This window comes from Rattus norvegicus, chromosome 7 (genome assembly GCF_021556685.1).
Source record: "Rattus norvegicus strain SHRSP/BbbUtx chromosome 7, alternate assembly SHRSP_T2T, whole genome shotgun sequence".
Classification (NCBI taxonomy): Eukaryota; Metazoa; Chordata; class Mammalia; order Rodentia; family Muridae; genus Rattus; species Rattus norvegicus.
This window is the reverse complement of record NC_141540.1, coordinates 46,042,472-46,114,560: the sequence shown is the minus strand read 5'-3', so window position 1 is coordinate 46,114,560 and position 72,089 is coordinate 46,042,472. Positions and strand designations below refer to the sequence as shown.

Sequence of the window (72,089 nt, the reverse complement as noted above, 5' to 3'; positions counted from 1 at the left end):
CTTCTAGATAAAATGCAAAGTCTAATATTATAGTAGCATAATAAATGCAATGTGTTATGGGAATTACAAAAGGACATAATAAAATCAATCTGAAGAGCAATTTTGAATGCAGACACTAGATCTGTTGATGGTTTTTTAAATTAGAAATGTGTAAGAAAACAAACAAGTATAATGCACAGCTACTGGTCTTGACAATCAAGTTGATAGTGAAGAACATTGTTAAAGGAGCAGAGGACAAAGGTGGCAAAGACGTGCTTCTCTAGAGACATGCATATAGTTTGTTTTCCCAAGCAAGGACTGGAAGTTTGAGCCATTTGAAATGAGTTCTATCAAAGAGCTGTCTATTTACATAGGTGTGTCTCTTCCTCGTCTACTACTGCCTCCTCCACCAACTTCTTCATGTGTATGTGTGTGTGAGAGGGCTCTCTCTCTCCTCTGTATCTTCTCTCTCTCTCTCTCTCTCTCTCTCTCTCTCTCTCTCTCTCTCTCTCTCTCTCTGTGTGTGTGTGTGTGTGTGTGTGTGTGTGTGTGTGTGTGTGTGTGTATTGGTGGTTATTTTTTCCCCTACAGTGCAGTAGGTGAACTAAATAGGCATGCTGACTACCTCAAATCTTGCCAACGGGATCTGTTATAAAGTCTGGGGCTAGATATTTTTTGCACAACCAGTTCTCAGGTCTTAGACACAAATAGACAGTGCCCACTGAGTATTATTTTGTGGATAATATGAAAGCATTGAATATTCAGGAAACTCAGTGCCTACCTCCCAACATTTCTCTCATCTGAATTAAATTATAAACTATTTCCCTTTATTTATTATTGAATAACATTTTGAAGCATCAATGTCAAACACCAGATTTACATAAATTTTCTTTTAAACTCACCTTTGGTATTTAATATTTTCCTGAAATCCATGGGTCAGTCCTTCTGGAAAGACTTGACCTCTCTGCTGTCATGAGAAGCCATTCTGTAAGCTTGGCCATCAGAATTCTTTAAAACTCCATTAGCTTTCTCCTCAAACTTCTCTCCCTTACCCACTACCTAGATAACATCATACTTATTCACTGTTTTTGTATTATATTTGCCCATGTAAACCAGAAATCTGTTTTGTATATAAGATCTTGAGAATATAAATTTTCAAATAATATATTTTATATCAATTTTTGTCCAGTGATAATTCTTAAATTATAATAATATTTTGAATTAATTAGTTTTTCTCATGTTTTAACTTTATCATCTCTTGCTAGTCTTTATATTACTATTTTCCATTTAATAACTCATTTTCTTTTTTGTAGGTGTATATGTATTAGTCTACCATTAGAGAGCCTTCAATGTGTACAATTTAAATTGACCTGGACTGGAAGGAGAAATTTCAAAAATTATAAGGAGTAATTTACAGAACTGACAGGAAGAACAGGTTTAAAATAAAATATATAAAAAGTTTCTCTGGAGATTGACAACAATTGACAATTCAACAGTTTTATGTCAGTAGATATACCACAATGAATAAGATTCACATATTTTCACCCATATTTAAAATTTCCATTGCAAATTCATATTACAAGGTAAGCATGTGACTAGCCTAAGGTGGATGACAGACAAGTTTTATTATTTTTGTTTGTCAAAAGAAAGTAAGAGAATTAACACCATGTCTGACAAATTCCATTGGAAAAGACAATCATGTAAAAACCACACTAAGGCATAATTCCAAGTGAATCTGTAACATATTAAAGCTCAAAATATGAAAGCTTCATCTACAGTCTGAAAATTTTGTCTGCAATTTTGTGCATGCAATAATTTGATTAAATTCATAAGATAACTAACGTTGGGCTATTATCACAAATCTTGGCACAAATACAAATTTTTCCAACAAATCTTACCTTACCAATCTGACTATTGTACATTTCTTGAGGGTTGAATATTTTTACAAATAAAAATGATCCCAGCTTGCATTTAACATCTTATCTGTATACTTATTTGATTGGAGTTTAAAAAGCATTACTGTTCCTACAGATTTATCTGCCATACTATTAATGGTGTTTCTGGTGGCTCTGATAACAAATAGAACTGACATAGAGTCCCCAAATGAGCATATGGATTCTTTTTTTGTTATCATGAAAGTAAATGAATTGAGGACAACGAATACAGTATTAAAGAACTGCAGACAAGAAAAAAATGAGATAGAGAACCTCTGAGTTTCAGGAAATAAATTAATTTTCTCCAAAAATTAATAGAAGAGTACCTGTTGGTGGCAAAACCAGGGCAAGATGTATAAGAAGGTAGCAAGAATAAAAGTAGCTTATTTATGATCTTGAAAGTAAGCTTTAGATAGTGATTGTTGAGGCAGAGAGATAGATAGAAAGATAGAGAGAGAGAGAGAGAGAGAGAGAGAGAGAGAGAGAGAGAGAAGAATTACACTGTCCATCACTTGCTAACTAGTTACCTGGGAAATGTCAGTATTAGAATGAACTGTATATAGTCAGGTCTTATTAGGAAATTGAGAGTTTTAGATTTGTAGTACTTCAGGATGTAACAGTGGATATGTTTAAATATTTATATAAGATACTGTCATCAAAGGAAAAATTTCTCACAGGGAATAAAATTGATGATTGAAGGAGAACAGGAAAAATCAAGGTCATCAACTGTGTATGGAAAGGGTATCTTTTAATTGGAAGGACAATAAGTAGAAAATGTATACAAGTACTACTGGAGGTTTTGGAACTAGGAATATGAATATAGTCTTTGCCTATATGAGAAGGAAAGATATTTTTGGTATTAAAGTCCCAATGACATAGATATGAGTGATAAGGAGAGTTCCATCAGCCCTATAGAAATAAGGAAGTAGAAGATGTCAAAAAGACAAAAATGCCTGGTAGGAATGAATACAGAGTTTATCAGGATTGAAATTCAATAATTTATTCCCTTCTTAAGGAAAGGACAGAAAACTATAGAATCATAAATAAGCCCAAAGCCTCAGGACAGAGCTGTATGTATGAGGGATTTTATGCTTGACCCTTTGCTTCTTGGCAAACTTGTTGCAATTCTGGTGTTGATTGGGAAGGGATATGCTGGCTTTTATCATGATAACTATATATTATTACAACTTTTACCTAGAAGTATAGATGGGAAGGAGGTATAGGGAAATGATCTAGTCTATTTCAAGGCTTGTGTATTCCTAGAAAGTCTCAAGCTTATTTGTGCACTGCCTTCACCATTTTACACACCTACCAATGTCCTTAGTAACATTTACTTTATTTCTTGAAAAGAGCCTTAAAGTTAGAGTAAAATGGAATCTCAGTGTACTTTTGATTTGTACTTCTGTGAATGCACTGAACATTTACACATATTTATTGGACATTTCGTGGGGTACTGATACAAGCAAAATGTCATATTTGGATTATAAAAAAGTATCATAACTAAGGCTCATTTTGCTTGCTAGTCTGTCAACTTGAGCTAGCATTATCTGAAAGGATACTGAGAAAATGCCTACAAAGGATCAGGGTGGGGTTTCTGCCTGCACACAGAGCTGAATTGAACCAGTCACACAGCTCCCTATACCCAAATCCTCTGGGGGAGAGAGTTAGACACTCAGAAGGGTGGACACTTCTGAGAACTCAAGAGTAGACATCTACTTTCTGCCCACATTCCTGACTCAAGTGAAATCACCTGGTAACATCTGTGCCCCCTGGGCCCAAGGATCTAGGAGTAGTCATGGACAGGACACTTGGGTTTCAGCCTGGGACAAGAACTGAAAGCGGGTCTCCAGGAACTCCTTCACACCTGAGAGCAGATTTTTCTGCTTCAAGTGAAGTGCCTGGTAGACTCAGGACACACAAAGGCATCCAGTTTCTGGCTGTGCCTAGAACTGAACTGAACTGATTCCTTAGCTCCAAGCACCCAAATCTCGTTGGGGAGAGAGCTGAACTCCCAGAAGTATGGAGAATCCTGGGAAAGCAAGACAGACTACCATTTCTGTTCACTTCTGCCCACCTCTGCACACACCCCTGGCCCAAGAGGAAACTGCATGGTACCTCTGGATATAGTATATAGGAGAAGTGAGCAGCAATAACCTGCTGGTTTGTGCCTGTGCCTGGAAATGAACAGAACCAGTCACACAGTTCTTTGTGCACAAATCATGTGGCAGAGAGAACTGGACCCTCAGAAGGGCAGACACTCCTGAGAACTCAGAGGAGACATCCCCTTTCTGCCCACATTTCTGACTCAAAAGGAAATTGACTATTGCCCTTTGTGCCCCTTGGGCACAGGGACCTAGGAACAGTCAGGGGCAGGAACTTTCAGGTTTCTGACAGTGCCAAGAGCTAAAAGCCAGTCCCAGGAGCATCTACACACCTGAGAGCAGAGCTCTCTGTTCCCAGATATGTTTTCTTTTAAAAGAAAACAGGTCAAAGGAGCACTAAAATACGCGACTACAGGATGATCAAGCCACTAGCAGAAACAGCAAAACAAGCTAACATCAGAGACTACCTGATGGCAAGAGGCAAGCTCCGGAACCTAAGCATCAGAAACAAAGACTACTTGGAATCATCAGAGCCCAGTTCTCCCACCAAAGCAAATATAGGATATCCAAATGCACCAGAAAAGCATGATTTAGATTTAACATCACATTTAATCATGATGGTAAAGGAATTTAAGAAGGACATAAATAACTCCCTTAAAGAAATACAAGACAACACAAGTAAACAAGTAAAAGTTCTTAAAGAAGAACACAAAAATCCCTTAAGGAAGTACAGAAAAAAATAACAACCAAACAGGTGGAGAAATTGAACAAAACTCTCCAGGATTTATAAAAGGAAATAGAAACAATAAAAAAGCAGAAAGGGAGACAACCCTGGAGATAGAAAACCTAGGGAAGAAATCAGGAGTCATATATGCAAGCATCACCAACAGAATATAAGAGATAGAAGAGAGAATCTCAGGGGCAGAAGATAGCATAGAAAACATTGACACAACTGTCAAAGATAATGTAAAAGGCAAAAACCTCCTAGCCCAAAGCATCCAGTAAATCCAGGATAGAATGAGAAGATCAAACCTAAGGATAATAGATATAGAAGAAAATGAAGACTCCCAAATTAAAGGGCAATAAATATCTTCAACAAAATTATAGCACAAAACTTCCCTAATCTAAAAAAAGAAATGCCCATAAACATACAAGCAGCATACAGAACTCCAAATGGACTGGACCAGAAGAGAAATTCTTCCTGTCACATAATAGTCCAAACACCAAATGCACAAAACAAAGACAGAACATTAAAAATAATAAGGGAAAATGGTCAAGTAACATATGAAGGCAGACATATAAGAATTATACCAGACTTCTCACCAGGGATCACCAGAAGATACTGGGCAGATGTCATAAAGACCCTACAATAACACAAATGCCAGGCCATACTACTATATCCAGCAAAACTCTCAATTAACATAGAGGGAGAAACCAAGATATTCAATGACAAAACCAACTTTACACAATATCTTTTTACATATCCAGCCCTACAAAGGATAATAGATGGAAAACTCCAACACAAGGAGGAAAACTATACCCTAGAAAAAGCAAGAAAGTAATCTTGCAACAAAACCAAAAGAAGAGAGACACACAAACATAATTCCAACTGTAAAAACGAAAATGACAGGAAACAACAATTGCTATTCCTTAGTATCTCTTAACATCAATGGACTCAATTCCCCCAACTAAAAGAAATAGACTAACAAACTGGATATTTAAAGAGGACCCAGCATTTTGCTACATGCAGGAAACACACCTCAGAGATAAAGACAGACACTACATGATAATAAAAGGCTGAAAAACAGTTTTCTAAGCAAATGGTCCGAAGTAAAGAGCTAGTTTACCAATTCTAATATTGAATAAAATTGACTTCCAACTGAAAGTCATTAAAAAAATTAGGAAGGACACTTCTTATTCATCAAAGGAAAAACCCATTGAGATGAACTCTCAAACCTAAATATCTATGCTCCAAATGCAAGGGCACCTATATTCATAAAAGAAACCTTACTAAAGCTCAAATCATACAATGTACCTCACACATTAATAGTAGGAGATTTCAAAACCCTACCCTCATTTATGGACAGATTATGGAATGAGAAATAAGAGAAACTGAAAGAAGTTATGAACCAAAGAGACTTAACATATATTAATAGAACATTTCATCCTAAAACAAAAGGATATACCTCCTTCTCAGTACCTCATGGTACCTTGTCCAAAATTGACCATATAATTGGCCACAAAAGAGGCCTCATCAGATACAAGAAAATAGAAATAATCCCATGCATGCTATCAGATCACAACAGACTAAGGCTGGTCTTCAATAACAATAAAACCAAAAGAAAGCCCAAATATACATGGAAGTTGAACAACACTCTACTCTATGATAACTCGGTCAAGAAAGAAAGAAAGAAATTATAGACTTCTTACAATTTAATGAAAATGAGGATACAATATACCCAAACTTATGGGAAACAATGAAAGCAATGTAAACAGGAAAACTGATAGTGCTGAGTGCCTCCAAAAGGAACCAGGAAAGAGCATACATTAGCAGCTTGAAAGCACACCTAAAAGTCCTAGAATAAAATGGACCAAATACAAAAAGAGGAGAAGGCGGCAGGAAATATTCAAACTCAGGGCTGAAATCAACCGAGTAGAAACAGAAAGAACAATACAACGAATCAATAAAACCAGGACTCGGTTCTTTGAGGAAAATCAGCAAGATAGATAAACCCTTAGGTAAACTAACTAGAGGACATATGAAGTGTATTTAAGTGAACAAAAATCAGACATGAAAAGGAAGACATAACAACAGAATCTGAGTAAATTCAAAAAATTATCAGATTCTACTATGGACAATTTTGTAGACAAATACCAGATACCAAAGTTAAATCAGGAACAGATAAACCTAAACAACCCCATAACTCCTAAAGAAATAGAAGCAGTTCTTAAAGGTCTTCCAACCCTAAAGAGCCTACGGCCAGATGAGTTTAGGACAGAATTCTATCAGACCTTCATAGAAGACCTCATGTCAATACTCACCAAACTATTCCACAAATTAGAAACAGAGCACTACCAAATTCCTTCTATGAAGCCAAAATAATGCTTATACCTAAGCCACACAAAGACCCAAATAAGAAAGAGAACTTCAGACCAATTTATCTTATGAATATTGACACAACAATACTCAACAAAATTCTTGCAAACCAAATCCAAAACACATCAAAATGATCAACCATCATGATCAATTAGGCTTCATCCCAGGGATGCAGGGATGGTTCAATATAAGGAAAGCCATCAATGTAATCCACTAAATAAACAAATTCAAAGAAAAAAACATAATCATTTGATTAGATGCTGAGAAAGCATTTGACAAAATTCAATACCCCTTCATGATAAAAGTCCTAGAATGATAAGGAATTCAAGGCCCATACTTAACCATAGTAAAAGCAATATAAAGCCAACCAGTAGCTAACGCAAAACTTCAAGTAGGAAACTAGGGAATAGGCAAGGCTGCCCACTCTCTCCCTACTTATACAATATAGTACTCGTAATCCTAGCCAGAGCAATCAGACAACCAAAGGAGTTTCTAGTATACAAATTGGAAAGGAAGAAGTCAAAATATCACTATTTGCAAATGATATAATAGTATATTTAAGTGACTATAAAAGTTCCACCAGAAAGGGTTGGGGATTTAGCTCAGTGGTAGAGCGCTTGCCTAGCAAGTGCAAGGCCCTGGGTTCGATCCCCAGCTCCGAAAAAAAAAGTTCCACCAGAGAACTACTAAGCCTAATAAACAGGTTCAGGAAAGTGGGTATGTATACAGCAAACTCAAACAAATCAGTAGCCTTCCTCTACTCAAAGGATAAACAGGCTGGGAAATGATACTCTTCACAATAGTCCCAAGTAATATGAAATACTTCGGAATGTCTTTAACCAATGAAGTGAAACATCTGTATGACAAGAACTTCAAGTCTCTGAAGAAAGAAATTGAAGATCTCAGAAGATGGGAAGACCTCCCATGCTCATGGATTGGCAGGTTAAATATAGTAAAAAGGTCATTTTGCCAAAAGCAGTCTACAGATTCATTGCAATCCCCATCAAAATTCCGAAACAATTCTTCACAAAGTTAAAAAGAGCAATTTGTAAATTCATTTGGAATAGCAAAAAAACCCAAGATAAGGAAAATTATACTCAACAATAAAAGAACTTCTGGAGGAATCACCATCACTGATCTCAAGCAGTATTACAGAACAATAGTGATAAAAACTGTATGTTAGTGGAATATAATTGAAGACCAAGAAATGAACCCATACAAATAAGGATGGTTTGACAAAGGAGCTAATACCATCCAATAGAAGAAAGATAGCATTTTCAACAAATGGTGCTGGATCTTTTGGAGGTCAGCATGTATAAGAATGCACATCAATCCATTCTTATTTCCTTGTACAAAGCTCATGTCCAAGAGGCTTTTGAATCATCACATAAAACCAGAAACATTCAAACTCATAGAATAAAAAGTGTGAAAGAGTCTCAATCACATGGGCACTGGGGAAAATTTCCTGAACAAAACACCAATGGATTATGTTGTAAGCTCAAGAATCGACAAATCAGACCTCATAAAACTGCAAAGTTTCTGTAAGGCAAAGGACACTGTCATTAGGACAAAATGGCAATAAACAAATTGGGAAAAGATCTTTACCAATCCTACATCTGATAGAGGACTAATATCAAAAATATATAAAGAACTCAAGAAGTTAGACTCCAGAGAGCCAAATAACCCTATTAAAAATGGGGTACAGAGCTAAACAAAGAATTTTCAGCTGAGGAATATCCAATGACTAAGAAGTACTGAAAGAAATGCTCAATCTCCTTAGTCATCAGGTAAATGCAAATCAAAAGAACCATGAGATTCAACATCATATCAATATGACTGGCTAAGATAAGAAACTCAGATGACAACAGATGTTGGCAAGGATGTGGATAAAGAGGAGCACTCCTCCATTGTTGGTGGAATTACAAACTGGTACAACCACTGTGGACATCAGTCTGGAGGTTCTTCAAAAATTGGCCATTCCATTACCTGAGGGCCTGCCCTAAACTCTCCTGGACATATACCCAAAAGGTGCTCCAACATACATGAAAGACATGCTCCACTATGTTCATAGCAGCCTTATTTGTAATAGAAGCTGGGAAGAACCCAGATGCCCTTCAACATAGGAATGGATAAAGAATAAATGGTACATCTACACAATGGAGTACTACTTAGCTATCAAAAACAGTGACTTTATGAAACTTATAGACAAATGGAATGAACTAGAAAATATCATCCTGAGTGAGGTAACCCAATCACAGAAAAACACAGATGGTATGCACACACTGATATGTGGATATTAGCCTAAAAGTTCGAATTACCCAAGATACAATCCACTGACCACATGAAGCTCAAGAAGAAAGATGACCCTTCTTCACCCCTTCTTAAAAGGGGGAACAAAAATATTCACAGGAGGGGATATGGAGGCAAAGTTTGGAGCAGAGATTGAAGGAATGACCATTCAGAGCCCGCCAGGTGCCATATATATATACCAAAACTAGATATGATTGATGAAGCTATGAAGTGCATGCTGACAGGAACTGGATATGGATGTCTCCTGAAAGACACAGGCAGAGCTTGTCAAATACAGAGGTGATTTTTAGCAGCAAACTATTGAACTGAGAACAGGACCCCCTTTTGGAGGAATTAGAGAAAGGATTGAAAGAGCTGAAGGTGCTTGCATCCCCATAATAACAACAATGCCAAACATCTAGAGCTTCCAGGTATTAAACCACTACCGAAAGACTATACATGGACTGACCTATGGCTCCAGCTGCATATGTAGCAGAGGATGGACTTGTTGGGTACCAATGGAAAGAGAAGCCTTTTGTCCTGCCAAGGTTTGACACCCAGTATATGGGAATGTTGGGAGAGAGTGCGTGTAGAGGGATAGTTGGAGAGGGGAACACCCTTATAGAAGAATGGGAGTAGGGTGGGTCAGGGGACTCCGATTCAGGAAACCAGGAAAGGGAATAACGTTTGAAATGTAAATAAAAAATATCCATTAAAAGGAAAAAAAGAAAAAAGAGATCAGTCTCTAAGGCATTTTCTTTATTCCTTTTTTTGATTCATTACTTAATATTTCATAAGACATAAAATGTTGGATACTATTTTAATATTTAAGTGCTATTTCATTTATCGAAGGACTTCTTAAACTTCTTGTAAGTCACATCTTCAGCTCAATCAACATTTTTTTTGGATATTTTCTTTATTCCTATTCTATCTTCACTCCCCCTGCTTCTATGGGGGTGCTCCCCTACCCACCCATTCCCAACTCCCAGCCCTGTCATAGCCCTACACTGGGACATCAAGCCTTCCCAGGACCTAGGTCCTCTCCTCCCAGTGATGTCGACAAGATCATCTGCTGCTGTACATGCAGCTGGAGCTATGGGTCCCATGATGCAAACTCTGGTTGTTGGTTCAGTCCCGTGAGCTCTGGGGGGTTCTAGTTAGTTGGTATTTTTGTCTTCCTATGGGGTTGTAAACTCCTTCATCTCCTTCAGTGAGTGATACCATCCCTGGACTGTAGTACTAGGATCATTATGAAAGCAGGCTGTGCAAGCAATAAAGAGCAATCCAGTAAGCAGCACCCATCCATGTCCTCTACATAAGCTCCTGCCTCCTGGTTCCTACACTGTGCGAGTTCCTGTCCTGGCTTCCTTCAATGAGGAATGGCTAGGTGGAGGTGGAAAGCAAACCCTTTACTCTCCAATTTGCTTCTAAGTTATGGCTTTTGTTGCAGCAATAGGAATCTCAAGACAGCTCTGTTTCATAAGTTTCACATATTTTAACTAAAAGCAAGAACAACTGAAAACAAACTGAAACAAGAAGATGCTAGCTTTGTTATGCAAATAATAAATTTGAAGTAAAATGTGAAAGTCAGGAAGTAAAAGATTTCAAAAAAACATTAATAAAAGAATAAGAGTACTTATGTAAAATTATAACAAGTATTTTAATTGGTTAACTTTAGTATGTTTTGAAGCAGTTTAATGTTTACAACAAATAAAATACTTTTTCCAGCATACTCTACTTACTAATGGTCATTCAAAGTTTCAGGTTTCTAGGATCTTAGTGTTGTGCCACCTGTGGGATCACAAATTTATGACACACACTCATTGTTACACTGGAGAGATATTTGTGCCATGAATATTATTGACACCCTGGTCTTTTTTCCCCTCCTGTCTTCAGTTTTTCCTCTTCTAGGAGATCATGTGGAACCAGACAACATATAGCTGTTTCAGTCTGGTTGATTTCACTTGTCTTTGGGGTCTTTTCATGCTTCTCAATGACTGATAATCTCCTTTTTCCTCACTTCAATCCACATTCACTATTGTCAGTGCAGTTTATTTGCCTGCTATCTTTCTGAAGGGCATGTAGCTTATTTGTGAATTTCCACATGTAAGTCACCCTCTGTCGGCAGCTGTGCCCAGGTTTATGTGCAAACAATTGTTTCCACTATCTTTATGTAAATGGGGCCATTTTTGTTTTATGAAAGTACCAGAGTGTAACCTGAATTGTCTGTAGCATTACGTATCAGCCAGTATAACTAATGAGAGTTCCAGCCCCTCCTGATTGTCACCAGCAGTAGGTGATTTCACGTTCTGTACTTCAGCCACTCTAACAAACCATCTTACTGTTCTCTTTGCATTTTGTTGATTATGCATGGCAGAAGGCGTGAATGTCTATGACTATTTTTCTCATATAATCTTCCTTTTACACCATGGGTCAGGATAGTTTTCTCATCTTCAAATCAGGGCATTGGTTTTCTTATTGCTAAAGTTTTAGATATTCATAACATACCAGCAAAATTATGTCTGATTAGACACATAATGAATTCTTCAGATGCCCAGGGCAAAAGGACATTTTATTCTTTTCCAAATAAAAAAATAATAATAATGCCTTATTTAAATAATCAGATATTGAACATAAATATTTTATAGAATTCATCTGCCTAGAGTCATAGAACAAATTAAATTTATCCAATAAATTCTAGATGAACTTCAAAATGATGCAAAATAAATATGCATGTAATGTCAAGGCTGTATTAATTGCATTCAATACAGACAGCATTATTTACAAGAAACACAAAAGATGTTTTAATTAAAGTCCTTATTAAGGTAATTTTAAATAACATGAAATGTCAACGAATGGTAAGGAAAGATACTCTGTAACTTTCAATTCACAGTGTCATTTTGTGACATGAAAACTCTCACAGGCATCTAAATATTATTCAGCTTTTTCATTTTATTTGTTTTTGTGTGTACGTTCATTAAGTTCTGTATAATTTGTTTTCTTTTTTGAACCATGTCTTTTTTGAACTAAGACATAGATTCAATTTTTTATACACCAGGTATTTTTTAAGTAAAATTACATGAAATATTTAAGAAAGTATATATAATATATACATATTTTAAATAACTTTTTTCTCCAGTGACATTATAAAATGATCCTGTCATACCCTGAAGATTTGTATTTTTCAAAACTTAAACACTAGAGACAGCTGAGGTGCTGTAATACTTGACATCTTTATTTTAGTTCATTCAGGGAAATGTAACCATCAACTAGCCCACTGCTTGTTAATGAGAACAATTTCTAACAAACATGAAGTCATGGGTCAGAAACAAGTTAAGTGGTTTAGATCATGTACTCAATTGATTTCCGGTTATAAACATTCCTAGATTTCTTTCTGCTTACCTGAAAAAGAAAAAGGAAAAAGAAAAAAAAAGGCAAAACCATCTGTAATGTTTTCTGAGAAAGTATTTTCTATGGAAAGAGACTGTCATTTAGAAATATCCAGGTAAAGTGATTGTTGTAACACAGCTAACTAAGTTACACTGTTTACAGTGTATCTTAAGTATGGTTAGTGGCTTGAAAGTCAATGTTCCTCATATGCTGTAATATTTGAACACATGACCTACTACTCTTAAAGGGACTGTTTGCAAAGGTTTTAAAAATATGGAAAATGTGGTCTAAGGTGGAGGAATTCCATAACAGAGGCGTGACTGGGTTTAAGAACTTAAAACTGCATCTTAACTCAAGTCTGCTAGCTCTGCTGTTTTGTGTCTGAAGAAAGGAGCTCTTTGCTTCCTGTTTATGCCGTCATGTTTGTTCCTTGCAGCCTATTATGACAGTCTCTTATTTATTCTTCTGGATGCAAAAGGCAAAATAACTCTCTTCTAAAAGAACTTTTGGTTACAGTGTTTTATCAAAACAATAGAAAAGTAACTAATATAAGGTTGATTCCAGAAGGTTAACTACTGACATGGAGAACCTGTTCATGCCAGGCTTTTGTTTCTTTGTTTGTTTGGATTGGTTTGGTTTGATTATTTCTTTGAGCAGCGTGAAAGGCTTCAGAAACAAGGACTGGAAGCAGTTCAATGTCGTAAGTAGATTTATGGGATGTTCTCCTAAGAACCTGGCAGATGCCCTGTGAACAGTGTAATCTGAACTATACCTGTCAAACTCAAAAGGTTTCAAACACAATTAAGGGTTTTAACAGGAAGTGAACTAGAGACTATTCTTGTAATACTTCCATCTGCCCATCTGAGGAATCCGACTATTTTCTGTCTATGTCCCGAGGCTCTTCTTGAGGCTAAATTTTAAAAGATTGAGCTAATTTGTTTGACAGAGTAAGTTTCAAAAGTGCCTAATGTTGACTGTGTTACATATTTACTGATAACACAAATATAGGTCTACACTGAAAAAGAGCAAATGAGGCAAAAGAAATATACATTTTTGTGAGACATAGAGCACTAGGAAGCTAAGGAATGTGCTTGGTAAGAAGCTATAATCTTTAAGAAGATCGATCTGCCTTAGAATTAAAGAAAGAGTGTCTTAGGGCAGGACTCCACCCAGCTAAGCTTCCAACTTGGAAGAAAGAGCCTTGAGGATTATTAGTCTCCAAAACCAAAACAACAACAACAACAAAACAAACAAACAAAAGCTGGCACCAATGTGGTTCAAGGGGCCAGAGTCTTTCTGAAACTTTCAGCCAAGCTTACAAGTGTCACTCATGTGCTGCCAGCTTTAGAAGAATGATATAGTAAAGGGAAAACTTCAATGGTGATTTCTCTGTGGTTTCAGGGAGTTCCTTAGGCTGGACAATTTGTAACCGAAATCCCTATCTTGGAAGGAATCCCCAAGAGAGCATGATATTTAGTAAGACCACTGTTTGAAGATGTAAAAATAAATAATAGATAGATAGATAGATAGATAGATAGATAGATAGATAGATAGATAGATAGATAGATAGATAGATACTTGTGTTGTAGTGGAGACCAAGATTTTGAGATTTCCAGAGCTTTGAGGAATTTATCAGAGAGAATTATAGACAAGGAGGGGAACCAGCCCAAACCAGAGATGGATACTGCAAGCAACATAGTTGCAAGGAATGTTCCATCTAAACTTTTTGACACACACAACTGCTCTACCAGATTTTGTGTATGTGTTGATTGGTTTAGCCTTTCAGTGGTACAGCATTTCCTCCTTTTCCCTTGACCATCCCGTTTGGAATGGTGATGTACATTCTGTGCCAGAATATTTATAGGATGCTTGCAATTTGGTTTTAGGCTTTATAAGGGGAGATGGGTAAGAGATATCACTGAATCCCAAATGACACCTCTAATTTCAAACCAGTATTGAAACTGTGAATCAATATGGGGATTATTCAATTGAGTTCAATTAAGTACACTTTGCATGATGAGGCAATGTGTTTTTTTGGAAAACATGGAGAATGTTGTGGTATGAATAAGAATATGTCTCCCGTAGATTCTCTTATTTGAATGCTAGGTCCCCAGTTGGTAGTGTTACTTGGGGAAGTTAAGGACATAGGACTCTGTTGTTGAAGGAAGTATGTCAATAGGGTAGGCTTTCAGAGCTTAAAGCTTTGCCCGACTTCCAGTTTGTTCTCTTTGCTTTATACTTCTTTGAAAATGTTGGCTCTCAGCTTCTTGTTCCTGCTACCGTGATCCCTCCTTGCTGTTATGCTTCCCATCCAAAATAAACTTTTATTCCTCTGCCCTCTCCACGTGGCTTTTAGTCAGGATATTTTATTATAGTAACAAAAAGTAGCTGAAACTACATATGCATAACTATAACATGTTTAGATAAAGAAAATATTACGGGGCTATGAACATTGAGGTTTCAAAAGCCCTTGTCATTCTCAGAAAACCCTGCCACCCCAACTTGCTCACTCTTACTCTGTCTCATTCCTTCCAAACTGTAGATAATGATGCTCCCTGAAATTCTGCTCCCATGTTCCTTGTCATAACAGTCATGGACTTTAACCCTCGGAAACTGTGAAATCCCATGAAACACTTTCTTCTATGAGTTGCCTTAGCCCTGGTTTCTTTTCACAGGAGTGAAAGCATAATTAAGACATCTGGACATATCTAAGGGTGGCCCTAACGTTGTGGCTACAAATTACTCTGATAGCTCTCACAATACAGAAAATGTATATGTTTGTGAATAAGTCCACTGTGCATATGCATACGTGTACAAATGTGATAACTGTTATAAAGTAGCAGTATATCTAAATTCTTTTTAAAACTGATAATACTTTAAAAGATGCCTTGAATTGAAGCAATTAGAAGGTAAATTTTGATCAAAACGAGAGAAAATCAGCCAATAATTTATTCTCAACCTACAGAATAAATATTCTGTTGATATTCATGGAGAAACAAGGGAGAATATATGACCCACTTAGGAAACAGACAAACATGAAATCAAAATCAGTAACTATGAGCAGATGAAATAGATATAAATTGATGATAAATGGCCTTAACTATGACACTCCACTACTCGGACATCCAGTTTTTTACCTGGACTGCTACACTTGTCATCTGACTGGGATTCCTGTTGAAATTCTACTATGTTCTCCATTAATATCCATAAGTGGTTGTATCGCAGGAATTGTCTTCTGTTGCCTTACACATACTCTATATATAAAATTCAGGAACATAGTCTTTTTAACCACCAAACACTTAAAAACTACTGCCTCAAATTATTGGTCAAGGGATTGTGTAAAATTATAATCATTTGACTACTGAATACATAACATGAGCCATCATTTTGAGTATATATGCATCTTCATAAATAACAACACATATAAACAAAAATTTGTTCATATTGTGCAAAATTAATATAAAATTGAAGTTAGAGATAGATTAGCAGATTTTCTGATCTCCACACATGTATGCTGGAAAGCATGTGCTACTGACACTACACACAACACACACACACACACACATACACACACACACAAACATGTTTGTATGTATGTATATATGTATGTAGGCATGCATGCAAATACAATGCAGGAACAGACACATAGAAACATACACAGATACACATGCGCACATGTCTACAAATACATTCAAGTGTACACACACACACACAAACACACACACAAACACACACACACACACATATATATGCATAGAAGTTGTATGCACACATGTTTATTCATGTAAGTATGCAAGCACATACAAACATGCACATTCACACACACATATGCGCAGGCAAACACTTAAGAAATAAATAAACTTGTTAGTACCTTTCAAAATGCATAAATTACTTTCACAGAAAATTTCTAACATTTGGTCCTCACTTCAAATCTGACCTTTCTTTTTTGTTTCTCAGAGAAGAGAGTATAGAATAGTTTTTTATACTAACATCATTGTGCATTTGTAATGCTACTACAGGCTGCATTTTAAATGGATCAATGTATATGAGTAAACATGCTAATGTGGATGGTATAAAGAAAAATTTTCAACCACCACTATTCACTAATATGTGAGATTACCAACATATATACTCTATTCCTCTTTTTACTGCTCTTCCTCCTCTTATTTCCTCTTTCTACCTCTGTGAGAATCTCTGGGTGTGTCTCTCTCACTTTCTTTCCCTCCCCTGACTCTCTCCTGAAAATACGATGCAAGTCCAAGCTTTCTATCACAGAGCATTCTAACATTGGAGATAGATCTCCAGCCAGTGAGAACATAGTCGAATTTTCAAAATGTCTATATTTGAAATGTTTATATTATGCTGGGGAATATCACCCAGCATAGCGACTAGAACTTTATTAGGTAAAGACATAGTTTTCATGAAATTCCTGTGAAGTATCTTCTTTTAGAAAGTATATAGTGCAAGAATATTTAACATACTTAAATATTGTTTTCTGTCTTTCACATCTCCCGAAAGCAAAGATGCTGAGAATAATATCTGGGTTTATCTGTAGAGATGCAAGATACACCAAATCCTAGGCTGAGATTTGTCTTCATATTTATGGATTCCATGCATTGAACCTAGGGTTTCCATATACTCCTCAAGTTCTCTACCATGAACCTTTCTCTTTATTATTAAAAGGAAGAATCTGACTACATTTATTGTTGCCCAGCCTCATTCCAACTCACTCTTTAGCCCAGATTGGTTTTAAGCCTTGGATTCTTCTACTTCGTACCTTAAAGGTCTGGTCTTATAGGATTATACAATAAGACATAGGTTTCTAGAATATAGACAGTATTTAATGTGAAACCTCTTATTTTGATTATGCAGAAGCCCCATTGAATAGAATGCATCTAGGAACCAGATCACAAAGAGCATTAAAGAATTTTTCAGACTTGTAATAATAAATGGTAGAAGCCGAATAAAGGAGCAGGAAGGTCAACATTAGAATGTGCTTTTATCTACTTTATGTCTCCTTCCTGCCTTTGGATAGAGGAATACACTTTAGAGTAGACTTTTGACCATTTTACTAGCACAAAATTCAACAGCGACACAGATACTTCATCTACACTTAGTCCTTGTTTAGCAACTTTCCATAATAAATGTGAAATCACAAGTAGGGTGAAAATTAAATTTTAGAGAATTTAATCTTAATTCCTGAAAATAGGGACCATGTTTATTACAATAATTTTTCGGACTTAAAGGGAAACACACCATACCTCAAAAGGCAGCCATAGGTTTTTGTGTGAAGTATAATTTCCCTATAGAACAAGAATTATTTTACCAATTAACAAATTTAAATGGTAAGCACCTGGATGCATGTATCAGTTATAAGTTTGCCTTTTTAAAAACAAGCATAGTTGAACTGGACAGAAGCATTCTTTTTTATAGAGCATCAGGATCCATCCGGTAATATAATCAGAATTTTTTTGCCATCATATACTGCCAATTATAATGTGCACATCATTATCCTCCAGCTTTCAATGTTTTATTCAAATGGCTAGTTAGGCTCAGTCTCAGATCTTTTTACCTCTACCCCTGAGACCCTGCCCTCTTAGGCATTCCTGTTGTATCACCCTATTACAGAGTTCAAAGAGTTCCAGAAAAATGCCTCTAATTTTCATTAGTTATGCGCTTACTAGTTCCGGAGCTCAGTTAAAAACTGAAAGTCACTTCCAAACTGCCACTGCTGCACTGCTACTGCTGTGGAGGGCTTCGTAAAAATTATTATTATACTAGTGTTAATCACGGTTTTATCGTATGTTAAAAAAAAAGTCCATTACTAACGGGTGTTTAATGGTTATCTGAGAGCATTTTAAAATGGCACAGTGGTAATCAGGCCTCAAAGGACTGTGCCTACCTAAGGTTAGCTGAAAAACACAGCAGCCTAATTAGCATCCCAAATCACCACCCTGCCATCTGTTATCTCTAAGCAAAGCAGAAGAAAATGCAAATGACTAGGAAATAAGAGGAGTCCATATTTTGCTGCCCACCCCCAACACAGCATCTGTATTGGTCCTGATGCTGTTGAGGATGAGAAGAGGCTTGGCTGCCCGTCATTGCTGTATTGTTGAGAAGTGCTCGATCAAAAGCATTGTAGAGAAGAGAGATGTAGCATCACAGCACCTACACATAGCTTCAGTCTGCTTCAAAGATCAAAAGTAGGATGGGAAGCAGGTGGACCCACAGAATATCACACGCGAGCATTACTTATCTGACACTTTCCAGTGATGTAAGCTTGTTATTAAAATGACACGATTTTAAACAGGTAGCATATTTTGTTGCCAGATTTTAAAATTATACAACTATCATCTTAGCATTAACAGCATACTTATTTTCCACATTATTCAGTTTATATAAAAACAGTCTTTGCTTTCCTTCGATATGAAACAAGTGAGTGGTGTTGTCATGTTCTGGCATTTTAAAGAAATTAGTTTTTCTTCCTGGCCCCCCATATACAATATCTTTCTTCCTTCAGGAATTTCCTAAAACCACAAAGACATCTAAACATCATCATATAATAAATAAGGCGACATATATATAAAGAAGAAAGCGATGTTAAGAAAGGCTACAATGGCTTGACTAAAAACACTTCTAATCTCACTTATCTTTTCTTTCCTCCTGTCCTACAGAAGCAGTTTTGAATACCAAAACAATGTATAAACATCCTAGCATGCATGGGAACAGATCCCAGTAGGAAGGAGAGTGTTTCCTTCCAGGTTCTTCACCAATATCTGTTCAAAGTTAAAGTGTTTCAGGCACTCTAAAGGGTATACTATCTAAAACAGAATGTTCTCTATATGCCTTCAGAAGTCACATGATCATTGTCACATAACTTGAATGAGATAGAATTCACATAGTATTTTTTTGTAAAAATTTTTTGTAATGGATGTAAATGATAACACCAAACAGAGGAAATTTTGTAGACAGATGTTAAACCAGCAACGTGGTTGCTTTGGCAAGAGATCCCATCCAAAGACCTAGGTCTATATGATCCAAGCAGTATGCAGAGACACCATGGATTGCAGGATAATCTGCCTGAATACAAACACACCCTTGTAGAAGGAAGCAGCCATGTTTGAAATTTTGAAAGTGATGTCTAATTGAGGGATAGAGAAAGTGATAAAACAGAGAAATATTTAACAGAATGAGAGATATGTTAACAATGGCACAGGAAAGAGGGGGCTACTTAAACACAGGTAGAGAAAGAGAGAGGGGGAGTAGTGTATATATGACAGTTTTATCTAGACAGTTCTATAGAAAAAGATTGCAAAGAGAACAAGCTTGACATAGGTGAAGAGAGTGAACCAAGAAATGAGAATGAGCCAGAAGATTAGAGCATTTTGACAAAGGTAGTATGAGTCAAAGCAGAGCAATTCAGACAGTAACTGAGATAAGTCAGGTAGAATCAGCTTGGAAGATTAGATTGTACAGAGACTAGAAGCTTCTAGCCTAGGAATAGCTAGAACAGAGAAGGAAATGCTCTACGCTTAACCAAAGGCATGTATTTGCAAAGCTTGGATAAGGCTTTCTTCTCATTACTGCATCTGAGGAAATACACATGGCATTTACAAGAGTTTATTAGTTTCATCATTTTAATTTAAACTAGTGTTTACTCTATGTCAATGTTTGAGTGTTGCATGAGGAATGTAGGTGCACATACATGTGTATGTGTGTGCATGTAGAGGGAAGAGGTTGACACCCAATGTCCTCTCTTATAACTCTCTGTCTCATATTTTAACTTAGCTGCTCTCACTGTTACCAAAGCTAAATGATTGGTTAAGAAGTCTGGCCAGTGAACTCCAAGGGACCTCCCGATTCTGCGTTCTCTGCATTGCAAACTTCAAGTCTCTGCAAGCTTTTTATATATGTGCTGAGTATCAAATTCAGGTAGTCAGACTCATTCGGCAAATGCTTTACTGACTGGATTACTTCTGCTTATATTTACTATAGTTGAGTAAGAAGCCATGTGGACAGAGCATAATAAAAGACTTTTAGAAATCCTGTGCATTTCTGCTTCATTCTGTAAACGAAGATTATCCAGTACCTTATATCTCCTTGAAAGGCATAGCATGTATAGTCTCATCCTATATTTGAGAAAGCTATTAATCAAAATTAAGCAAAGAAGGTAGCATGGTGCAACAAAAATAAAAACCACATATAAACACTCAATTTTTGAAAATGTATGAAATATTTTCTAAGGTTAAGTGACTGGAAAGCTGAACTATATAAGTTGGAGTTCAACAGTTATTGGGGAATGAAGGAACATACAGTAGAGGGTATTATTTTCTGATACAATGTTATTTTAGATCATGGTTATAGTAACATTGGTATAATTTACATCACACTCTCTCCATTGTGGAGTAAATATAAAATGTTGCTGATAAATCTGGTTTAAGAAAAGCATTTTATACAAAGATTATATGTATTTGGAGATCATGGGTAGAGCAGCCATCTTGTCTGTAATGGAAAATAATTATACTAACTTCTACAGGATTTTTTCATTATTTATAAAGCTGTGTTCATAAATTACACAGTTCAGTAAAATGTATCAGTAAAAATTATAATGAATGGCATATCACAAGTTTCTTGCAGACTCAGTGGCATATATTAGCTCTTTTGGGGGGCATATGACAGTTTGTGCTCTCATAGCTTACTGGCACTACTACAATGGATGTGAGTTGTACCAAATAAATTAATAAAGGTATGGATGGGGTCATAGAAATCTTTTGAGCGGAGTAAAATCACCTAGGGAAAATAGGTGAAAGTGTTTTATATAATGCTAAAGAATTTTCAAGCTGATTTTCCAATATATAAAAAGATAATTGTAAAAGAGTTGAACTCAGCTTAGCTGAAAGTAATGAAGCAAGATAAGAATTTGATATAACCAGAATAAATAAGCAGCACAAGAATTGTCGATTACAGAACTCACTACAAATTACTGAAAAAGATGAAACTGTTAAATGTATGTATCTGGGGAGATTCTTAACTCAAATTTAAGATAATCAAATGTCCTTCTTAAATGCTGTGTCCTTGTATAGCACACAGTATAAAATAAAAATTTAAATAAAGTGCACCCTGAACAGTAGAAGGTATTATATAAATGTTGTGTTAACGTCGCTTCCCTCATCTACTCCTAATTCTCAACACATCTGGGCCATGATTATCAGTATTATTTCCCTTAAATTTTTAAGAAAATATATAGGCTGATGTAGCAGACAGAGGCTGAGCAAAAGCTTTTCAGATATGCATATTTGAAAAGCCTATGAGTGGAAAACAAAGATTTATAGATGTCAATACATATTTGAAAGTCTTCACCGATTAAAGATATTATGCTATAGACTTTATCTCAACTTATATGAAAAAGAAAGATAAGTACAACAGAAAGGCATCCTGGTGTGAGAGCAAATGCTCATGCAAGCAATGGGAAACGGCTACTAAAAGTCACACATGGTGTCAAGGAAATAAAATGAGATGATGGTGGCTTGCAGCAAACAGAGGTTTGGCTTTTACCCAGGAGACTGAGCAGTTATTACTCAGCTCCAGTTAATTGTGTTATAAGTATGTTGACCATGTTTCCAGATCCTCAGGCAATTTAAATGATTCTAGACATCTGTTTTTGTTTGTCTTTTAAATTGTCAAATTAGCCTTTGTTAATGTTGTACTAGCGCTTCTAATATTATCTCAGTCTGAGGAGTATCTTCCAATACAGTACCTCTCTACATATTGGCTTTTAAAACAATTAAGCTTTTGTTAACTGTGTTCTGTGAGTATGCTTGCATACCCACTGGAGAGACTCTATGGCATTTCTGGAATTTTGGTAATTAATGAATTTATGTCTGAAAATTTTCTTATATACAATTGCTAGTTCTACAGTCACAGACATTATAACAAACAAAGTGTTGCAACTTTTCTTTATATATTCTCATATTAAAGTAAATTGAAGATTTCCCACAATTATATATAATATGTATAATATCACTCATATATGTACACACTAAATTTTTTGTAATTCAGCAATGGATATGTGAACTTCAAATATTTAATGATTATAATCCTTTATTTCCTACTAAAGTTTAAATTTCCAGATGATAAATGAATAAGATATTCATTTTTAATTTTGAATATTATTCCCTATTCTAAGGGCATTTCATAAACAGATATCTTAAAATTATGTAGTAAGTTAAGAGCTGATTCAGGTGGAGCATACTTATCATCTCACATTGGGAGGCTAAAGCACAAGAACACTGAGGTTGACAACAAGCTAGAAAACACATTTTGCAAAGGCCAAATGAGTTAAATTGATTTGAATTCCATAGGTAGTATTATAATTTGGATGGTGTATATTCTGCAAATATCTATGTTACAAAGGGTGATATTTAAGGTCTATGGGCCATGTGTTAAAGTCTCCTGCCAGGGTTGATTTGTTAGGATATGCCACTAGGAAAGTACCTTCTAGAAGGTTTGAAGGCTCCTACCTTCTTTCTTCCTCTCCAGGGACATAATGTAAAAGGCTTTGCTGTACCCTGTACCCCTCCAGTGATGTGCTGTCCTGACACAGTTCCTCCAAATAGTTGCCAATGGGTCATGAGCTAGAACACAAATTATGTCTAATAAAATTTGGCATGTCTATTTTCTTAAATATTTTGTTTTATTCATAGAAAATGTCAAGTACTTGTAGTTTTTAACTGTCAAAGTCAAATTTACTTTGTATTTTATGAACACATACATACATGTACACACACATATATGTATATATATGTATATATTATATATAGTGTCTACAAACATGTCTTTTAAATATCAATAATTACCAATAATTATACTTCATGTAGACAACATAAACATATAGCATGTACTGTACAGCTAAGGAATAAATATGTATGTATAGAGAGATAGCGAGAGATCAGCAAGATTTTTTAATAATATAATACAACTTCAAATTTGCAATAAATTTCGGGATTTTATGTAATATATAAAATGTAGCATATAGTTGTATATAATATATATGTATACATATATGCGTGTTACAGAAACATAATTATATTAATGCCTGCACCTATATTTGAAAATTCAGACACTTCTCTATGAAACAAATTAAAAGTGAGAAAACATTAATGCTTTGGAAAAATCAGAATAAATCAGAAACGATATCAGTATGTGGAAAGAAATATCAAGATCAACATAACAGCACAACTTATTGAAATGTAAATAGAAAAATCAATTGAATGAATCAATGACTACAAACTTAGTTGATTGACAAACTCTTAACCAAACTATCCAAAATAAGGAGGAGATCCCATATTGAAAAAGCCATTTGTCAGTGTTCTGTTTTATATGATATATTATAAAACATATATAGGATATAGTACATAATAAAATAAATAAAATATTAGACTGTTGCAACAAATGAAGCTCAGTGATAGGTATGAGGTAGCTCTTTTTGAAAACAGGTAAGGACTTCAGGGTTTACATATCCAGTGTGATAGTTATTAACAATAGGAAAGAAAATTACAGCTGGTAGAGATAATCATAGCAAGTGAATTAAATATTAAATCAGTCTCAAGAAGACAAATGTATTTTCTATCGTTTGAGGGATGTATACTCTATATAGATACATCAAATCATATGTGGGTAAAGGACATAAAAGTAGAAGTAAAAAACAGTGGAGATTAAAGTGGCATGAGAGGCTGGTCATAAAATGAGAATGTAATAAAGGGTAGGTGGTATATGCATAGAGTACATTAGATAAAACAGAACATGTTACATACTTTTTCCTTCATTAAGCACTAATGCAGTATTTTTCTCTGTTATAAGTACTTAGGGTGCCCGGAACTGAACTGAATTGATCCAATAGCTCCCTGCACACAAATCCCGTGGGGGAGAGAGATGAACACCCAGAAGTGCAGAAAAGGCTGAGACTACAGAACCGACCACCACTTCTGCCCTCATTCATGGCCCAAGAGGAAACTGCATAATGCATCTGGATACAGGAATATAGGAGCAGTCAGTTGCAGGAACCTGCTGGGTCTAGCCTGTGCCTGGAACTGAACTGAACCGGTCGCATAGCTCCCTGCAGTCAAATCCCCTGAGAACTCAGAGGAGATGACTCTCTGCCCACATTCCTGACCCAAAAGGAAATTGCCTAGTGCCATTGTACCCCCTGGGCACAGGGACCTCGGAGCAGTCAGGGGCAGGACCCTTCAAGTGTCTGCCTGTGCCAAGAGCTGAAAGCCAGTTCCTCGCAGCACCTATACACCTGAGAGCAGAGCTCTCTGTTTCTAGATACAGCTGGAAGAAAACAGGTCAAAGGAGCACAAACATAGGCCTAAAGGATGGTAAAACCACTAGCAGAGACAGCAATGCAAGCTAACACCAGAAACTACCTGATGGCGAGAGGCAAGCACAGGAACATAAGTGACAGAAACCAAGACTACTTGGCACTATCACAGTCCAGTTCTCCCACCAAAGCAAATACTGGACATCAAACAGACTGGAAAAACAAGATGTAGATATAAAATCACATTTTATGATGATGATGATGATGATGATGGAGGACTTTAAGAAGGACATAAATAACTCCCTTAAAGAAATACAGGACAACACGTGTAAACAAGTAAAAGCACTTAAAGAGGAAAGACAAAAATCCCTTAAATAATTACAGGAAAATGCAACCAAGCAGGTGAAGGAATTGAACAAAACTGTTCAGGATTTAAAAATGGAAACATAAACAATAAAGAAAGCACAAAGGGAAACAACCCTGGAGATAGAAAGCCTAGGGAAGAGATCAGGAGTCACAGATGCAAACATTACCAACAGAATACAATAGATAGAATAGAGAAACTCAGGGGCAGAAGATACCATAGAAAACATCAAAACAACTGTCAAAGATAATGTAAAACACAAAAAGCTCCTGGCCCAAAACATCCAGGAAATACAGTACAAAATGAGAACATTAAAGATAAGGATAATAGATGTAGAAGAGAATAAAGACTGCCAACTTAAAGGGTCCATAGCATTTTCAAGAAAATTATAGAAGAAAACTTCCCCAATCTAAAGAAAGAGACTATAAACATACAAGATGCATACAGAACTCCAAATAGATTGGACCACAAAAGAAATTCTTCCAGTAACATAATAGTCAAAACACCAAATGAACAAAACAAAGAATATTAAGAGCAGTAAAGGAAAAAGGTCATGTAACATATAAAGGCAGATGTATCAGAATTACACCAGACTTTTCACCATAGATTATGAAAGCCAAAAGATCCTGGGCAGATGTCATACAAACCCTAACAGAACACAAATGCCAGCCCAGGCTACTATATCCAGCAAAACTCTCAATTAACATAGATGGAGAAACCAAGATATTTCATGACAAAACAAATTTACACATTATCTTTCTACAAATCCAGCTCTATGAAGGATAATAGATGGAAAACTCCAATGCAAGGAAAGAAACTACATCCTACAAAACACAAGAAAGTATCTCCTTGCAATGAAACCAAAAGAAGAGAGACACACAAACATAATTCTACCTCTAACAACAAAGTAACAGGAAGCAATAGTCTGGGGTAGTGCTGAAATGGGGGTAGATGGGTAGGGGAACACTCTCATATAAGAAGGGGAGGGGGATATGATAGGAGGCTTATGTCCGGGAAATTGGGAAATGGAATAGCCTTTGAAATGTAAATTTAAAAATCCAATAAAAATAATGGAAAATATAAGTACTTAGCATTTCTTCCAATAATTCTGGTAGTGAGGCTATAATGGAATTTCTCCTGTGGTCTCTCATCATTGAAGACATAGAAGGACCATTATTACCAAGTTCACTTCATTCTCTTTCAATAGAACCAGTGTCCCCATGTTCACTACACTGCATCTCTAAAGATTTTGGAAATATTGTCAAATGAACTGGGAACCCTTAAGGAAATTCCAAAAGCTGTTTTGAATTTTAAGTTGATGTTTTGAAATTTGTGATGCTGTTTATTTTCAGAGCAATTAAGTTGTCAATAGAGGATGCTAGTTAAAATTTCTAGATAAGCAAAAAAGCAAGTTAAACTCCATGACTCTGATAGTATGTTTTAAATAAGATAGTGATCATGGAAATTTATGACGAAAAACATTATAAAAGATCACACATAACCCCTTGAAATTTCAGATTTACACTGTAAGATTTTCTTTCTTAAAAATATTAATTAATCTTTTTTTACACTCCAGATTTTATCGCCCTTCCAGTCCACCTCTGACTGTTCCACATCCCATTCCTCTTCCCTGCCACCATCTCCATGAGGATGTCTCCCACCTGCCATCCCATCAGACCTCCCACTATTAGATTTTCAATAGTTTTGCCACTTCTTTTTATTGTCCATCTGAACTAGATGGCAAGAGAATTATTCAAAAGATGCCAGTTAACTATGTCACAGGATACAATGAATTAAAGCAGGTATTAGACAGAAAGTTTCTTCCCTTCTGGCAAACTTCATAATGCCAGCCACAAAGTGCTAAGAATAGTATCAGAAAACAATGTAATCAGTTTTATTCTGCTGTGAATATTGTAATAATATAGAGACGCCCGGGAAAATGATGCTCACTGAACATTTAACAATTCAAGTCTTGTACTTAACTCTGGTGAGAGGTCTGTGGCTAGAGTGGCAGATATTGTTTTACTAAATGGACATGATGTGCTTATAAAAGTGTCTTCTAAATAATTATCCAAGGCACTCATAGATCAAGATTGATGCCATCTTCATTCAGAGAAGCTTCGTTTTGCACTGATCAATGGTGACTAAGATTTTGTCAAGTTATTGAGAATACATGATTGCTAAATTCAGATTCATAAATGGAACATCTGTATCACCCCTTCCAAAGGGTATCCAAGGAACATTGTAGAAGAAAGTTCAGAAAGAAATAATGAGGAGTAGTAGGGGCAGGAGACAGTGTAGAATGTTGAATTCCGGGGATGGTGGGACTCTAGTTCTTTTCAATGCATAACAACTGTCATCTGCACAAAACTGGGCATTTAATACTCTGTTATGGAATGAGGATGAAGGGCTCATGAGGGTCTGCTTCTTTCTGAAGATCTATAAAATTTAAGGATTGATGGCAGAAGGAGAGTGTGATGAATCGACTGTGATGAATCAGTAGATGCTTATACAAACAACTTATTAAACACATTCCATCACAAATGCACATGGTTTAAATAGGGCATTGGTTGATATGAAAAGGGGGCAGAACAATATTGTGTAGACTGTTAGAAATATGAACATGATGGGAACATATTATGTATATATGTGAAAATGCTATTATCAAACCCATTGATATGTATAGCTAATATTTATGAATAATTTTTAAACAAATTACAAAAAACAAAATTTAAATTAAAAAACAAAAGACAAGATCAAAGTTCTTTAGTTAGTATAATACACTACTTTCTGAAAATCAGCCAATCAGAAATGACTTACCCTCTGACATTTTTCTGCCAACCAATCTACCTCAGTATTACAAACTGAGCTCTACATGAAATAGCACGAAGCACTTTAAGTCTTAAAAATTCACGAATCCCAGAGTGCACTCCTATCCTGAACATCATTACAGTTAGTAATTTCTTCTCTCAGGCTGTGCGTAGCCAGCGTCTTATCTACCTTAACAAAACCAGATTCTGCTCTTTATTGATTGCAGCTGTTGACTGGCAGTTTAATCACGTTTGACAGACCTTCGTCATTGGGAAAGGCTGTGATGGAGACTGAATTACAATCCTCCATTGCCTGAACCTCAAAAACAGTCAGATAATCACAATGTAAACAGTGTGCTTGGAACAACCTCCCCCTTGGGTGGTACAGGCACCTGTCAAGATATGAATGACAGCAAAGCAGAATGGAGAACCAGAGGTCTCGTGACACTTGTGTCCAGTTAGAACATGGCAAAACATGAAAGTAGATATTTAGTATGTTTCCTCTAACGTTAAATCTCAGAAAACCCATTGAACTTTGTCTGGTTCCTAATGATTTTAAAAGGCATTAAAAGGTGAGGAATAAGTCATGAAAAACACAGAGGACTTCTAAACAGCCTTCATCGCAAGGCAGAGTCTACAGATTTTCAATCCAGTAACAAATGCAAGGAAGATTACTTATCAATTTAGGTGTCAATTTCATGATTTCAATCTCACATACTTTGAACAGTGCCTCAAATACAGTCACGTTAGACATGAAGGCTTAAATGTATGAAAGTGGGAGAAGCTATGATCTGGATGGATGGCTGTCAATGTTGAAGGCTTGCATGCCAGGATGACACAATTGCACAGGAAGTAATATGTGAAGGTAGGGATACTGGAAGGTAATTATCTTTGGGTGTGTTTCTCTAAAAGAGATTATAGAATGTGTTCTGCCTTTCTCTTACTGGACCGGCATGTGAGTGCTTTCACAGCCTTCCTCATTTGTGACCTGCCATCACTAACTGAAACACTGATCAGGAGTCTAAAGCAAGGGGAACTTATGATGGATTACAAAGATCAGACCATAACCAATGTGGCAGCATTATATCTTTCATAGCTCTAATAAGTCGACCATTACAGCAGGAATACAGTTTAGCACAAGTCATTCTCCCTGGTCTCATTCATGAAACATATACTCATATGCAAAACTCATTCGTATGAATGGCTCCATAAAGTTTCATTCAATACACTACTAATTCTAAAGTCAAAATTTCCAAATTGATGTATGTATAAGACCCAACAGGCAGCTGAGAGAGTCAGATGCAGGTATCCCAACCAAGGAACAGAAGCTGTTGGCCCCTATGGTTGACTTAGGGAAAAGCTGAAGGCAGCTAAGGAAGAGGGAAACCCTGTAGGAGGAACAGCAGTCTAAATTAGCCTGGACCCCTGAGATCTCTTAGACACTGGATCACCAACCAGGCAGCATACACCAGCTGAGATGAGGTCTCTGACACATATACAGCAGAGAACTCCCGGGTCTGGGTTCAGTCAAAGAAGATGCACCTAACCCTCAAGAGACTGGAGGCCCCAGGAAGTTTAGAGGTCTGGTGGGGTGGGTGGGGTGGGGACATCCTTTTGGAGACAGGGACAGGGAGGGCAGGGGCAAGGCATAGGATATGGAACTTTTCAGGATTGCACAAGGAGGGGGATAAAATCTGGAGTGTAAACATAAATAAATATCATCCTGAGAGAGGTAACCCAATCACAGAAAAACCTACTTGGTATTTATTCACTCATTAATAAGTGGATATTAGCTCAAAAGCTCAAATTACTCAAGGTGAAATCCACAGACCACAAGAAGCTCAAAAAGGATGACCAAAATGCAGATGCTTCTACCCCTACTTAAAAGGGGGAACAAAAATATCCATAGGAGGCAAAGTTTAGAGCAGAGACTGAAGGAACGGCCATTCAGAGCCTGACCCACAAGTGTCATATATATATATATATATATATATATATATATATACATACATACATACATACATACATATACACATACACACACATATATATACATACATACATATACACATACACATACACACACATATATATACATACATACATATACACATACACATACATATACATCTATACATATACATCTATACATATACATCTATACATATACATATATGTGTGTGTATATATATATATATATGTATATATACACAGCCAACCAAACTAGATAAGATTGATGAAGCTAAAAAGTGCATGCTGAAAGGGATAGGATATAGATCTCTCCTGAGAGACACATCCAGAACATGTCCAATATAGATGTCAATGCTAGCAGAAAAGCACTGAACTGAGAACAGGAGTCCCTTTGGGGACATTAGAGGAAGGATTGAAAGATCTGAAGGCGCTTGCAACCCCATAAGAGCAACAATGCCAACCAACCATTACCCAACGACTATACATGGACTGACCCAGGGCTCCAACTGCATAGGTAGCAGAGAATAGCCATTTTTAGGCACCAGCGGAAGGGGAAGTCCTTGATCCTGCCAAGGTTGGACCCCCAGTGCAGGGGAATATGGGGGCAGTAAGGGGGGAGAAGGAAGTGGGGAACACCTGTTTGGGGAAGGGGAGGGGATGTGGGCTTATGGACTGGAAACTAGGAAATGGAATAACATTTAAAACGTAAATAAAGAAATAGGACCCCTGTTGAAGGAATCAGAGAAAGAACTGGAAGAGCTTGAAGGGGCTCGAGACCCCATATATACAACAATGCCAAGCAACCAGAGCTTCCAGGGACTAAGCCACTACCTAAAGACTATACATGGACTGACTCTGGACTCTGACCTCATAGGTAGCAATGAATATCCTAGTAAGAGCACCAATGGAAGGGGAAGCCCTGGGTCCTGATAAGACTGAACTCCCAGTGAACTAGATTGTTGGGGGGAGGGTGGTAAGTGGGGGAGGATGGGGAGGGGAACACCCATACAGAAGGGGAGGGGGAGGGATTAGAGGGATGTTTACCCGGAAACCGAGAAAGGGAATAACACTCTAAATGTATATAAGAAATACTCAAGTTAATTAAAAAGAAAGAAAGAAAGAAAGAAAGAAATATATCTAATTAAAAGAAAACAAACAATAAAAAATAAAAATAAAAAAATAAATAATAAAGGATACAGGAAAAATTCAAGGAGTGTTTCCCCTGTGTTTTCTCTATGAGACAACTTCCTTCCTTCCAACAATGCACTATCATGTTAAGAGTAAGGTACAGAGTTCTATTTCAAAGAATGTAATAAAGAAAAAAAGGAAGAAAGAAGGAAGGAAAGAACAAAAGAAGGAAGGAAGGAAAGGAAGAAAGAAGGAAGGAAGGAAAAAGGAAATACAGCAAGACGTAAAAAAGAAAAAATGAAAAAAAGAAATCTCAGAAAGCAGAGAAGAAATTAATCTCAAGCAAACAAAGGAACTTAGAAAACCAAATCTTACTAATCTTAAGGTTCAAAGATATTCTGATTGGATTGATGTTCTTCACTCTTGTGCTGGTTAGTTTTTTTTCTACTTGACACAGCTATGGTTATTTGAGAAGAAGATAGCACAACTGAAATGACCCTATAAGGTTGGCTGGTAAGGACCTAGAGGGCCTCTTGGTTGATGATTGATGTCGAAGGGCTCAGCCCATTCTGGGTCGTGCCACCACTGCACAGGTGGTCCTGGTATATATAGAAATGAAAGGTTCAGTAAACCAGTAACTAGCACTCTTCCATGGACTGTTCATCAGTTCCTGCCTCCAGGTTCCTGCCCTTACTTTCTTCGATGATAGTTGAATGCCAGCTGGGTCTACAGATCAAGTCTGAGGAAAAGCAGCTTAGATCCAGAAGGGAACCATTAAAAAGAGAAAACTGACAATGATATCACTGAACAAGTGACCATATTCCAGCCCCAGCCAGCAGCAGAACTTGGTGCCTACCATGCAGTTCTGATTTTAGAGTCAGAATAGAAGAAAGGGATTATGGCATCTCTCTGGATGAGTAAGAAAAGCTGTTGTGGCTGGGCATGTATCAGGAATGTCCCTGCATGCAGGCCTAGAGCGGTCACTACTTGAAGCCATGAAGGTTAACACTGGATTGCGTTGGAGACCCCCTACATGTTAAATATGCCAGAGTTGTGGGTAACTGCGGAAGAGAGCTGCTCACAGACTGTAGAATCAGCTTCCTCTGCTGCAGCCAACAATTATCTGGAGATCTGAAGAGTGTTTTCACAGGATCCATGGAGATGCAGAGTTTGCCCAAGTGCTTTTAGTCTTGCTTTGCTCCCGTATCTCCTTACTATACTCCCTTTTGGAAATGTAAGGAATATGCTGCGCTATTATATGTTGTAAGTATGTGGTCTCCTTTTTCATTCATTTTTAGAGGGGATTGCAGTTAAGCTTTTCTGTGAGTCTCTGAAGAGACTTCGAACTTTGGATTTTTAAGCAAGGTAGAGACTGTTAGAGACTATAGGTTCTTTTGAACTCGGAACAAGTGCATTTTGCATTAGGATATGGCTACAAGCCTATGAGGGCCAAGAATTAGAATGTTATATGGCTAAAAACCACCCCCAGTCCCATAGTCCCATAAAGAGGGGCAGTTTTAGAAGGGGAGGACGTTTTAGAGTAGGTGTGGATTTGTTGGAAGAAGTTTGTCACTATCGCATGGGCTGTGAGGTCTCAAATGCTCAAGCCAAGTCTAATGTGACATTCCTTTTCCTGCAGCCTGTGGATGAAGAGGTAGGACTGTGAGCTCCTCTAGCACCATGTTTGCCTGCATGCTGCCATTCTTCCCGTCATAAGGATAATGAAATAAACCTCTGAACAGTAAGCCAGTCCCAGTCAAATTTTTTTTATAAGAGTTGCCGTGGTCATACTTTCTCTTCACAGCAATAAATAGCCAAACGAAAATAATTATGGACTACAAAACTGTAAGATAAAATAAACTCTTTCCTCCCATGTTGTTTTTGATCCTTGTATTTTATCAAAAAATATAAATCCTAACCAAGACATCTCTATGCCTTTATTAAATTGGAAGCAATTCCTTCAGAGATCTTTGTATTGACTCAATGGGGTAGACTTTTCCCTATATCTTTTAGCTATCTTAAAATAAGGAAGCAATCTAATTCCATGAACCTGACGAAGATAACAGCTTTGCTATCTGTGATCAGAATCTGAATTCTTTTCATTTTTTAATCAATTACCTTCATTTGAAGAATACCAGTTTCAAATACATTTTTCCCGTGATCCCACACAAAAGACTCTCTCAAGTCTAATGGCCTTCCTTCCTTTATATGTGATTAATTTTTATAGACTTTATTTCACATGGATATTGTCTTGGCTGTCCTTATCCAATCACTGTCCATTCCCTGTCTCTGTGGATATGACTAATTACAAAAACTAGTTACATGCAATACCCTACAGGATATGGTTACCCAACCACATACACTGCTGCTGCTGCTGTTGTTGTTGTTTTTGTTTTGCCATTTTTGATATGGACAAGTTGGATATTTTTCTAACTAAGTAAATTTTTTTTCTTTGTATAGTAATTCAATTTATCTACTCTTTTATTTTTCACAGCTAACTCTAAAAGGCAATGTGATTATTCCAAAACTTTGCTTCAAAACTTCTTTCAATACTCTGAATTCTATCTTCCACAAAACATCACAATACAAATGGTAAAAATACACCAATTAGAGCCATTCTCCAGTTTTCTAAAAGTATCTTCCTCATTCTTGTCTGAAATCTTACTAGAAAGTTTAAATACATAAAGTTATCAAGGCTCTGGTCAGTATTATGTATTTATAATATTTTTATGTGATAAAAGATTTTTTATCTTTCTTTATCCCTTCCATGTCAAACTGCCCATAGCATCTGCATTTCCTATAAAATTCCCTTCATAGACTTTTTACCTGTCTACTGCCATGCTCTTAGGAAACTGTTATAGCATCATGCACATCAAAACATTTTAAAATGCATTAAAATGTTTACATTGCCATAGGAAAATATAGTCCTGTGGCTTAAGGAAAAAAAATTACCTTCTCATAGTTCTGAAGGCTAGCTTGGAGAATAATGGTTGTCTCTAAGTGGGCGGCTGGTGACTTCACAGATAGCTGTAGTGTTATAATACTCTTGCGTGGTGGTTGCAAGTGTGTGTACGGAATAGAGACAACACAAGTTCTCTAGTATCTTTTCTTGTAATGCCTTGGCCCTTCTCTAATAATCTCATCTCATTTCAAATCCTTAAAAGCCACATTTACAGAAACAAAATTGCTGATAGTTTTCTAACACATGAAACTTGAAGAGTGCAAACATCCGTTCATAAAGTGTGGATACCTCCTACATTTTTTTTTATTTCTGTGACTATTTAGCTATTGAATATTACTAAACAGGTAGTATTCTGAGCACATGTCTTCATTTCTCTTGAGTATATCTTTTATATATTATCAACTGTCTGTCTTGGATATTCTAGAGTCTAAATAATGACATGGCATCCTACATTTATTTCCGAAAGCTTAGTTCTAAGTTTCTGGCCTTCCATCTGGCTCATCTAACTTAAATTAACCTGACTATTCTAGTTCTGGTTTGCCACATGGCCCTTTGCCTCTCATTCAGTTGCTGTACCTGCTCCTTCCTCCTCAGCATCACCCTGATGAATATTCTTGTGTCATTTTCCCCAAAAAACCTTCTCTCTGCTCAGAAGTCCCCCACATTCATTTTTCTGCCTTGGCTGCTGGCTGTCAGATCTTTATTAGATAAATAAATGATGATGGAGAGATGTTTAAAAAATAGCGAGGCAGATAATGATCCATAAAAAGAACTAGCAATAGCTGAATTAAATTTCCCTCACTTTTCATTATTTATACTTATCTTCATACTAAATGATAGTAACATTTGGCATTTCTGTCTTTCAATAAACACTCTACTTGAAGTGATTTCACGTGGAGAATGTGATCCTCAACATAAGTTATAAAACAGGCTTTTTCAATAATGAATTTTATTGTTGATCTAATACAGTATAAAAGCAAAAGACTATTTATTATAAGTGACTACTGTCACTACTAACACTCTTTAATTTCTAAACTCATTTTTGCCATTTATGACAGTCATTATTTTGACTTTGAGGGAAATTTAACAGTAAGGATATGGGTGCAGCACATTAATGGATGACATTTCTCTTTTTGTGGCTCACTTTTCCCATTTCCCATTTCCATGTTTAATCTTGATAATCAGTTGATAGGGTTAGAGTCACCCTGGAGAAAAATACTGGCTACATTGGTTAAAATTTTCTGTGTTGGGTTAATTAAAGTAGGAAGACCAATCCTGAGTGTGGGCAGCACCATCCCATGACCTGGACTCCTGGGATAAATGCAAAGGAACCAGGGAAATGAGAACTAATTGTACCCCCATTCGTCCTAAGTGTCATTGCTTTGTGGCCAGCTACCTCAAGTTCCTGCTGTAATGACTTCCCTTGAATGACAGACTATCATCTTAAACTGAAAACAACTCTTCCACATGTTCCTCTCATTGGGTATTTTGTGACAGCAGTAAAACAAAGTAGCTAATAAATAAACTTCAGAACTTTTTGTTATGTTAAAAAGACTGAAAAAATAATTTTTATTATATGTTGTCCTCATAAGTCTTGTTAATAAAGTAAGTGATAGTTGAGTTATTAGATTTGTTTTATTTTATTTAACAAAATCAACCCAAATTGGAATCCAGCTCAAGGGGAGGCACAAGGCCTGACACTGTTACTGATGCTATGGTGTGCTCACAAAATGGGCCCATTATAACTGACCTTCAAAAAGACACAACAAGCATCTGAAAGAGTCAGTGGACAGAAGCTGCTGATCCCCATGGTTGAACCAGGTAAAAGCTGGAAGAAGCTGAGGAGGAAGGTGACCCTGTAGGAGGACCAGCAGTCTCAACTAACTTAGATCCTGGAGATCTCTCAGACACTGGGCCACCAATCAGGCAGCATACACCAGCTGAGATGAAGTCCCCAACACGTATACAGCAGTCGACTTCTGGGTCTGGACTCAATCAGAGAAATGCACCTAACCCTGAAGAGATTGGAGGCCCAAGGGAGTAGGGAGGTCTTGTGCAGGGGGGTGATGAGGAGGAGCAAGGAGGGTATGGGTACCCTCGTGGAGACCGGGATGGTGGGGGAGGAAGTAGGGGGGGTAGGAGGTCTGGGATGTTGAGTAGTCAGAGGGTGGACTGGGAGGGGGGGATAAAATCTGAACTGTAGGGGCTGGGGATTTAGCTCAGTGGTAGAGCGCTTACCTAGGAAGCGCAAGGCCCTGGGTTCCGTCCCCAGCTCCGAAAAAAAAAGAACCAAAAAAAAAATCTGAACTGTAAAACAAATAAATTTTTTAAAAAAAATGAAATTAACCCATATATTTTCTCTCTATTATCTAATTTTACTTGCTATTCATCCAACCAAAGGCTTTATTTGGCACATTGTTCTTATGCATTTGTGTGGAGAAGATCCTATTACACGTCACCCTCGAGGGAAATATTTTTTGGCATTATTGTTTGCTACTCAATTCTTTTATGTAATCTACATCACATTATAATGCCCTAGACATATTAAGCTGTATTTGTATAAACTAACCTAATTTTCTTCAGTTTGTCCATATTTTATCTTCTTGGTTTATTTAGCAATACTCCTGGGAAAACTGTATTGAGAGTAATTTAAACAATTAATTAGAAATTCAAAAAATATTAGCTACCATCAACTCAAAGACTTCAAGATTCCTTCCAAGTGGTGTTCAAATATATTTGTAAATTAATTCAGTTGTTCTCTACAGATTATTTTTTGCCATGTAAGTTGATATTTTCAAAACACTATTAAATATTTACATATACTAAGAGAATTTCTTCCAATTATACTAGTTGTTGAATTTATTTTACTTTGGAACACTTTTCAGACAAATACTTATGTAAATTTTATATGAATACATTTTGCTTTGTTTTTGTGGAACTGTATAATTTTAAAGCAACCCATACCAACTTCAATAAAACTTCCAGGAAAGGAATATTTGAATAGATTAAAAATTTTTAAAAATCAAAGAAAATTTAAAAGAAAAATTCCAAAATCTAAAACAAACCACCATGCCATTCATGACATAATATTATCTATACCTCTAGAATATGGTTTGTGACCTTTAACTGTGAGCTGAAGTAAACCCTTTTGTCTCCTTTTTTCAAACTGTTTTAATTCACAGTAACAGGAAAGGAAACGAAGGTATTGTCTTCAATCAAGATTGGAAGCATGATAGCTCACTTTCTGGTTAGTTTATCAAATGACATAAAATCTTGTTAAACTATCTGCATTGCCTGATACTATCTGACTGCAAGTATGTGCCCAGTTGCTATATATCAGATTGTTTATATTAACCAGATATAGCTTTCCTTGTGTCTAACAAGCATCTAGTCCAGTCTACAAATGCTACTGCATGAACATTATATCATAGAAATGCAATGAGAAAACAAAACTAACAAATAGGAAAGGAGAGGTCCAAATAATCATACAATTAAATTTTATTTTATTTTTAATTCTCGTACATTTATTCGTAAGTGGACATCATCCTATGTACTTCAGCTTTATAATTTGATCCTAATTTCATTTCTCCTGTGACTATTATCTTGTATTCATTTTCTTCCATTTGTTAACCATCAGTAATTAGCAATATCATGAAAACCACTTTTCATAATGTAAAAAGTGCATCAGGCACAAAGGTACCAAACTTTCCTGCCGAGCTTCTTTTTTCTCTGCGATTTCCCCTTGTCTTGCTGCCCTATCACAAGAACCAAAAAAAAAAAAAAGGCTGCGTGAATTTAGTTTTGAATTAATTTCCCATGAAGATAACTAAATCCAGTTAACTACTATGTGTGTATCTCTACACATGTGTAGATAACATATTCCGTTACTCTCAATTCTAGATATACAATGTTTATACTATAGTCTTCTACAATTATTTTCCAGAACCTGTTCTTATCTACGTGAAAATAAGTTTATTTTCTTATCTTGGGAGTTGTATAAATTGTGGAATGATTGTGTCATGATACATGTGTTACCACACATGTGTCAGGTGCAGGTATGAGCAAAGTAATCCAATCACTGGCTTATAAATGGCACATGTGCAGACACTGCACTGAGCAATTTCACAGTTAGAAACAATATGGAGAGAGTCTTTAAAAGCTTCACATCAATGATTGGAAAACAAACAATATTTTCTGAGAAGTAACATGGAAGTGAAAGACACACAGTGCTTTTGAGGTTTGGTGGGAAGTAAATAGTGCTGTATGCATTCATTATCTGAATATAGCAAAGGACACAAATTTACTGCAGATAAGACTGTCTGAGAAGCAGGAATTCAGAGCAATGCTCAGGGCGAGGGGAAATTATACAAAATCCAAACAGAATTACACTTTTATGTAAAAATCCAGACTGATGAAAATAATGTGTTTTCAATATATTTACTGAACATATTAAGAAGTCCCCCAAAAATGTTATCCAAAACCTTGAGACTAGAGATTGATTACTTGCTAACAAAGAAAAGGGGGCCACATAACATTTTATAACATTTTCTACCCAATTTAGTGACGCATAATTAGTGTTTGCTTTCTCTTAAAACCTAAATTATTGTTAGTTTTAATTTAAATTTTTAATATTGGAATTATTTTAAAACATAAATATTTAAGAATAAAACATCTTTAACACACATAACACTTTGTTCCAGTGCCTGCATATGTAAACACCGTCTCCCATCTCTACCTGCCACAGCTGACTTCCTCAAGCCAGTCTAGCATCCATGATTTCCTACAAACATGGTCTATTGTTCTCTGTTAGAGAGGAGCTACATTTAGATCTTCAATAATCTGTAATATTTCTGTTACAAAAGCCATAATCCATACCTTTTTTTCCCCACTCCTTGGTTCTTCCTAGGAATCCGTGCCTTATTTCTCAAATGTAGCCATTCACTGCTCACTTATGAGAATGATCAAGCCCTCTTTGTTCAGTACAAAAAGTAAGTAGCATTCTTTACACCATGGTGAGCACAATGGTACTGTATTAATCAGGGCTCTCTAAAGTCACAGAACATATGGAATGAATGAATATATATACATATATATATGCATATGTGTACATGTATATATGAATGAATATATATGTATATGGTGTGTGCCTGTGCTATATAGATAGATAGCTATAGCTATAGCTACAGATACAGATACAGATACAGATACAGATACAGATACAGATACAGATACAGATACAGATACAGATACAGATACAGATACAGATACAGATACAGATACAGATACAGATACAGATACAGGTACAGATATGGTGTTTCACCTGATCTTCTCTACAAGCTGGAATTCTGAAGATGTAGGCTCCAATAGATATAGATATGCTGGCAAAGTAAATACAAACAGGTGAAGAATAAACTTTCTTCTTCCATTTTCCTTATGTAGGACTCTAGCAGAAGGTATGGTCCAGAATAAAGGTGAATGTCAATCTGGATTAAGAGCATATGTCATACAACCTCAACATATCAATCAAAAAATCCAGGTCACAGGTGTGCCCTCTATTCCTGGATTGTAATTCATTCTAAACAAAGTCAAGGTGACGACTGAGAATAACCATCACATATTGTGTGTGTGTGTGTGTGTGTGTGTGTGTGTGTGTGCATATACATACATATCCATATATATATACATATGTACGCCTACACACATATACACATATGTTTTCAAATTTGTTTATCTAATAAAATAGTAGCCAAAAGAATTCTAAAATGTAGAAATTATAAAATTCTTTGAACTAAACTTTATTAAATTCATTGATTTAATTTAAAATCTTTTGAGTGTTGTGGCATTCAACTCTACTAGGAGAAATGAAAGCCTTAGGCTAAATACAAATTTAGATTAAATGAAATTTTTCTAACTGCTAGCAGAAGGACTCCAGCCTTAGAGCCAAACTGTATACAGTGAGGGAAGGGGATTAGGATGCAGGTTTTAAGGCAGATATCAGAAAGGTTTACATTACAATGTTTCATGGATCCACAGCTGAGAAGAAAAAATGTTTTCTTCCCTCAGTATTTTCTTACTTTCCTGATATATAGTAATAAAGAGACTATTTCTTCCCTTTCCTTTAAGTAGGTTTAACAGAAGCAATGGGAAGTATTAATACCTCATAGCCCATTGTCCTAGTCAGAGCTCACCTAAAGGAAGGTCACTAGGACCTCCCAGGCACTCCAGAGCAGGTGGACCATAGCCCTTTGCGATGCCTGGATCCATCGGAAGTTACCTTAGCCATCACAGGGGACCTGTGTCGATTATTATTCAGGTCTGAGCACTCTAATGACTAGGGTAGAGCAGTTCATTCTGAGCAGGCAAAAACACAGTGCCATTAGCTTAGGGTTGGCTGTCACGTTGCCACTCGAGAGACAACTATACAACATTTAGAGACAAATATGCATGCAAAAAAGCATTCATTAAATTTATTTTTTATGTTATATGTGGGTTACAAAGTCATTATTTGCCATTATGAATTTGTTAAAAAATTTATTTTCATAATTTTCTAATCACTACCAAAACATGTAAAAATTTAATGTCAACTGTTGTGCTTTCTGTTATAAAAACATTTCCCAAATTAGGATACTGTGATCTCTCTCTCTCTCTCTCTCTCTCTCTCTCTCTCTCTCTCTCTCTCTCTCTCCTCACAAACAATTATCTATTTTTTTTGCCTTCACAAAAAAGCATAATTTACTTGGAACAGCCCTTCAGTATTTAATTGCACTTTATCTCTGACTCAAATATAATGTGAAAAGGGGGAATTTAGTGGTTACTAGACACTAAATAACTTCTAGCAAATATACATGTTGGCATTAGAAATGTTTTTGCTAGTGGTGAGGTTCCATCACTGCCTTCTCTTAAGCTAAACTGTGATTGGCAGGGAGTGATTGGCAGGTACTAATGACATGATAACGGTAGCTGTGTGAAACAGAAGACACCATCATTGCTTCTGAATCAATGCATCCCTTCCATTTTAATATTTCTTTGTGCATTGTCATTTCCCTTTTCTATTACCTATTTGTCAATAACACCTTGAGAAATTGAGCCAAAGCTCATCTAAAGCCAAGGTCAAGCCCATGTCTTAGTGAAGAAATTATGTCAATTCTGCTATAGCACACTTTCTTTTCATGATATCCCACAACTTCCACAGAATGGTACTTTCCTGACAAATTAAGTCTATCTCCATTTCTAAAGTAACTTGGCTTGAGAACATGCAGCATTGCATATAACTAGCAAAATGCTGATATTCCTATTTTCACATAATTCAAAAAATGAGCCTTAAAGAGTTTCCTCTAAGGGTTTCTGCATTACAAACCAAAAGCTATATCACTTTTATGTGCTCATACTGTTTGAAGGATATTGAGAATACTTTACCGGTTATAAAGTTGGAAATAATTACAGTTTGTAAGTAAATACTCTCTATTTGCTTCACTAAATTTTAATAACTATAATTCATGACAAAAACAATACAGCATGAGATTCTAATAATGTAGATTTATGCTCCCTTGCCTAGAAACATTAAAAGTCCATGAGCCATATGGGCCTTTCCAAAAATTAAGCATAAGATGAAAGACTTGGATATATATATATATATATATATATATATATATATATATATATATGTGTGTGTGTGTGTGTGTGTGTGTGTGTGTGTGTGTGTGGTGTGTGTCTGTGTGTGTCTGTGTGTGTGTTTCAATGGTGCATATTAGAAAATGTATCTCACAATCACCCTTGGCCATTTTCTAGGTCACACCTAGAAAAGTTATCTACTAATCATGTTTCTTCTAAGCATGAAACAAAAATGGAATATTTGTAAAGTCTCCCACGAAAAGAATAAAAATAATCTTAATTTAAAGAAACAAAAAATTAAGTTTCAGCCTTGCCGTTCACTTCTTCCCTGATTTTCAGAATCTCATGTTCCCTGATATTAAATTGAATTTGCCTGTCTTTCCTCCTGCAGCTCACCTGTGCATGATTTCTTGTATCTCATGCCTTGTCTGGAATGAATAGATAAACTTGTTAGGCTGAAATATCCTGTGCTCTCAGACACAGTGTTTTGTTTCAAACCTGAAAAAAATAACCATCAAAGTAATTCACTGAAAAAAATAGAAAAAATATGAATTGTTTCAACAGGAAGATATAAATTACTTTTTTTCGTTCTTAACATTATGATATGCAAATAAGCAGCATTAAGGGCAAAACATACAGCTTTCAGAAACAGAAGTACTGTGCAGTACAGTGGTGACAATTCAAGTTAAAACAGATCTTATGAAAATAGAAAGACTCTATCATAAATGGGATTGTTTCCCTAATTTCTTTCTCAGGGCCACACCTCTTCACTGAGGCTTAGGGATCATTGACCATGAAAGGGTTTACAGAAAGAATGTGAGGTCAAGTGGATGTAAGACAGGAGCAAAACTGTCTTTTGGACATGACAGGGTCTTGCCCTAGTGATCTCATAATGGCTGTGGTTGCCTGCACAGGACCTGCAGTAAGTCAACAATTCAGAATGAAGAAAGGAAGAGTGCAAGGCTTCCCTACCTTGAATGAGGAATTATTATTGGCAGTTAATGGCTGCTGGGTGAAGTTAATTTCAGTTTTATATGGGGGGGGGTGGAGGAAAAGCCAGTTTTCTTAAATACAGAGTGTAGATTGACAAGATTCTAGAAGCAGTGGTTGTTTTCACACTAGGGAGTACATGGGCAGTGCAGAAACGAAGAAGGAAGCCACAAGGAAGGATGGGAATAGAAAATCTGGGAGGGGTTGGAGGAGAAGTGGGAGATGAAAATGATCAAAACGTACTATATGCAAGCATGAAATTTTAAATTAATTAATAACATACCATATTAAAATAGAACTATCAATAACAAAAATTACAAAAGTTATAAAGTAACCAACTAGTGAAAGGACAAATTCAAGAATTAATAAAGCAATGTACTACATTATTAAACTTATCAAACTCTACCAACTTAGTTGTATTGTCCATAGGACACTTCTTTATCCTTGTCATGGAGAGTTCAGCATGCAGATATGTTAAGGTCATCTTTATGACAGAGGACAGTCTTACTATGAATTAGACGCTTGTCTAGAAACTATGAACCTCCCCCGTCAACTCCCCAAATGCTGGGATTATAAAGATGTGCTACCATGCCAGGTTTATGTTACATATCTCACAAATAGAAGTTACCTCTACATGCTGTATATCATGGAATACGTGTAGTTAAGCAAAAAATAATTCAATTGTCTATAAGAATATTGTTTTTCATTATCTAAGCAAATGGTTTTATAGATTATTAAAAAGTATCTTTTAAAAGCCTTTAAGATCTATGTCAAACTTAACAATTCAAGGGACGAATAAATTGGATCTATATCAAACCTTATGCACTGCTATGTAGGCAGTCTTCTTGGACCGAATACAATGTCTTCTTATATATTTGGTTGTCAGCCTAGCCTCTAATGGCTGAGCCATCTCTCCAGCCCTACAATGTTTTCTGATACTCAGTCAAGTATTCTATTGCCATGTGGAAAATTAATGCCATAAAATAACATCTGCAGCTTAATAATATAAACCATAGCATATAAGAGAGAATCAAAGAGTTCTTTCCCTTTGGTTAATGTTAGTCCCTGAATATACATAAATTGCTTGTGTCTATATATTCACATTTTTCATTCATCTCAGATTAAATAATGTCTTAATAATGAATAATTTGGGATGTGATTTCAATATTTAATGACCTACCATTAGATTTATTTCTTGATATCTGTAATAGTGCTTGAATTTCCATCAGTCAGATGCCAGATCTTTGTGTGTTGATAGATATATTGCTAGTAGGCATATCCTTGATGTGACAAACTATGTTATATTAGAATGAGCTATTATACTATAAAAATATAACAGAATCTGGAAAAATGAAAAGATTATTTCATCTGATAAACTTGCTATTAAACTTGCTTCTGTATTTTCTCTGCTGGTGAGTGTAATATGATTTCTACATGTAGTATTCAAATATATGTAAATGTTTTGAAGCCACTTCTTAGATCACTGTCCAAGTGGCCCTTAGCAAAAGAAGTAATGAATAGTAAAAGCCAGACCTTTGTTACATAACTGAAAAAAAATCATCAACTCCAGTTGTTAATGAGAAATCTGTACCATCAGATTCTGTCATTTTAGATAAAATCCCCTGCGTAAATTATTATTGTCCTATTTACACGAGCTCTCAGTTCGAGCATTGGATTGCTGGTCCAATTTGGAAAATCATTTCATGTCTTTAATTTGCACTGATGGGTCTAATTTCCATGAGGTTAAACCTCATTATACAGTTCTTACTTACTACATTGATCATTTTAATGCAATTTACAGTGTCTGTCTGAAAATTACATGACTCTTTTGTGTTTCTCTATTATAAAAGTCAACAAATCAAGGGGCCAATTACAAGATATGTAGTTGTCACTTTGTGAATTTAATCAACTTAAAAGAGAATGAAGTTGGCTGATAAAATATTTCAGTTAAAATTATATGATATGATGGAAAATATTTGGAAAATTTACTTCAACAATATTTCTTCAAAAGAAAGCAAACAGCAAAATTTCTACAAACATCAACATTCTAACTTACATTATATTGAAAAGCTTAGCTAATTTTAAAGACATTTTTCTCAAAGGAAAACAGTATAGTACCTGGCTGATGAACTTGTGATAACAAACGCATTATGAGGAAATAGCGCCTGCATAGCATTTGACACACTTCAAAGTAACCTTATCTAAACAGACAATTGATCCTCACAGTGACCTATGGGGATAGAGGAGAAGGAGAATTAAAAAAGAAAACAGGGCAAGAAAGTTTGTAAGCCTCTGCCAGAGGCTTCCTCTGAACTTGGAGCTATCTGTAAGTCAGTGCCTTGGCAAGCTCGAGCCTTTTAAATGGCCTTGCAGAGACCATGAAGGATTTGTAATGGAGCTAGCTGAAGTGTTGTTATTACTCTCCAGGACTCTTTACTTCACTGTGATGATTGCTGAATAATTTTCGCTTCTCACTAGGCCCACAGTAGTATGTGTTGGTCCATCTCCAAGTCTTTAGGCTTAGGATACTAGGGAGAGAGATGAATTTATTCACACTTGGCATTTCACCATCTGTTCTCACACTTCTTGGAGTAGTCTGTCCATAATGACAAACTTCTCCATAAGAAATTTCATCTTTTGCCAATGATTACCTTGATGTGCTTCTTAACCTCAGAACAGTTTCTTGGGACAAGATCTTGAGCAATGTTTACACAATTTATATTGTAAATGAAGCGTGTATATTAGCATTACCTAGAAAATATTGTTAAATATTGAATCTTCAGTTCAGTAATTGTGAAGAGTACCATTTACATAGCAATAATTCCAGAATTTATATACTAAACAGAAAGAATGTTTTGGCCTCCTATTAACAATAAATTATACTTTATGAATATTTTCAAAATTGAATTGCTGTCTCTGAAATGAGAATCAAATATGTGAACAGTTGCTATTTATTCTTTAAAGTATTCTTATTTATTCAGCATAAATAAAGTTTCTATATAATGTATGTCACATGAAAGGGAAAAATACATTCTAAATCAATGTACTGAATGTAATTTACTACAGTATACTCTGCATGAAGAATTAAAATAGAGCATTTACCACTCTCTCAAACTTTTCTCTGACCTCTGTATTTCCTAATTTAACTTTTGAAATAGCTTAAGTCAATATCACTTGATGGAGTTTGAAAACACGATTGCATAAATTAGACTCAGAAATCAATCATTCGTTCTTTGTAAATATTGGCATGAGTAAACAAGAACTCACTGTTTAGTAAAGCTGCACTGATAGGGATAGATTTTATATAAATGTATTCAAGTGTTATCTCTTTGGGTTGACATTAAATGATAAGCATGAAAATGTACAAAATTAGGACAAGAACAGAATTTCTTTAAGGTCAAATTCATCATTGTTCACATCTCTACTGAAACATTTATCACTTTTATTTTCACAGATAGGAAAATTTAGGTTTAGAAATGTTAAGGAACGTTCCAAAATTGGGGGTAGAGTACATCATAAGCCTCCAAAATTAAATCAGAATCATTAAATAGCTTATTTTTTCATGCTTTAAACTGGATGATCACAATCAATGCCTTCATCCAGCTCTCACATTTTTCTCAGTGTCTAAATTTTTCTTTATAGTTAAACCTTCATTGCCTTATCATTATGGTAGAGTAAATCTTCTTCCAAAACTTTGAAAGAAAAGTAGAAATGTTTAATGAAGCATATTCTCTCTTCAAAGAATACAATATTTCAGAAATCAGAACTATGAAATAGTACCTACAATTTACATTTTTATATGAAAATTACTTTTAGGTTGAGTTATTGACACAAAAATACAGGAAACTTCTTTTGATATATTAGTAAAACAGAACCAATGGTCTAACCTCATTAATAGATTTAGGGCAAATTCATCTTTGGAGTAATCCTATATAAGTTTAAGATTGAGCTACTGTAGTTCATATTCCCAAACATAAATGTCTCTCTTACTTTCTGTTGATGTTGTCATTGATTACTATCCTAATAACTTTTCTGTGTAATTTTTCTCTTCCTCCATTTCTCATTCTCTCTCTCATTTACTCATTATTTCTTTCTTTTGTATTACTATCAAACTATACAATATTCATCTAAGTGATCTATTAGTAGTGAAATGAAGACAATCAAAAAATTACTTAGGTTAAACAACTAAGCACAAACCTCTGACCTTTAGAAATAAGAATCAGATGTTCCAGGAAATATAAACATATCTTGAAAATAGAATGTCTCATCCTAAAATTTTTATCAAAAGTAATATATTGCAACCATTAACAAAACTGAGTAATCAGTCATTACAATGGAGGCATAATTTATCTATTATATATGATCATTTTTCCCTCTTCCCTGCATGACAGCATTCATGACCACTTTCTGAATTTTCAGATAATTTTTCTTGTTTTTTTTTCTTAGCATGAAAAAGAAATAAAGCCTGAAATTCCCAAGCTTTCTTTGTTTTAGAACTAAAAGTAAAATTTAAAAAGGGCAGTGATGCTTAACAGGGAAATTATAATAAGTTTGGTGTTGATACTTTTACAGAATCAGATTATAATCGCTTCTCGGCCTTTTGGCTAAGATCAAGTGCAGAATCAGATTATATAAAAAGATTATATAAAAAACCTAGGACCATGTTCAGTTCTACTGAATCTATAATTTCAGTCTACTTGTCAATCTCCCTCCTTTTAAGAAATACAGGATTAAGGAAAAAGTGACCATAATATTAAGTCATATATATATATATGCATATGATACTAATATATAATAGTAAATAGTAAATAAAGTTTCTCATTAAACATCACTCTGAAACCTTTATTAATGTGCACAGTTAGATTCTAAAAGTTATTACATATTTCATCTTCTATTTGCATTATAAATTAATGATAGGTCAAGAGGAATTCATTATTTTATTGTTTTGCATCATAGACATGGAAATTTTCCATAATATCCAAGTGTTAGTCACATTATAGTACAGAAACAACCGTCATTGTTTTCTAATTTAGTAAAAAGAATATGTAGCATTTCTAACCAATTTCTGATCTTTGGGATGGAAATAAAGCTTGAACCCACAATGCCATGACTCTTGTAATCAGTGGATATTGAAACATTGTAGAGTACTAACTTTCAGCATTCCCCTAATATCTTATGCCTAATCATTACACTATTTTCATAAGTAATTCTTATAATAGATTTTAAAGAATCTCAAAGGAAGTAACTGTGTTCCTTTGTCATGCTTCAATCAACAAATGGTTGGTAAAAATTATTATGATTGTACATTTATTTGAAAATTATATAATAAAAACATAGGATATACTGCATTCTCTAATCTTTTGCCTTCGCTTCAATATTCCTAAAATGTGATCTGGAATTTTGAGAGTATTTCTGATTTACTTTTACCACCAGTACCAAAGACAAGAACAAAAGAAGGCTTATGAGTGTAACCAAGAGTGTTGTCCTACTAGCAAGGAGCACACTCTACCATTGTTCAGTATATTTAAGGTTTGTCTAGGAGATACTGATGCTGAAAAAATTCAAAAGATGACAGAAACAAACAGAAACTCATGGGAGACCATATAGAAATGTCTATTCAGCTGCAGGGTGAGTAACTGCATCCCATGTAAACTGCCTGCTACACAGAAGTGCCTGTGGATGAGATAGGGAAAAATCCTGGACGCCAATGACTTGGAGCATACAGGATAAATGAATCTTGTCTTGCATGCTGTACTAAGCAGAATGCATCAATCTACTTGCAGGCAGATACCCAAGTTTCCCTGGTAATTGGATGCAAAATATGAAGAACTAGTCATATCCTGACTCACACTGGGTCCAGGCAGAAGTAGAGATAACAAATCAAGTCAGCAGCACCATATGGCATTTTGAGGACATGGTCCAGCTGGCCAGGCATATCCCCACTATGCTGGCTTTTAGAACCATAACTCAGCTCCAGGCTCTATCGGCAATGGACCTGGTCATATTCTGTATTTTAGTTTATCCAAAAGCAAAAGTAGGAGCTTGCATTGGAGGGATTCTGTATAGAAACTTAAAGTTACTTGACTTGAAAGGTAGCCACAGGTTTTATTTACCAGCATGTGAATGTTTATGGAACTTCTGTGTGTACTGTACATGCTTGTGTGTTTGGGGATGCCTGCCCATGTGTGGACATACAGAGACTAAAGGAGAATGAAAGGTATCCTGCTTTCCCACTTTCTGCATTATCCCTGAGTCTAAAGTTAAGTTGACATATAGCCATTCTCAATGAACCTCTTGACTCTGTCATCAATAGATTGGACTTCAGGTTCAAGGGTAAGAACATCTGGATTTTTTGTTTGTTTGTTTGTTTTTCAATCAATTCTAGGGCTCCAATCTGAGATCCCAAGCTTTTCTATGAAGAGCTCACATACACTATGCTCTCTCTCCTCAACCCGCTAATTTCTCTTTGTTATCTAAATAGAACTCCAAAATTAAGTTACCTAACATGAAACTATAGATTAATAGAATGAGCGATTATGATTGCTTGAAAATAGAAAAAAATTCTATGTATGCTAATCTAACAGCCATGTACCAGCTCTGAGTCAATAGAAGATGTGTGAACAGCCACATTCAGTTAACATCACTGTACATAACGCACAAAGATGGACAAGAAATACTGAGCTAGGCAAAGCAGAAGGAGACAGACGCTCATTTCTACCTGAAACAAATAACTTGGCTTTGGAAGGCAGAATCATTTCATAGCACTTCAACATAAAATATGTCATAGATGATTGCACACTTCATTTAAAATCAGCACAGAAGAAAAGGAGAAAAACAATAAATTCACAGCCTGACAGGAAAGAAAGAGCAAAAAGACAAAGCAAAGCTGTTGTTCAGAAATTACAGTTAAAGCAAAGCATCCACCATTGGAAATTGATTATATGCCCTGGGTTGCTTCAGATATTAAAACGTGTTTTCCTTCTTTCAAGGATGAAAGGGAGATGATCACATGACAGTTTTCTGACAGTCTGTGAAACTAAATAAGGAAATGTTTCTCTGCAGCTGTTTTCCATGAAAAATGAATTGAAGATTACATATATGAGGATATCTATATACGGGAAAAGGTGTGAACATATCCTTTTAGCGTGGGACTCCTGGCTTCAAATTTCTGTAAAAGGAAAAGAAAATTCTTCCACTGTGTTTATCATTTATCCTATGAGAGAGCTCCAATACTCCAAAAAGAAAATAAATATCACTTAATGCAATTTAAGTAGCTTTAATACACACATGCTTTGAAATTGTATAATATCTCAAGATGCACCAAATGAATGTATAAATTAATATATAATAATTAAATTTCATTTTATGCACATTTGTAAAAAAACAGTAGGGTAAAATGTGATGAAGAGGTATCATTCGGTCTGCCAGGTTACCAGGCCTATGTACAATTCTCTGCTCAGTCCCTTTCCCAGTTTCTCCAACATAAGCCCTGTATTCCATCCCCCACCCCTTCTTGTTTAAAGCTGTTCCCCATCCCTAATCACACCTCTTCCTGACCCCCCCAATATTCCCCTACACTGAGGTGTCCAGCCTTGGCAGGAACAAGGGCTTCCCCTTCCATTGGTGCCCAACAAGGTCATCCTCTGCTACATATGCAGCTGGAGCCATGGATCTGTCCATGTACAGTCTTTGGGTAGTGGTTTAGTCCCTGGGAGCTCTGTTTGGTTGGTGGTGTTGTTCTTATGGGGTTGTAAATTCCTTCAGTTCTTTCAATCCTTTCTCTAATTCTTCCAATGTGGACCCCTGTGGGGGTTCAGCAGAGACATGAGGAGGGGCCAAAAGAATGGGGAACAGGAGATACAAAGAAGGAGAGAAAGTTGTTTGTTTGATCAAGCTCTCAAACTTTATTTCAGGGCAGTGACTTATAAAGACAAGCAAGCAGGAAGGCCACCCAGGGCCCAAGACCAATTCATCACCATCACCACCATTCCATTGTTCTTTTGGTCCCTGCAATCCTAAACTGTAAATTGCAAGTGTACTGGTAAGAACAGATAACTGGCTAGGTTTCCCAGAGATAGAGGCTTGAAAGTAAGCCTGAAACATTCCTGAGAACATTTCTGCAACAGAGGGTGTACAAGTGGGCTTGGCCTCCTGGCATCTCCTCCTTTTGTAACACTTTATGTGAGGCCAGGAAGCAGCCAGGATGATTGCACTATGAAGAGAAATGGGCACTAACCAGAGGAGGGACGCATTGACTTGATCCTCCCAGCAGTTTGTTCATTATCGGTGTCGTTTTGGGGAGGAGAGGAATTCTTGTCTTGGTGATCTCCACAGAAGTCTTATCTGTGAAATCTGACCAAGGGAGAGATTAACGCCAACCTCTATGCAATCACGTTTACTTCTCAGGGGACTTGGAGATGGACAATAGGGCCCTCTCCCTTGCAGTATGTAGTCACACCTCGCAGGTACCCACACCAATACAGGCGAGCACAAATCTGAGTTCTATGCATCTCCTGAAGGAGGCAGATCATCAAAGGGCTCGGTTAGGCCTCTGTCAGCCAAACTAAGCCTCGGAAAATAAATTTGTAGAGGTTTGGATGCCAGAGAGTCAACCTGCTGCCTAATAGGGCCCATAAGTTTGTTAAAGAGAAGGGTTGGCTATGAAATAAGGCTGGTTATCTCTAGAGCATGTGGTAAAAGTAGAATAGCACATGGCATGGATCTGATCAACAAAGGAACAGTTAATGGAACACTATCCTTCGGCAGGACAGGCAGGGGTTTAATTTGCTCACACAGATCCATTTCAGAGACTTTCCTCCAGTAGGGGTATCATGAAAGGTTAGGAAGGCATTTTTATCTCCACAATCAACAGAGCGGGTAAAGGATGAAATAGGGGCGATTCAGGTTCTCCCTCCACAATCATATGGGTTTCCATACAGTGTAATCAAGAGTTGGTGTTTGTCAATCGGCTGGTGGAAACCAGCTCTAACTCTTCCTACCACCAGCAGCAACCTGAGGATGATCAACACCTTCATTTTTATTTTCTGCTGTGAAAGAAAAAGAGAGGGTGTCTCAGTGAGATCTTTCCCCCTGGATTACCAATCATCAGTAGCTGTTATTATAAAGGATTTAGATCTTAGTTTAACCTGTCTCTCAGGCAGCCACCTAGCTACCCCTGTTTTGGTATCAGTCTCACTGCTCCTTGGCGCTGGATGAGAACTGGGTCGGGCCATTCCATTTAAAAGAAAGAGGGTCCTTCCACATAGCTGTGGCATAAGTTTTATTTGTTTCTGGGTACAAGAGGCGATCAGCGGCAGATCTGCCATAAACATCCAGGTTTAGAAAGTTAAGAACAAATAATGCATGCGGAAGAGTATTTTTCCGAGATCCTTTCAACAGGGCTACCGGGCCATAGCGTGTCGCTGCCATTTTTAATTCTTTTGTGTGTTTAAACCCGAGGCGGTGATATTGCTGATGTCTAATCTCTTCTTTTTCCTGGTCTGAATCTCCTGAAACCTCATTCTCATTATCTGAAGCTTCATCAGCCAAGGTGGGGTTCTCTCTCTGACAGGAAGTATTGTCCTCTCCAGACATTCCTTAAAGGGAGAGGTGGTGGGCTATTTTGATCCGTGTGACTGAGAACACTTGAAGAGTTTTGGGGGATTTTTTTTCCTTTCTTTCAGTTTTAGGATTTTTCTTTGTCCCAATTTTAAGAGGGGTGGGGCTCCGGGAGTGACCAGGTTAGCTCAAGATACAAAGTCCTCAATTCCCTCAAGGTGTTCCCTTTTCTTTAAGAGTAGATTTTTAAGGGAGGCTACCTCCCAGCAAAGTTTTATTTTAGCATTTTCAGTGGCGTTGGCAATATCTGAGTCAAGATCAATGGCATCCCATAAGTTTAGTATGTTGTGCCTTCATTTTCATTAAATTCTAAAAAGTCTTTAATTTCTTCCTTGACAAAGTTATCATTGAGTAGAGTGTTGTTCAACTTCCAGGTATATGTGGGCTTTCTGTTGTTTTTGTTGTTATTGAAGACCAGTCTTAGTCCGTGGTGATCTGATAGGATGCACATGGGATTAATTCAATCTCTTGTATCTGTTGAGGCCTGTTTTGTGATTATATGGGCAATTTTGGAGACGGTACCATGAGGTTCTGAGTAGAAGGTATATTCTTTTATTTTAGGATGAAATGTTCAATAAATATCTGTTAAATCCATTTGGTTCATAACTTCTGTTAGTTTCTCTGTCTCTGTTTAATTTCTGTTTCCATGATCTGAACATTGATGAGAATGGGGTGTGGAAATCTCCTACTATTATTGTGTAAGGTGCAATGTGTACTTAGAGCTTTAGTCAGGTTTCTTTTATGAATTTTGTGCATTTGGAGCATAGATATTTAGGATTGAGAGTTTATCTTGGTGGATTTTTCTTTGATGAGTATGACGTGTCTTTCCTTATCTTTTCTGATAACTTTTGGTAGAAAGTCAATTTTATTCAATATTAGAATGGCTACTCCAGCTTGTTGTTTTGTACCATTTACTTGAAAATTTGTTTTCCAGCCTTTTACACTGAGGTAGTGTCTGTCTTTGTCTCTGAGGTGTGTTTGCTGTAGGCAGCAGAATGCAGGGTCCTCGTTGCGTATCCAGTTTGTTAATCTATGTCTTTTTATTGGGAAATTGATCTGACTGATAATAAGAGATATTAATGAATAGCGATTGTTGTTTCCTCTTATTTTTGTTGTTAGAGATGGAATTGTGTTCGTGCATTTCTCTTCTTTTGGTTTTGTTGCAAGGAGATTGCTTTCTTAACAGTATTTCATTGTATGCATGTTCTACATTTCTGAAGAAAACCAATTCCCAGTATAGGTATTAATATAGATTAGTAAAGATACTACAGATGACCATATAGGAATCCTTCATGTAACTTAAAATAGATGGATAAATGATCCATATATTATGTTCACATTCCTGATTATATATCGAGGAAATGGAAATGAATCACCATGTGGAAGAGACATAGTCATATATATATATATATATATATATATATATATATATATATATATATATATAAAACAGAACTGCTCAATGAACTAAGCAAGAGAAAAGACCTAAATATCCACTCTAAAAGTGGATAGAGAAAATGTAGAGCATCCAAACAATGCAATAATAATAAGATATAAAATGACATTCTACCATTAACGATATTACATACAAAGCAGATTTTATTTTTAAAAACTGAAATAAAATATAAATACTACACTATTTCTGTTGTTTGCCTATTCTATGAAAGTGTTATTTCTTATAAACTGAGAGAGGAATGGGAGAATTGGGAGAAGAAAGGGACCAAGAAAGGCTTGTCAATGGTTAGTAAGGTAGAGTTAAAATGAGCAGGAAATCTGATGCCATTGCACCTCATAGTGATGACACACTGTATTCTCCAAAGTAAATATTAAAGGCTTCACCATAAGCACATGATTACTATTAAAAACTAAGAAATCTATACATGGATCGGATATTACATCCTATTCCTTAAGTAGATCATAGTATATCTGTGGAAACAGATTCAATATAAATTTTAAGATACAGTGGGTAAGAAAAGTACATTTCATCTACACAATAATTTATTCGGGAAGCAAGTTTTCACTGGTGTCATCAGAGACATTAAAAAATAATAAAATGTATTTAATAAAGACTTGTTTTGCAGAATCAAATCATATTTTCAGTAATTAAGATTTTAATTCGATTTAAGAAGTTAGCAATGAAGATGCATTTGTGTTTTTTTTTTCCTATAATGTTACAGATCAACATTGGGTAGAACTCATTTTCATTTGCTTAGTAATTCAGACGTATTCTCAAATATTTCTGAACTGGCTGTTGCCTAGAAAGAATGTATAAAAACAGATGGCTACATTGGCATATTTATGAAAATATAAGAAAACTGGAAATGGTAAAATTTTCTATTTTTAAGTATAATCACAAATTGAAGTGGGAACCTATCAGGACAAACCTAATGCGAAGTTGGAAAGTAATTACATCATAGGAAATGCCGTCTCTTTCCTCCTCAAAAATTAAGCAAACTTTCAAAGTAATTCATCCTTTGAAGAATGGCTCACCAAATCAACAGTGTCAAAATAGAGATTTTAAATATGTAAAGCATTCAGTACGTGTTGATTGTATCTCATTTACAATCAGTTGGAAATATATATTCATGCTAATCTATAAAAGGGCTAAAATTCTTAGTTAGTGAATTGATATTATTTTTAAAAAAAATTACTAGTAGGAAGGTGTTAAGATTTAGTCATTTTATGTACCTAGTGTTGCTGCAATTTACTGGTATGCCCAGGCTGGTTGATACCCATGGGAAACTTCCAATGTTCTGAAGAGAGAGGTGTGAGTGGAGAAGGGGAGGTGCAAGGGAAGGACTGGGAGGAGAGGAGGGAAGGAAGACTGTGGTTGGGATGTAAAGTAAACAAATAAATTAAAATATCTATTCTTTTAAAGGCACATTTGTAGAATGGAGTATTACTTAGCTCTTAAAAAGTAAAGGACATAATGAGATTTGCAGGCAAATGAACGGAACTACAAAAAAATCATCCTCTAAGCCACTACCTAAAGACTATACATGGACTGACCCTGGACTCTGACCCCATAGGTAGCAATGAATATCCTAGTAAGAGCACCAGTGGAAGGGGAAGCCCTGGGTCCTGCTAAGACTGAACCCCCAGTGAACTAGACTGTTGGGGGGAGGGCGGCAATGGGGGGAGGGTTGGGAGGGGAACACCCATAAGGAAGGGGAGGGGGGAGGGGGATGTTTGCCCGGAAACCGGGAAAGGGAATAACACTCGAAATGTATATAAGAAATACTCAAGTTAATTAAAAAATAAATAAATAAATAAATAAATAAATAAATAAATAAATAAATAAGAAAAAATCATCCTGAGCAAGGTAACCCAGATCCAGAAAGGCAAATCTCTTATAAGTGTAAACCGTAAAGTAAAAAATAATGAAAATCCACAGACTTGGAGAATCCAAATAAACAGGGGGGCTCAAGCTGAGGATTCATGGATCTACCTGGGAAAGGGAAATACAATAGGCATTGACATTGACTGGGGGATAAGTGGGGACAGGAAGAGAGGGTGGTAGAGAGACGATGGAGAGAGGTCTGAGAAAGACAACTAGAATTGAGGGCAATTTAGGTGCACAGTAGAAACCTAATGCATTGGAAATTTCGAGGAATCAACTAGTGTGACCGTAGTTAAAACTTCTAGTATCGAAAGGTACAGAGTCTCAACTGGCCATCTCTTATAATCAGGCAAGGTTTGCAATGGAGGATTTGAGAAACCAACCCATACACAAAACATTCAAGTTAAAATTTTCCTGCCAACATGATGCATGGGGCTACAGGTGACACAAAAATTGTGAGAGCAGCTAACCAATGACTGATCTAGCTTAAGACCCATGCCATAAGAGGAAGCCCACACCTGACCCTTGACATTGCCTGGAGGAGCAGTTGCAGAAGCTGAATGGTTCAGAGTCTTAAGCAAGTGAACCAAAAAATGCCCTGGTTATTAAATATCCTGATGCCTAATGGTATCCCGCTATACTCATAGATTGATGCCTAACCCAATTCTCATCAGAGAGGCTTCATCCATCAACTAATGGAAATAAATATAGAGACCCACAGCCAAACACTAGGTGAAGTTAGGGGGATCCAGGATCCAGGAGAGGATGGAAGGATTATAGGAGCCAGAGGGGTCAAGGACACCGCAAGGAAACCTGCAGAGTCAGCTAACTTGTTTACACGGGGCCCAGGGAGACTGAAACAACAAACAGAGTTTTCATGGGTCTAACATAGAACTTCTGAAAATAGGTTATATTTGTATACCTTGGCGTTTTTGTGGGACTCCTGATGGAGGGAACGCAGGAACTGTTTCCGAAACTCTTGCCTGTGTCAGAGACCCTGTTCTCCTACTGGGTTGGGTTGTCTTAAAATGCTTACTCGTAGTGTAAGTTGGTATGCCTTGTTTGGTTGCTATCCCTGGTATTCCTGTGTCTTTCTGGAAGGAAACGCAGGAGCAGGAGTAAGTGATAAGAGAAGAGTTGAAGGGGCAGGGGCTGGAGGAGTTGGTAGAGCAGATAGAGGGAAGGGAAACTGCTGTTGGTATGTAAAATATAACATAAGTTAATTTTAAGGAACGAAGAAAGTCCTGTTGGTATGTTCACTGGCATCATCCTTGTTCAGGTCATTTTGGGGCAATCATGTTGGTGACATTTTATTGGGTTATCTTCTGATATCCCTAAGAGAGGCAATCTCACAGTAACCCCTCCCCCATGCTCTGGCTCTTACAATCTTCCTGGCCTCATTTCCATAATATCTCCTTCGCCTTAGGGACTGATGTGATTTGTAGATGTATCCACTAGGACTGGGTCTCTGTTGCAAAGAGAGTTTGATGAGGAGGAATGAAGACTTCACTTATATGAGGGTATAAAGATAAATGTTTATAAATTACTGTAAATATTGTGATGTTTGGTAATGCTAATAACTCTTTTGCAAGTGACTTGTGTTCTTTTCTTCCTCCTCTTCTCTTGTTCTCTTTCTCTTTGTCTCTGTCTCTGTGTCAGTCTTCTTGTGTCTCTGTATGACTCTCCCCACAATGTCTGTGCTCCCCATGTTTGACTGGGTATGCGTGTGTGTGTGTGTGTGTGTGTGTGTGTGTGTGTGTGCGCGCGCACACACACAAAAGTGTAATCATGTGAGTTGGTACCCATTCGAGCATGTGTGTAGAAGCCTGATTCACCTTTGGTATCATTCCTCAGGAACTATACACTTGGTTTTATGGGACGGAGTCTCTCAGTTGTCTGAGCTTGCTGGTCTGGGTGGGTTGGCTAGTCAGTGAACTTTAGGACACTGCTTGTCCCTAACTTCCCAGTGTCTTGGAATTATAGGAATGCTCATCAGTTTTACAAAAGTTCTGAGGCCTGGGCCCAGGTTTCCATGCTTGCACTACATACACTTGTCTAAGTAATCTTCCCATCCCTAGAGCATCAGCTTTTATTATTTCATGTGCTTTAAGATTTAATTTTTACCTTGTACAGTTCTAAAATATGTTGCATGTCTATCTATGTCCAGGAATGAATAAAGCACATTATCAAACAGCCCATTCTCATGTGGTGCAGAAACCTATTGGTTGGTGCAGCCTTAGAGCATCATAGGTCTTAGAGGGACTGCACTTGGTTCAAATTGCTTCCATTACATCTGTTGCAGGAAATACCGAGCTTTATGCATTACTAAGCCTGATTCCATGCTGGTATTTAAGAATGTTGCTCAGAGGTCACTCTACTGCTGATAGACATTTGCTGTGAGAAATACATTCAGTGTTTGGGGATTCTAGAGGAGAAAGCTTCTTCATTAAATCACTGACAACATTAATTTGGATGAGATTGTCAGCACCTTGGAGAATAGAATCAAATTTTAATAACCTGACAAGGAGATGTGTAGGAAGATGTCAACAAGGTAAGCTTTAGTACCGAGGTCAAGGGAAGCTAATTTACTTAAGAGGAAAAGCAAACTGCATAAAGTCAAGAAGAAAATATTGGCAAAGATAAAGCAAATATACATTTATAAATAGAATAGGATGTGTGGCTCAAAATATTTTACAGGAAAATAAGGGAAAATTTCTGGATTTTACATATACAAAATGTATCCTGGTTATTCTTAATCTATTTAAATTTAAGCCACAGTGACAGAATCATCCATCGTTTTATACATTTCTCTCATTCACTTTTAGTCAGCAAGTATTTAATGAGCATAAGCAAGTGTTTTTCTTTTTTCAAAAGGATTGCAGAAATGAAATCTATGAAATATAGAACTCTCCACTTGACCACCAGATTTCCTGTGTTGACATTGAAGATGCAATGGTTTTAAAATGAAAATATTGGTGGGGGAGTATGCAGGTTTTGTCCTTGCCTGAAATGATTCATTTATATACCAAAATCTTATATTCTTCCCTAACTGATCAGTTGGAGTATTAATCTCCAATGTGTAAGCAATGGCAGAAGAGGCCTTTTGGCAATCACTATGTTGGAAGGAGGTTGTGAGTCAACCTCTGAATTGGATCAGAGTACTTGAAATGGGAAGTAAAGAATCCACAATTCTGTCAGCCATTGAAGACGTGGGCACCAGGCACTGTCTCTAAAATTGGTAGATAACAGGCACAAGAGATCTGATTGCCCCTTATCTTGATCTTGGATTTTGTAATAAAAGAAATATCTGCTACTCACCCAGACCTTTGCATTTTAGTGTTTCAAATTTCTTAAATTTATTTATTCTTTAGATACCAATAATTCAATTCCTAAAAATAAAATTTTCCATGCACATCACCGTCAATTCATGAAATACAGAATAGGTCATATCTTTATAATTTTGTTCTTCTGTCATAAAATATCAGAAATAATTGTCTAAGAAAATCTACATACACATTAAGTATACTAACCAAACAAAAATGTATAGCATTATTTGAAATAAGATACATTTTTTATAATGTAGTACCTTGATAAGAATTTATCCTTCAGTCTTAAATTAACCTCAGGTTCTATTCAAGTAGTAGGACTTTAGACATGAAAGAATTTAGCCTAATTACAGGGCATTAGCCTGTCCTCCTCTTGTATGGGACTACTAGAGAAATGTTAATTCTTTCTAATCAATAATTTTAAGTTCTTTGCTTAATTCCTACTTTAAAAATAACACACGAATGAAATAAACTTAAAGTGGATTACAGGCCTTCTGGAATTTAAAATATATAAATTATAAATGTATACATATTTATAATCTATACATATGAAAAGCGCTATGAAAGTGATTAGTATAGGTGGTCAAAAAAGAATTTTATTTTTCATTGTTTATTATTTGCTTCCCCTCCATGTTGTTTGTTTTGGTTTTGAGACAGGATGTCCCTACGTAACCCTTTCTATCCTAGAATCTGTTTTGTCCATGATGCGGGCCTTGAGCTCAAAGATTTCTCTCTTCTTCCTCCTAAGTACTGGGGTAAAAGGCATAAGATAACACACTTTATCAGATATTGCCATTTTATCCCAATTTCATTACTACTGAATTAAGTCCTGTTATGATTCATGGTTTGCAAACTGGGAGAAAAGAAAAGTAATGCACAATGATGAAGTCTATCTACTCAGCTTCTACTTAAGGGAAAGACTGAGCTGGAGAAATGAATGCCCCTCTACATTAAACCATTCGCTATATCAGAATGACTAAATGAACTGAACTGGATAGCTAATCACCATTTAAAAAATGACACTGTAAATTAATTAAACAATAAGTGAATTGGATTGAATTTCACAAATAAGAGGAAGGGCTCATTAGTCCTAGAGAATAAATAACAATCAGTAAAAGTATAGCAAAGCTCCTTTGTAATTACACAGCAATAATAAAGGTTACCTATAGATTCTAAGAATTCCCTTGCACCTTGGATCACTCAACTATTCTATATAGTCTGAATCTCTAAGCGGTGGTTTTTGACTAGTGTTTTGCCTACTCCTGGGGATTGAATGACCATTTCACAGCGTTTGCATATCAGATATGTTGCATAGATTTAGACTACAATTCGTAATTGTAGCAAAATTATAGCTATAAAGTAGCACCACAATCAGTTTTATGATTGGGGGCCACCACAACATGAGAAGGAACTGTATCAAAGGGTCTCAGCATTAGGAAAGCTGGAAAATCTCTGCCCAATAGTTATACATGCATAGTTATCTGACTTCTGTTCCCATTGATGGTATTGACAATTTTATGGAAGATGCAATATATAACTTGACTAGATATAAAATTGTCAGGCGACAGAGGAAAAATTCCTCTAGGACCGGGCACTTCCTGTGTTTACCAGGAGTCCCAAACCCTCGGATCCCGGGCCGCAGCAGCTCTCTGCTCCCAAACCGCCTGGTCAGGTGGGCACTCCTGAGGCTGCAGAGCAGAAGAGACCACCAAAACTGCCCACCCCTGCCCACATCCCCGGCCCAAGAGGAAACTGTATACAGCCTCTGGGTTCCCGAGGGGGAGGGCCCAGGAGCTGCAGGACCTCTACGTCTGAGACACTGCTGGAACCTGAAGGGACAGACCAGATAAAAAGTTCTCTGCACCCAAATCCCGTGGGAAAGAGAGCTAAACCTACAGAGAGGCAGACACGCCTGGGAAACCAGAAAAGACTGCACACTGCACACATATCTGACGCCAGAGGAAAACACCAAACGCCATCTGGAACCCTGGTGCACGGAGGCTCCCAGAAACGGCGGCGCAGATCACCTGGTTGCTGCCGCCGCTGAAAGCTCGTAGGCAGCACCCCACGAGAAAACTTGAGCCTCAGGACCACAGGTAAGACCAACTTTTCTGCTGCAAGTGTTCTGCCTGGTGAACACCAGACACAGGCCCACAGGAACAGCTGAAGGCCTGTAGATAGGAAAAACTACATGCCGAAAGCAGAACACTCTGTCCCCAAAACTGGCGGAAAGAAACAGGAAAACAGGTCTACAGCACTCATGACACACAGACTTATAGGACAGTCTAGCCACTGTCAAAATAGCAGAACAAAGTAACACTAGAGATAATCTGATGGCGAGAGGCAAGCACAGGAACCCATGCAACAGAAAGCAAGACTACATGGCATCATCGGAGCCCAATTCTCCCACCAAAGCAAACACGGAATATCCAAACACACCAGAAAAGCAAGATCTAGTTTCAAGATCATATTTGATCATGATGCTGGAGGACTTCAAGAAAGAAAGGAAGAACTCTCTTAGAGACCAAGTAGAAGCCTACAGAGATGAAGCACAAAAATCCCTGAAAGAATTCCAGGAAATCATAAATAAACAAGTAGAAGCCCATAGAGAGAAGTCACAAAAATCCCTAAAAGAATTCCAGGAAAACACAATCAAACAGTTGAAAGAATTAAAAATGGAAATAGAAGCAATCAAGAAAGAACACATGGAAACAACCCTGGATATAGAAAACCAAAAGAAGAGACAAGGAGCTGTAGATACGAGCTTCACCAACAGAATACAAGAGATGGAAGAGAGAATCTCAGGAGCAGAAGATTCCATAGAAATCATTGACTCAACTGTCAAAGATAATGTAAAGCAGAAAAAGCTACTGGTCCAAAACATACAGGAAATCCAGGACTCAATGAGAAGATCAAACCTAAGGATAATAGGTATAGAAGAGAGTGAAGAATCACAGCTCAAAGGACCAGTAAATATCTTCAACAAAATCATAGAAGAAAACTTCCCTAACCTAAAAAAAGAGACACCAATAGGCATACAAGAAGCCACAGAACTCCCAATAGATTGGACCAGAAAAGAAACACCTCCCGTCACATAATAGTCAAAACACCAAACGCACAAAATAAAGAAAGAATATTAAAAGCAGTAAGGGAAAAAGGTCAAGTAACATATAAAGGCAGACCTATCAGAATTACACCAGACTTTTCGCCAGAAATTATGAAAGCCAGAAGATCCTGGACAGATGTCATACAGACCCTAAGAGAACACAAATGCCAGCCCAGGTTACTGTATCCTGCAAAACTATCAATTAACATAGATGGAAAAACCAAGATATTCCATGACAAATCCAAATTAACACAATATCTTTCTACAAATCCAGCACTACAAAGGATAATAAATGGTAAAGCCCAACATAAAGAGGCAAGCTATACCCTAGAAGAAACAAGAAACTAATCGTCTTGGCAACAAAACAAAGAGAAGAAAAGCACACAAACATAACCTCACATCCAAATATGAATATAACAGGAAGCAATAATCACTATTCCTTAATATCTCTCAACATCAATGGCCTCAACTCCCCAATAAAAAGACATAGATTAACAAACTGGATACGCAACGAGGACACTGCATTCTGCTGCCTACAGGAAACACACCTCAGAGACAAAGACAGATACTACCTCAGAGTGAAAGGCAGGAAAACAACTTTCCAAGCAAATGGTCGGAAGAAGCAAGCTGGAGTAGCCATTCTAATATCAAATAAAATTTTCAACTAAAAGTCATCAAAAAAGATAAGGAAGTACACTTCATATTCATCAAAGGAAAAATCCACTAAGTTGAACTCTCAATCCTAAATATCTATGCCCCAAATACAAGGGTACCTACATACGTCAAAGAAACCTTACTAAAGCTCAAAACACGCATTGCACCTCACACAATAATAGTAGGAGACTTCAACACCCCACTCTCATCAATGGACAGATCATGGAAACCGAAATTAAACAGAGACGAAGACAGACTAAGAGAAGTCATGAGCCAAATGGACTTAACAGATATTCATAGAACATTCTACCCTAAAGCAAAAGGATATACCTTCTTCTCAGCTCCTCATGGTACTTTCTCCAAAATTGACCATATAATTGGTCAAAAAACGGGCCTCAACAGGTACAGAAAGATAGAAATAATCCCACGTGTGCTATCAGACCACCACAGCCTAAAACTGGTCTTCAATAACAATAAGGGAAGAATGCCCACATATACGTGGAAATTGAACAATGCTCTACTCAATGATAACATGGTCAAGGAAGAAATAAAGAAAGAAATTAAAGACTTTTTAGAATTTAATGAAAATGAAGGTACAACATACCCAAACTTATGGGACACAATGAAAGCTGTGCTAAGAGGAAAACTCATAGAGCTGAGTGCCTGCAGAAAGAAACAGGAAAGAGCATATGTCAGCAGCTTGACAGCACACCTAAAAGCTCTAGAACAAGAAGCAAATACACCCAGGAGGAGTAGAAGGCAGGAAATAATAAAACTCAGAGCTGAAATCAACCAAGTAGAAACAAAAAGGACCATAGAAATAATCAATAGAACCAAAAGTTGGTTCTTTGATAAAATCAACAAGATAGATAAACCCTTAGCCAGACTAATGAGAGGACACAGAGAGTGTATCCAAATTAACAAAATCAGAAATGAAAAGGGAGACATAACTACAGATTCAGAGGAAATTCAAAAAATCATCAGATCTTACTATAAATGCCTTTATTCAAGAAAACTTGAAAATCTGCAGGAAATGGACAATTTCCTAGACAGATACCAGGTACCGAATTTAAATCAGGAACGGATAAACCAGTTAAACAACCCCATAACTCCTAAGGAAATAGAAGCAGTCATTAAAGGTCTCCCAACCAAAAAGAGCCCAGGTCCAGACGGGTTTAGTGCAGAATTCTATCAGACCTTCATAGAAGACCTCATACCAATACTATCCAAACTATTCCACAAAATTGAAACAGATGGAGCACTACCGAATTCCTTCTATGAAGCCACAATTACTCTTACACCTAAACCACACAAAGACCCAACAAAGAAAGAGAACTTCAGACCAATTTCCCTTATGGATATCGACGCAAAAATACTCAATAAAATTCTGACAAACCGAACCCAAGAGCACATCAAAACAATCATCCACAATGATCAAGTAGGCTTCATCCCAGGCATGCAGGGATGGTTTCATATACGGAAAACCATCAACGTGATCCATTATATACACAAACTGAAAGAACAAAACCACATGATCATTTCATTAGATGCTGAGAAACCATTTGACAAAATTCAACACCCCTTCATGATAAAAGTCCTGGAAAGAATAGGAATTCAAGGCCCACACCTAAACATAGTAAAAGCCATATACAGCAAACAAGTTGCTAACATTCAACTAAATGGAGAGAAACTTGAAGCAATCCCACTAAAATCAGGGACTAGACAAGGCTGCCCACTTTCTCCCTACTTATTCAATATAGTTCTTGAAGTTCTAGCCAGAGCAATCATACAACAAAAGGAGGTCAAGGGGATAGAGATCGGAAAAGAAGAAGTCAAAATATCACTTTTTGCAGATGATATGATAGTATATTTAAGTGATCCCAAAAGTTCCACCAGAGAACTACTAAAGCTGATAGACAACTTCAGCAAAGTGGCTGGGTATAAATTTAACTCAAATAAATCAGTAGCCTTCCTCTACACAAAAGAGAAACAAGCCGAGAAAGAAATTAGGGAAACGACACCCTTCATAATAGACCCAAATAATATAAAGTACCTCGGTGTGACTTTAACCAAGCAAGTAAAAGATTTGTACAATAAGAACTTCAAGACTCTGAAGAAAGAAATTGAAGAAGTCCTCAGAAGATGGAAAGATCTCCCATGCTCATGGATTGGCAGGATTAATATAGTAAAAATGGCCATTTTACCAAAAGCGATCTACAGATTCAATGCAATCCCCATCAAAATACCAATCCAATTCTTCAAAGAGTTAGACAGAACAATTTGCAAATTCATCTGGAATAACAAAAAACCCAGGATAGCTAAAACTATCCTCAACAATAAAAGGACTTCAGGGGGAATCACTATCCCTGAACTCAAGCAGTATTACAGAGCAATAGTGATAAAAACTGCATGGTATTGGTACAGAGACAGACAGATAGACCAATGGAACAGAATTGAAGACCCAGAAATGAACCCACACACCTATGGGCACTTGATTTTTGACAAAGGAGCCAAAACCATCCAATGGAAAAAAGATAGCGTTTTCAGCAAATGGTGCTGGTTCAACTGGAGGGCAACATGTAGAAGAATGCAGATCGATCCATGCTTATCACCCTGTACAAAGCTTAAGTCCAAGTGGATCAAGGACCTCCACATCAAACCAGATACACTCAAACTAATAGAAGAAAAACTAGGGAAGCATCTGGAACACATGGGCACTGGAAAAAATTTCCTGAACAAAACACCAATGGCTTATGCTCTAAGATCAAGAATCGACAAATGGGATCTCATAAAACTGCAAAGCTTCTGTAAGGCAAAGGACACTGTAGTTAGGATAAAACGGCAACCAACAGATTGGGAAAAGATCTTTACCAATCCTACAACAGATAGAGGCCTTATATCCAAAATATACAAAGAACTCAAGAAGTTAGACCGCAGGGAGACAAATAACCCTATTAAAAATGGGGTTCAGTGCTAAACAAAGAATTCACAGCTGAGGAATGCCAAATGGCTGAGAAACACCTAAAGAAATGTTCGACATCTTTAGTCATAAGGGAAATGCAAATCAAAACAACCCTGAGATTTCACCTCACACCAGTGAGAATGGCTAAGATCAAAATCTCAGGTGACAGCAGATGCTGGTGAGGATGCGGAGAAAGAGGATCACTCCTACATTGTTGGTGGGATTGCAAACTGGTACAACCATTCTGGAAATCAGTCTGGAGGTTCCTCAGAAAATTGGACATTGAACTGCCTGAGGATCCACCTATATCTCTCTTGGGCATATACCCAAAAGATGCCCCAACATATAAAATAGTCACGTGCTCCACTATGTTCATCGCAGCCTTATTTATAATAGCCAGAAGCTGGAAAGAACCCAGATGCCCTTCAACAGAGGAATGGATACAGAAAATGTGGTACATATACACAATGGAATATTACTCAGCTATCAAAAACAATGACCTTATGAAATTCATAGGCATATGGTCGGAACTGGAAAATATCATCCTGAGTGAGGTAACCCAATCACAGAAAAACACATACGGTATGCACTCATTGATAAGTGGCTATTAGCCCAAATGATTGAATTACCCTAGATTCCTAGAACAAATGAAACTCAGGACAGATGATCACATGTGAATGCTTCACTCCTTCTCTAAAAGGGGAACAAGAATACCCTTGGCAGGGAATAGAGAGGCAAAGATTAAAACAGACACAGAAGGAACACCCATTCAGAGCCTGCCCCACATGTGGCCCATGCATATACAGCCATCCAATTAGACAAGATGGATGAAGCAAAGAAGTGCAGGCCGACAGGAGCCGGATGTAGATCTCTCCCGAGAGACACAGCCAGAATACAGCAAACACAGAGGCGTATGCCAGCAGCAAACCACTGAATTGAGAATAGGACTCCCGTTGAAAGAATCAGAGAAAGAACTGGAAGAGCTTGATGGGGCTCGAGACCCCATATGTACAACAATGCCAAGCAACCAGAGCTTCCAGGGACTAAGCCACTACCTAAAGACTATACATGGACTGACCCTGGACTCTGACCTCATAGGTAGCAATGAATATCCTAGTAAGAGCAGCAGTGGAAGAGGAAGCCCTGGGTCCTGCTAAGACTGAACCCCCAGTGAACCAAATTGTTGGGGGGAGGGCGACAAGGGGGGGAGGATGGGGAGGGGAACACCCATAAAAAATGGGAGGGGGGGATGTTTGCCCGGAAACCGGGAAAGGGAATAACACTCGCAATGTATATAAGAAATACTCAAGTTAATAATAAAAAATCAAAATTAAAAAAAAAATTGTCAGGCTAATCACGTAAAAAAAAATAAGCTACGTAATTGAGTTTGAATTTCAGGCATATAATAATATTTTCTGATTTGATTTTATTCTTTTAAGTTTTGTGGCTTATATGTTTATCTTTTTAGATATACAAAGAGACCAGAAGAGAACGTCAGATGCTCTGGTCCCAGAATTATAGATGATGGTGAGCCATACAACATAGGTCTTGTACAGATCTCTGTACAAGCAGCAATTGTCACCTACTCTCTGAGATCTGTTCAGGCACCAGATTTTTTTTTTATTAACTTGAATATTTCTTCTTTACATTTCGAGTGTTATTCCCTTTCCCGGTTTCCAGGCAAACATCCCCCTAATCCCTCCCCGTCCCCTCCTTTATGTGTGTTCCCCTCCCCATCCTCCCCCCATTGCCACCTTCCCCCCAACAATCTAGTTCACTGGGGGTTCAGTCTTGGGAGGACCCAGGGCTTCCCCTTCCACTCAGGCACCAGATTTTTAATGTAATGATAATTCTTTATTTATTGCGGGCTTGCATTACATGATAAACTATTAATTAGTATAAATAAAAACACAACTGGAAGTCTGTATTTGTCTAAAAAACCAATGATAATTACTAAGCTCCTAACTCTTTTGACATGATTTGAAATCACTTTTATCCTGACAGCTGTCAGCTTTCATTTTCAAGTCAGAAAATAGCAGTTCAGTTGTTTCTTTACAGGGTCATATCACAGGACCCAACCCTACAGATCTGGGTTTAATCTATTTCCTGACCTAGTGATGAAAACTATTGCCACTGTTTCTATTTGTGTTTTAAAGAACCAACAGATTAATTCATGCCAAAGACACAAAGCATGCAGTCATATCTGATACTTTATTTCTGTTAATTATTCCCTCTACATTCAGAACGAGATAGTTTCAACGTTTTTCCTAATTCAACATTTTTTGCCCAATATGTATTTTACGTATAATTCTATTACTACTAACCTATGCTGGTTTAGTGTTTTTTGTTTGCACGTTTGGTTTGTTTTTTGTTTGTTAGTTTTGTTTTGTTTTCTTTACAAACAGCTATATAAAGGACTATTCCTGAAAGATAAATTATTCTATGGCAATATAAAAATATACTTTGGGTGAGATAAAATATGCTCGAGGTATTCTATATCAACACATATTTTGGAATTAGAATTAAAAGAAGTTGAAATGTGGCTCAATTGCTTTCTCGCTAGTAATCTGGTATCTTGTAGTATTAATACTAAATTAAAAAAAATGTGTCTTTAAGCAAAAAGTACATTCTTTGAGTTTCAGGAAAACGAAGTGAAGAATATTTTGGGAGTGCGTATTATTATTTTGTAAAACTGAAAGTTATAATAAATATCTTAAAAACAAGTATTTAAGAGGAAGCCCTATAAGCACTACAGTTTTTGATGAAGCAATATTAAATACATTAAGAAAACCTGACAATCCTGATAGTCTATTTATTACAAATCATAAGTATGGCATTAAGAAATTATAAAGAAACCAGATTAAAATAATAGATATACATAAAAGTATAAAAACATAACATATAAACATAGAAGTATTTTTTTTAGAAAAGGTCTCATATAAATGTTTTCTCAAGACACGATCTTACCAAGTAGTTCAAATTAGTTGTCAAACATGAGACAAACCTTCCACCTCAGCCTCGCAAATGTTACGACTGTAGACATGAGCTACCATAACTGTCTGCATGTGAATGTTTCAGTAAATAATATCCAAACATTCTATCTTCTTAAACATAAGCATGTGACAAGCTTCCAACTTTAGTTGCATTGATTTTCAATACTACTAGATATATTTCCAAATATTTATTTATTTTTATTTTATATATTTGATATATTTTGCACTACCCATCAGGCACGCACACAGAAGCTAGAAGTTGATTGTTGAGCTCCCAGAACTTGAGTTAGAGCTGATTGTGAATAGCCATGTATGTTCTTGGAATCAAACTTCGGTCCTCTGCAGAAGCAGAGAATGTTCTTAACTCCTGATCAATTTTTCCAGCCATGAATAGTTTTAAGTAACTATAAAAACAAAATAAGGAATGGACTTCATGATATAACATGACAATAAAAAACAGTATACCTGGAAAGATATGAAAAGAGTGTGCCTGGAAATGACCTAGTAAATAAGAAATACCATATATTAAGAGGGAAGAATGGCACTTGTGAAGGATTAAACAAGTAACTGTTGCCAGCACCCCCATCCCCATTGCCTCCCGTTAGGTCCTGTCATTGTGCTGAATTTCCAGACTGCTGATAGTGGATCTCCATCTCATCTAGAGCCCCCATGATCATAGTTTTACATTACGAGTACCTACCACTTCATTTCCTGTTCTTCCAGGCAGGCGAAGGCCAAAGATTTATAGACCATAGTAAATTCTGCCTCTAGTTTCTGGGCTTTAATTAAAGATATGTATCACCCAAACCAGCCAAATGTGGATATATTTGAAAGGATGAAAAATGAAATTGGTACATATTTAATGGAGACAGGGGGTCACAATTAATAAAACAAAACTTAAAATTCTGCTCCTGCTCCTGCTCCTGCTCCTGTCCCTGCTCCTGTCCCTGCCTCTGCTCCTGCTCCTGCTCCTGTCCCTGCTCCTGTCCCTGCCCCTGCTCCTCCTCCTCGCTCTCTTCCTCCTTCTTCTTCCTTTTATTGGATACTTTCTTTATTTACATTTCAAATGTTATCCCATTTCCTGGTTTCACCTCCAGAAAAATCCTATCCCATCCCCCCTCCTCATGCTTCTATGAGGGTGCTCTCCCACCCACCTACTTCCTCCCACCCACTTACTTCCTCCCAGCTCTCCTCCCTTGCATTCCCCTACATTAGGGCATCGAGCCTTGACAGGATCAAGAACCTCTGCTCCCATTAATGCCCTATAAGGGCATTTTCTGCTACATATGCAACTGGAGTCATGGGTTGCCACATGTGTACCCTTGAATTGGTGGTTTAGTCTCTAGAAGCTCTAGGAGCTCTGTTGGTTGATATTGTGTTCTTCCTATGGGGTTGCAAAACTCTTTAGCTCCTTCAGTCCTTTCTCTAACTCTTCCATTTTGGATCCCATTTTCAGCCCAATGGTTGGCTGTAGCCAGGTAGATCAGTGGAATAGAATAAGAGACAGAAATGAACCCACAAACCTATGGTCACTTGATCTTTGGCAAAGGAGCTAAAATCATCCAGTGGAAAACAGAGTTATCAACAAATGGTGCTTGGTCAACTGGTAGTCAGCATGTAGAAGAAAACAAATCAACCCATTCTTATCTCTTTGTACAAAGCTCAAATCCAAGTGGATCAAAGACCACCACATAAAATGAGATACACTCAAACTAATAGAAGAGAAAGTGGGGACGAGCCTCTAACAGATAGGCACAGGGGAAATTTTCCTGAAAAGAACTCCAATGGCTTATGCTCTAAGATCAGCAAATGGGACCTCATAAAATTGCAAAGATTCTATAAGGCAAAGGATACTGTCAACAGGACAAAATGGCAACCAACAGATTGGGAAAAGACCTTTACCAATCCTACATGTGGTAGAGGGCTAATATCCAATATGCAAAGAACTCAAGAAGTTAGACTCCAGAGAACCAAATAGTCCTATTAAAATGGGTACAGAGATAACAAAGAATTCTCAGCTGAGGAACATCAAATGGCCGAAAAGCACCTAAAGAAATGTTCAACATCCTTAGTCATCAGGCAAATACAAATCAAAAAAACCTTAGATTACACCTCACACCAGTCAGAATGGTTAAGATCAAAAACTCAGGTGACAGTAAATGTTGGCAAGATGTGGAGAAGGAGGAAAACTCCTCCATTGCTAGTGGGATTGCAAACTGGTACAACCACTCTGGAAATCAGTCTGGTGGTTCCTCAGCAAATTGGACATAATACAACTGGGATCCAGCTATACCACTCCTGGGCATACACCCAAAAGTTGCTCCAACATATAACAAGAACATATGTTCCTCTATGTTCATAGCAGCCTTATTTATAATAGCCAGAAGCTGGAAAAAACCCAGATGTCCTTCAATGGAAGAATGAGTACAGAAATGTGGTACATCTACACAATGGATTACTACTCAGCTATCAAAAACAATGACTCCATGAATTCTTAGGAAATTGGATGGAACTAGAATTCCTGAGTGAGATAACCCAGTCATGAATGATGTGGACTCACTGATAAGTGGATATTAGCCCAAATGTGCAGAATGCCCAAAATATAATTCACAGACCACATGAAGCTCAAGAAGAAAGACAAAAGTGTGGATGCTTCATTCCTTCTTATAAGAGAGAACAAAATACTCACAGAAAGAAATACAGAAACAAAAAGTGGAGCAGAGACTTAAGGAAAGATCATCCAGAGACTTCTCTACCTGGGGATCCAGCTGATATGCAGTCACCAAACCCAGATACTATTGCAGATGCCAAGAAATGCATACTGACAGGAGCCTGATATAGCTGTCTCCTCAGAGGCTCTGCCCAAACCTGACAAATACTAGTAGCTGACCATGAGCTTCTTACTTCCCAGCCTTCCCAATGTCATAACACAGAATATCTGCCACCATGATGGTTTGCACAGTGCTAAGAATAAAGTACACAGTGATGCACATGCTAAGTTTTAAAAACAAATTATTTTTATTACATATTTAATTGTGAATTTAGGTGAAAACCTAGAAGTTGAAAACTTCTTTGTTTGCCCTAAGGCTTTGAAGATTAATTGGTTATTTGATTAGGAATAATCAGAAAACACAGGGTCAT

General features: G+C 36.8%; 1 pseudogene; it reads left to right on the top strand.

Annotated features, from left to right (window-relative positions):
* The first annotated feature begins 47,533 nt into the window (after positions 1-47,533).
* LOC148004652 (U2 spliceosomal RNA) lies at positions 47,534-47,606 on the top strand (annotated as a pseudogene).
* The last annotated feature ends 24,483 nt before the right edge of the window (positions 47,607-72,089 follow it).